This window comes from Pelmatolapia mariae, linkage group LG14 (assembly GCF_036321145.2).
Source record: "Pelmatolapia mariae isolate MD_Pm_ZW linkage group LG14, Pm_UMD_F_2, whole genome shotgun sequence".
NCBI classification, from domain to species: Eukaryota; Metazoa; Chordata; class Actinopteri; order Cichliformes; family Cichlidae; genus Pelmatolapia; species Pelmatolapia mariae.
In genome coordinates this window covers 30,339,838-30,390,664 of record NC_086239.1, presented here as the reverse complement: position 1 = coordinate 30,390,664, position 50,827 = coordinate 30,339,838, and the positions used below count along the sequence as shown (strand labels likewise).

At 42.0% G+C, this 50,827-nt stretch overlaps 4 protein-coding genes across 4 annotated transcripts in view; 3 read left to right on the top strand and 1 right to left on the bottom strand.

Moving 5' to 3' along the window:
- Positions 1 to 881, top strand: part of LOC134640507 (olfactory receptor 10G4-like) — a 942-nt gene extending 61 nt beyond the window's left edge. Inside the window, exon 1 of the mRNA XM_063492334.1 lies at positions 1 to 881. This exon is cut by the window's left edge and continues 61 nt beyond it. Within this exon, the coding sequence (XP_063348404.1) occupies positions 1 to 881 (881 nt within the window).
- Positions 882 to 9,705: 8,824 nt separating this feature from the next.
- On the top strand, positions 9,706 to 10,650 carry LOC134640684 (olfactory receptor 2H2-like). The gene has a single exon (XM_063492587.1). The coding sequence runs from the start codon at positions 9,706 to 9,708 to the stop codon at positions 10,648 to 10,650; it is 945 nt and encodes a 314-aa protein (XP_063348657.1).
- A 3,954-nt stretch (positions 10,651 to 14,604) lies between these two features.
- Positions 14,605 to 15,546, top strand: LOC134640683 (olfactory receptor 13G1-like). Its single transcript, XM_063492586.1, has one exon. It carries the CDS (start codon positions 14,605 to 14,607, stop codon positions 15,544 to 15,546), a length of 942 nt encoding a protein of 313 aa, XP_063348656.1.
- Positions 15,547 to 33,776: 18,230 nt separating this feature from the next.
- LOC134640682 (olfactory receptor 52D1-like) lies at positions 33,777 to 34,712 on the bottom strand. The gene has a single exon (XM_063492584.1). The coding sequence runs from the start codon at positions 34,710 to 34,712 to the stop codon at positions 33,777 to 33,779; it is 936 nt and encodes a 311-aa protein (XP_063348654.1).
- Between the last annotated feature and the right edge of the window lie 16,115 nt (positions 34,713 to 50,827).

Genomic DNA, 50,827 nt, shown 5'->3' with positions numbered 1-50,827 from the left:
TTAAAAGACCTATTGCTGTTGGTGTGGTTATGCTGATAACCTATCTATTTGCTGTTATTGCCAATGTGCTAAATATTCTCTTCATTATTTTTGACAAGAGATTGCATAAACCAATGTATCTTCTAATTTGCAACCTTGCTGTTGTTGATATAGTGTACTGCTGCAGTACCACTCCCACAATGATCGGGGTTCTACTTGCTGGTGTTAATACCATATCCTATGTGGAGTGTTTCATTCAAATGTCTGTTTTCCACTTAGTAGGAGTGATGGAGTTGTTTGCTTTAGCAATTATGGCATTTGATAGATTAATTGCTTTTTCTTTTCCTTTTCAGTACCACAGTTATGTGACAAATACACGTACTCTTGTTGTTACATACATTCTGTGGGTTGTTGCATTTGGTTTTGTTGCTGTTATGCCGGTAACTGCAGCTACACTTCCTTACTGTACCTCAAGGATGAAGTACACTTTCTGTGACTATGCTGCTGTAATACGAACCACTTGTGTTGATCCTAATTACTATTTCAATTTAGTCTCAGTCATGATGTTTTTTCTTTTATTTTTCACTTTTTCTTTCATTGGCCTTTCATATTTTGTGATTGCATTCTTAATGAAAATTTCATCAAATAGAGATAAAAAGAAAATGGCAAGCACCTGCGTGAGTCACTTGATTGTAGTAACATGTTATTATTCTCCTTTATTTGTTCTCATTGTCTTCACCAGAGTGGGTGTGGTATTAACACTTGAGGAACGTCAGGGTTTATTGATTGGGACCATCCTTAGTCCATCTCTTATAAATCCTGTTGTGTACTGTTTCAGGACAAAGGAAATTAAAAATAAGATCTTTAAGATATTCACAAAAAAGGCTGACATATCTGACTAGATTCTTATGAACTGTGACTGTACAAGTAAAAGATGCATAATTTTTTAGTCCAAATACTGTGCTGAAATGATGACATGCACATAAAATTGCATTAATTGCAAATTGTATATAAATCAAAGTATAAGTAAATATCCAGCAGAAAAATTTTTTCATTAGTGTTACATGGATTAATTTTACTGCTGCGAATGTTTAAACTTGAGCTCATTCTAAATATGTCATATTCTCTTGAATCTACAGTAATACATTATGTTATGTAAAATCATATGTTTGTAGTGTGGCTGTTAATGAGCTCTAATACAAAGGCCTACATCTAGGCCTAGGGCTTTAATATACACAAAAAAAAAGTATATTAAATATTTTCATAAAATAAAATAAAAACCAGAGCTGAATAATAATTGGCAATTGACAAATCATCAATAACTAACTTTTTAATTCATTTTTTTTACTATTTCTTGCCTGTATTTATATATAACTATTTTCCTAGTATGCAATCTGATATTTGATAAAATATTAACTTCAGCAGTTTATTTTTTTCCCCAAAATGAACAGCACTGTAATTTATACTGTTTAACTTTTCTTTTAAATCAAGAAAAATATATTAAATAATGTACAAATAGCTTAAAACATATTATGTTTCATGTAAAATTGACAATAATATTTTTGCACCAGGGATGGTTAAACTTGTTGGACTTTGATTTTTTGTGATTAATATACTCAGTCTTATGTGAAAAGTATTTTGTTTCATCGTCAAACACTTACATGATTATATTTCAGCATTTTTGAAAAATAAATTGGCAGTCTGTGTCCAGTTTCATTTCAGTCTTTCTTGATACCTCATCATCATAATTCCTACACAATAAGTTAACATCAATGATATGTATAACAATGCAATTCACAAGCTTATATGTTACGGTCTGATATGTATATAACTGAGTTATAACTGAGTGACAACAGTTATAGTCACTCAGTTATTTTTCTCTTTTTAAAATCATGGTGTTATTATTCCAAAATGACTAGCTGTTACCTAACAAATTTAATGTTTAATAATGGGTAGTCATTGAGTCACTCAAAGCCTTTCTAGAGCTTTAGCACTTAGAAAAAATATTGCCCTTCCTTTTTAGTTAGCTTTATATTTGTCACACATGTTTCAGATCATAAAAGAAATATTAATATTAGACAATAGATAACCTGGATAAAAAATGAAAGGCACTTTTTAAATTATATTTTTAATTTACAAATGAAAAAGAAAAAACACTAACTCGCCTTTTTTGAAAAAGTAATTGCCTCCTAATACCTACACCTGATAACTAATAACTGGTAGTGTTACCCTTGGCAGCAAGAACTGCAAAAACATAACTGGCAATGAGTCTTTCAGTTTAGTGAAGCAATTTTGGCCCACTCTTATTTGTTTTGATTTAGCCACATTGGAGGGATTTCCAACATGAACAGTCTGTTAGAGGTCATACCAAAGCATTTCAATCCGATTTGAGTCTGGACTTTGACTAGACCTCAAAACATGATTCATTAATTTTATTTAATACATTTTATTTATTAATATATACATCTTCTGACTTTTTGTAGAGGTGGACTTGGGGAGGGAATCCTGATGTCAAGTACTACTAGGAGGAAACAGTGAGCAGGAATGCACACACAGAGGGAAAACATGACAAAATACAGAGGGAGAATCAGACAGTGTATACATACACGGAAAATAAGGGAACAGGCAACAGACAGAAACAAGGCCGAAACTAATAACAGACTAAAGAGACGGGGAAGAAAAATGGAACATAGAAGCTTGATACAAAGACAGAAGATAACAAAACACAGAGACAAGACTGAGCAAATAGGGAATACAAAAAGGGATAATCAACCTCCCTTTTACTTAATGCCCAGATAAGTGAAATATAACCATAACACCATAACAAAACCTATAATGTCAACAATACAGAACTATAATCAAAAGTTTAATAAAAAATCCTAAACCTCCAAAAATCAAAACACTGAGTTAACAAGGGACCATCCAGGGACCATAACATTTTTTGGAAACATTTTTTCAGACTGCTTATGTTTATATCACCGGCCTCCCTGACAATTTGCTCTTAATACCTTTTTGTCTTTTTTTTTTTTTAACCATTCATCTCTCTCTTCTGTTTGGTGCTTCAAAAAATGAAGCTGCACAATTTTGTATGTTATACTTACATTAATGACATTTCATAACATTAGAAGTAAAAAATTTAAAATGGTCCATAATAATTTAGTGATAAAAATGTCATATTTCATCTGTGGTAAGTGTCATTTACTTACAAATATTTTCTATACAGTCAGCATTAGTTTTTCTGTATCTTATTTTGAAGGAGTAATGTGTTTGCAATGCATTGTGGGAAGCAGAAGCCGCAGTCATTTGGGAAAAAACATTGTACAGAAAACCTGCCTATCCATGTTTAAACTTCACCTTCAACCTCCTCTCCACCTGTACTCTCAAAAATGTACGTAGAGGAGGAAACCTTTGGCCCAGTATGTCGAGCCGAACAGTCATCATGTTCCCCACAATAGTGATGCACCTATGGCTGACTTTGCAAGGTTCCTTGCACGCAAAGAGTTAATCACAACGGGGCTCTTTAAGTCTGATGACACCGCTGAAAATTTTAGAGCATGGCAGTCTTCATTCTTAAATGCAACTGAAGGCATTGATCTTACATACAGCCAGCAGTTAGATCTCCTTGTCAAGTGGCTCTGTAAAGAGTCCTCAGAGCATGTTAAAAGAATCAGGGCGTGTTATGCTACACCCGAAGTTGTAGAGAATGCCTTGTTTAAAAAACTGGACAGTTTTCCTCGCCCTACAAACAGAGACAATGTTAAACTTAGGCAACTAGGAGATTTGCTCCTGGAGCTGTAGGTTGCTAAGGACAAAGCCTACCTCCCAGGCCTCACTTACCTTGACACACCACGTGGGGTTAAGCCCATAGTGTAAAAGCTGCCTCCAAGCTTACAAGATAAATGGCTCCACACTGGTTCAAAATACAAACAAAAATATAATGTGACATTCCCTCCATTTTCATACTTTGTAAAGTTTGTCCAAGAGAAGGCAAAAGAAACGATCCAAGTTTTGTGTCATGCAGCAGCCAACCCCTCAACAAAGGTGAGAGACCACCATTCAAACAAACTAGCTACAAAATACCTCTAACTGTAAACAGAACATAGGTTGATACAAGTGCTTCTGCTAGTATCAGAGAGGATGATCTAACACATTATTGTCCAGTCCACAAGAAAACGCATCCTCTAGCCAAATGTAGAGCTTTCCGGATCATGCACACAATAAAGGACTGCGACTTGAAGGTCAAGTGTGAGGAGTGCCAAAGTGAAAAACATTGCTCCACCATGCACCCTGACACGGGTCAAAAACCCCAGCTGGAAAACGCACCTGAACCAGACCCTCAGCCTCAAGACAATACTCCACCCAAGGTAACGTCACGATGCACTGAGATCTACAGTGAAGGCTGTCCTCTGCGTTCTTGCTCCAAGGTATGTCTAGTTCAAGTTTTCCCTAAAGGTCAACCAGAATGGTCTGTTAAGATGTATGCCATTATTGATGATCAGAGCAATTGCTCGCTGGCACGTCCTGAATTCTTTGAGCTATTTGGAATCAAGGGTAGCCCTCTGACATACCATATGAGAACGTGTGCTGGTCTAACTCAAATGCTCGGCAGGAAAGCAGTAGGGTTCCAAATTGAGCCTGTAGGTGAAGGCCCACGTCTAGACCTCCCTGCTCTCATTGAATGTGATGAGATAGTATTTAACAGAGATGAAATACCTACACCTGAAGTCGCTCTTGCCCATGCTCACCTGGCTCCTCTGATACCTAAGCACGACCCAGATGCCCAGATTGCAGTTCTACTGGGCAGAGAAATCATACAAGTCTACAAGGCACGACAACAAGTCAATGGACCCCACAACTCTCCCTTTGCTCAGCGCCTAGACCTAGGCTGGGTAATCGTGGGGGAAGTATGCCTCAGTGCTCACAGGCCAACGATCAATGCCTATAAAACTCACGTGCTCTCCAACAGACGTCCATCTCTCCTCACTCCTTGTCCTAACAGCATCAAGATCAAAGAAAGACCATGCTATGGCAGGGAGCATAAAAGTAGCTTCTTAAAACACAGTTCGAAACCCAATGCAGCAGAAGAAAAGCTTGGAGAGAAAGTTTTTGAGCGCACAGAATATGACAACCAGCATGCCCTGTCCTTTGAGGATGAGACCTTTCCTAAGATAATGGAAAAGGAAGCCCACCAGGATGAAAACAATAACTGGATTGCTCCCTTACCGTTCAAGTCCCCTCGCTTGCCACTTCCAAATAACAGAGACCAAGCGCTGTCTAGACTCAACTCACTGAGACGCAACCTAACCAAAAACCCTCAAATGAAAGAGCAGTTCTCAGAATTTATGGACAAGCTGTTTAAAAACAACCATGCAGAGATCGCTCCACCCATCGATGACAACACTGAGTGCTGGTACCTGCCTATTTTCGGTGTATATCATCCCCAGAAGCCCGGTCAGATACGGGTGGTCTTTGACTCTAATGCCGAGCAGTCTGGTGTGTCACTCAATTCAGTGCTATTAACCGGCCCTGATCTCAATAATACCCTCCTTGGTGTCCTGATTTGGTTTAGGAAAGAGCTCATTGCAACCACTGCTGACATCCAGCAAATGTTTTACGGGTTCCTGGTTAGACCAGACCACAGAGATTATTTGAGATTCCTGTGGCACAAGGACAATGACTTGTCAAAGGAGGTGCAGGAGTGCCGCATGCGGGTGCATGATTTTGGTAATAGCCCGTCGCCAGCGGTAGCCTCTGTTGACTTCGAAGAGCCATCCAGGAAGGTAAGGCAAAGTTTGGAGCAGACACAAGACACTTTGTCGAGAGACACTTCTATGTCGATGACGGGCTGATTTCAGTTCCCACGGAGTCTGCAGCCATCGATCTGCTTAAGCGCACATGTGCATCCTTAGCTGAGTCTAACCTCAAGCTCCACAAAATCGCCTCAAATAATGTCTCAGTCATGCAAGCCTTCAAGCAAGAAGATTTGGCCTCCCGCATCAAAGACTTGAGTCTCGGCGACGATGCTTTACCGGCCCAGAGAAGTCTAGGAATGTGCTGGGACATTAACACTGACTCATTTACTTTCAAGGTAGCTGTCAATGACAAACCCTATACCCGCTGCAGGGTTCTCTCAGTGATTAATAGCATCTTCGACCCCTTGGGACTAGCATCACCAGTGACAATCAAAGGCAGACTCTTGTTACGCAAAATGTCAAATGGAGTCCAAGATTGTGATGTTTCTCTCCCTCAAGAGGAGATGGACACATGGGAAACATGGAAAATGTCCCTCCAAGATCTGAGCAGCCTCAGAGTGCCACACTGCTATGTACCAGCCTTCCTCTCCAAGTCCTCTTACACCAAACTGTGCGTCTTTAGTCATGCCTCAAGCTGGGCTGTTGCGGCAGTAGCATATTTGAAAACAGTCAATGCAGAGGGACAATGCGAAGTCAGATTTCTGCTTGGGAAAGCAAAACTTTTACCCCAACCAGAACCCACAATACCTCGCCTTGACCTTTGTGGAGCAGTTCTAGCGGTGGAGATGGCGGAGCTCATTCTGGATGAACTTGATCATAAACCAAACGCTGTCAAATTCTACTGTGACAGCAGGTTGGTTCTTGGGTACATTTGCAATGATTCAAAGTGCTTTTATGTCTACGTACATAATTGAGTTAATCGTATACGCCAGTCCACATCCCCTGAACAGTGGCATTATGTTACATCAGAGCAAAACCCAGCCGATCTAGCAACCAGGTCGGTACCTGCATCGCAGCTCATGGACACTATGTGGTTTAAGGGACCAGACTTCCTTTACAAACTACATGAACCAGAGACACACGAATCGTTTGAGCTGATTGAACCTGAAGTGGATGCTGAAATCCGACAAGTTGGTACTTTCATTACTCAAATTCAGAAGAATGGACTCACACCAGAACGCTTCCAATGCTTTTCAAGCTGGACCTCACTGATACGTGCCATTGCCTTCTTAATTCACCAAGCTCGTTCTCACTCATCAAGCAACTCGTCAAATCATTCATGCAGGGGCTGGCATAAATGCAAAGAACCACGCACTCCAGAGGAGATGGATGCCGCCAGTAACCTCATTCTCCAGTCTATTCAAAAGGACACTTTTCCTGATGAGTATGCTGCTCTCCAAGCCAATCAAACCATCCACAGCTCTAGCCCCATTGTAGCCCTTGACCCCTTCATGGGTAAAGGCCTCATCAGAGTTGGAGGTCGCCTCAAACATGCTTCCTTGGACGCAACATTAAAGAATCCAAAAATTCTCCCAAGCAAGCATCACGTGTCGAAGTTGCTTGTCCTGCACTATCATGGTAAGGTTGTGCATCAAGGAAGACAGTTCATAGAGATTGAAGTTAGGCAAGCTGGTCTGTGGATTGTAGGCTGCAAAAGATTGGTCTCGTCCATTATCTACCACTGCGTAACATGCAAGAAACTCAGAGGAAAACTAGAGACTCAAAAAATGGCAGATCTCCCGCCTGAAAGACTCGAAACATGCCCTCCATTTTCGTGTGTCGGGTTGGACGTGTTTGGCCCACGGTCAGTGGTAACTCGACGCACACAAGGTGTTGCAGCACAAAGTAAGAGGTGGGCAATACATGTATTTTTGCATGTAAGACTACAAGAGGTGTACACATCGAAGTCATTGAATCTATGGACACTTGCAGCTCCATAAATGCAATACGCAGATTCTTTGCAACAAGAGGCCCAGCCAAACAAATGCGGTCAGACAGGGGCACCAACTTCATCGCAGCAAGTGTGGAGCTTGGCATGGCACAACCAAACAAGAACCCTCCCAACATTGTCAACCATCTTGGTGTCAACGGTTGCACATGGGAGTTCAACCCCCCACATGCTTCCCACATGGGGGGCATCTGGGAAAGGATGGTTGGGGTAACTCGCCGAATATTGGATTCTATGCTCTTGCAGAACAAACACACCCGTCTGACACATGAGGTGCTTTGTACCCTAATGGCTGAGGTATCGTCTATAATCAATGCAAGGCCTTTGGTCCCTATTTCAACTGACCCTTACTCACCATTCCTACTATGTCCTGCAATGATACTGACCCAAAAGCAGGCCGTTCCTGCTCCACCAGGAGACTTTTGTGGAAAAGACTTGCTGAAGAACCAATGGAAACAAGTGCAAGCACTCGCCAATTGTCGCTGGAGTCGCTGGAGAAATGAATATCTCAACAACCTCCAATCAAGGCGCAAGTGGCATGGAACACACTGCAATCTTCAGTCAGGCGACATTGTGTTGTTGAAACAAAATCAAGCACCCAGAAACAAATGGACAATGGCCATCATCACAGCCACCTTTCCAAGCAGTGACGGGAAGATCAGAAAGGTTGAAGTGAGGACATCATCCCAGGGAGTCTCAAAGACTTACCTGCATCCCATTTCGGATGTTGTTGTGCTCTTTGAAAAGGAAGTGACTGATAAAAAGTAGTAGTGGCATCAGTAATGCCAGGCAGGGAGTGTTCTGTCCCAAGTAAAAGATTAAAAATGGTTCATAATAATTTAATGATAAAAATGTCATATTTCATCTGTGATAATTTATGTTAAAAAAAGAAAGTCATTTAGTTAAAAATATTTTCTGTACAGTCAGCATTAGTTTTTCTGTATCTTCTTTGAAGGAGTAATGTGTTCGCAATGCATTGTGGGAAGCAGAAGCCGCAGTCAGTTGGGAAAAAAAACATTGTACAGAAACCTGCCTATCCGTGTTTAAACATCACCTCCTGTGGCCTGAATCTTTATATACACCATCGAAAGCAATGGCTGTAAGTTTATTACATGTTCTGGTTTGCTTTATATGTTTATAAGAGCTGATTTACAGATCGTTTTGTGAATGTGTTTGTACCAGGAATTAGCCTTATCCAAGAAGCAGATTTTGCTTAGAGCATGGTCTATTAACATAGCAATGATGCTAGTGATCTAATTTGCATATCAGAGGATTGCTAAAACGACTGTTTATCATTACTTAGCAGCTAAGACTAACTTTGATACATGTTTTCTATCACTAGCTATTTCTTTTTGTGTATTTATTTCACAAAAAATAAAGGAGCAAGACGCTCGGTTTCCTGGCTCATGAAAATTGTGTTTGGTTTGCTGTTGACCTGCATTAACATGCATAGTGTATCCAACGCGTAGTGATAACAGTACAGAGGATAAAGTCAAATGAAAAGGCACTTCTATGGATACCAAAAAAATAAAATAAAATAAATTATGCTGCATGTTTAGCACACAAACACCGATTGCCAAGCAAACTCACTTATCATGTATCAAGAATACCAGGCTGCAGTGCTATAATTAAAATGATAGCATGATTTTCTTGTGTCTGATGAAAACGACCAAATGATGCTGTCACTCTTATCCTGTCGCTGGACTGGATGACATCATCTATTTACAATATCTGTTGCAATATGGTGACATGGAATAGGAGGGGCTTGGCAAGCCCACAGCCGGCGTGATTGGATGTGAGAGCTACCTAGTCAAAACTTATTCTTCTTGCATACTTTAAAACCCTAAAGTTGTTTGGCTGAGGTCAGAGGTATTTTTGTGGAAACTGATAACATATGTTTAATACTGTGCAAGATTTGCAGTATATTTAAACATTTGTTGATTTGAGAGGAATTCTTTTACTCTCTTTTTGCTTTTTCAACTGCATCTTGAAACTTTTTGTAATAATATTAATATTATATTGAGTATGTCCTTACAGAATACTTCAATCAAAGTAACACACTTTATTATAGGTGGATTTGACACGGTTAAAAGACCTATTGCTGTTGGTGTGGTTATGCTGATAACCTATCTATTTGCTGTTATTGCCAATGTGCTAAATATTCTCTTCATTATTTTTGACAAGAGATTGCATAAACCAATGTATCTTCTAATTTGCAACCTTGCTGTTGTTGACTTAATGTATACCTCCAGTACTTGTCCAACAATGATTGGGGTTCTACTTGCTGGTGTTAATACCATACCTTATGTGGACTGTTTCATTCAGCTGTGTATTTTCAACTGGGTGGAAGTGATGGCGTTTTTTGCTTTAGCACTTATGGCCTTTGATAGATTAATTGCTATAATTTATCCTTTTCAGTACCACAGTTACGTGACAAATACACGTACTCTTGGTCTTACATACATCCTGTGGGTCGTGTCTTTGGGTGTTAGTGCAGTTATGCCTGCAACTGCAGCTACACTTCCTTACTGTACCTCAAGGATGAAGTACACTTTCTGTGACTATCCTGCTGTAATACGAACCACTTGTGTTGATCCTAATTACTATTTTAATATAGTCTCAGTCATGCTGTTTTTTCTCTTATTTTTCACTTTTTCTTTCATTGGCCTTTCCTATATTGTGATTGCATTTTTTATGAAATTTTCATCAAATAGAGATAAGAAGAAAATGGCAAGCACCTGCGTGAGTCATTTGATTGTAGTAACATGTTATTACTCTCCTTTATTTGTTCTCATTGTCTTCACCAGAGTGGGTGTGGTATTAACACTTGAGGAACGTCAGGGTTTATTGATTGGGAACATCCTTGGTCCGGCTGTTGTAAATCCTTTTGTGTACTGTCTTAGAACAAAGGAAATTAAAAATAAGATCTTTAAGATATTCACAAAAAAAGGGGTTCTAGTTGGAGGTTAATGTGAATTGTGAGTGTAGTAATAATAAAAGCTGCATAATTTTATACTCTAAATATTGTGCTGAAATGATACAGAAACGTATAGCATAAAATGTATAGTACATTTATCAATGCAGTACCCAACTTTGTATCCTGTCGTTGTTGTAAAGCTCAAATAGAGAGTAAAAGAAAATGGCAAGCACTGTGTGAGTCACTCAATTCTATTGACATGTGATTATATCAATAATTACTTTTCCTTTGATCACGACTGTTTTTACATGTATGTCTGAGAATGGCTCTGTAGAACATTTTATATGATATGATTTAAGTAATCTGTCTCATTATCAAATAATAAATTACATTTTACAACAGTTTGAATTAAATTACTATTTTCTCTGTTAGATGTCAAAAAAAGAACTAAAATCTGTAATTTCTAACAAAATTGCATTGATGATTGCTGCAGCATACTAGTAACTGTGGTAACATACACACTACATTGTAGAATTAACCCATTTTGCCAGTGAACCCCAGGCACACACACTCCATCTCATGAGTCAGAGGTCCCACTAAGACAAATGCACTATTTCACCATGTTCAATCCTATCCCCATTAACGCTGCTGCAATAAAGCGGAATCTCTAGGTAGCACTTAAATATCACAAATGATATACACAACATTTTGTCTTTATAATAATCTAAGGCCTCAACCACAAACAGGATTGTGGTTGTCTAATGCAAATACTAGTCTGCTGTTAATCCATATGGAAAAGATATATATAAATCTTATAAAGTTTTTATCTGTTTTGTGTTAACCTCTTAAGCCCCAAGCCTAACTGATCTCCAGCCTTTTGCCCCCGTATCAGGGGGCGTTGGGGCTTAAGAGGTTAAACTTGTACGAAAAGAGTGAAAACAGATATAAGATCCCTTGAAAAATTATATAAATGAAACTTGTATGTTTTGGATATTTACAATATATGAAAGTAATGAGAAAGTGGCCACTTTCATGAGTAAATCATATAAGCCCTATATGATTCACTATATGAAGTAGGCCACATCTTATGCAAGTCTTTTATAAGTTTTTTTCTGTTTCTTTTCCATATGGGAATTGCCACTAATTAAAACTCAGCAAAGTTGATTAACTCTGGTAAAGTAACTTTTTTTATTATACAGATTTTTAATTGTTTGAAGACCTAAAGCAGGTCAGGTTAATCTAATAACATAGCTGTTTGTCCCATTTATTGTTTTTGAGAGACTACATAAGACAATATGTCTTTTAATCTGCAAATTTGTGTTTTTTGGTATAATATTGACACTTCTACATTTCCAGTCGCAGAAAATATGGGGTTCAAGTTGGTGATGTTTATGTGTTTATAATCACTGATGGAGCAGTTAGTATTAACAGTTATGTCGTTTGATCAGTTAGACGCTGTAATTTATCCATTTATCCTTTAAATTATTTAACTTCCTTTTTTACTGATCCATAGGATGTATTCTATTCTTACATATGTCATGTGGGTTGTTGGCTTTGTTCCCATCTTCCTTACTGCACCTCAAGAATGAAGTACATGTTCCATGATTAATAAAAATCACTTCTTTTATTGTTCAGTCACTGATTTTAGTTGTTTGCTTTAATCACAATTATGTCCCAGTTCTGTGGTTGAGGTTCTAGTTCCTAATTGCAGGTTTTTGCTCCTCTGTCTGCTAAACTGCATTCAGGTGCCCTTGCACATTAAATCACAGTAACATCTACAGTTTATTTCTGGCCTGACAGAGCCTCTGCAGTTTGGTGCATTGTTTATAAACTGAGTATTACATTTATTCCTCGACACAGCAAGATGAAGATTTGTTGGGAAAACTGTTAGTCTTGGGGAGGGAATCGAGATGACAAGTACTACTAGGGGGAAACAGTGAGCAGGAATGCACACACAGAGGGAAAACATGACAAAGAACAGAGGGAGAATCAGACACGGGATAATAAGGGAACAGGCGACAGACAGAAACAAGGCTGAAACTGTCACGGTTCTGGGTCTTTTTCACCCAGCATTTTCTATTTCTAATATTTTGGTGTTTTTCTATATTATGATTTATGCTCTGATTCTTTAGTTGTGCTGTTTTGATTATTATTCTAGGTTTAGTTCAGTGTCAAGTTTGCGTCATCGTGATTTGTTTCTTGTTTCCTGTTTTATTTTGATAGTCCCAGTCCTATGTCAGTGTATTCAGTTTTACTTCCCCCTGTCTTGTTAGCCCTAATTTCTCCCAGCTGTGTCTCCCTCCTGTTCCCCATTCCCTGATTACTCCACTGTGTATATAAGCCCCGTGTTTTCCTTTGCTCTCTGTCGTGTCGTACTCTCTACATGCTGGGTGTTTGTTGTGTTCCAGTGTTTCTCTTCTGAGTTTTGTTTTTGTAAGAGTTACTTATAAGGAGATTTTTCCAGCATTAAAGCTGCATTTTGAGTTCCAGTCCCATCTTTGAGAGTCATGCATTTTGGGTCCTTTTTTCCTGCTTGTCTACCACACAGCCTATCATGACAGAAACTAATAACAGACTAAAGAGACAGTGGAGGCTAAATGCAACTCAGCGGACACAGAATGACTAACACTGAGACCAGGACTAAGACATACAGGCTTGATACAAAGACAGAAGATAACAAAACACAGACACAAGACTGAGCAAATTGGGAATACAAAGGGGATAATCAACCTCCCATTAACTTAATGCCCAGATAACTGCAACACAACCATAACACCATAACAAAACCCCATAATGTCAACAATGCAGAATACAGAACTATAATACAACGATAATCAAATTTAAAAAAAACAAACAAACCCTAAACCTCCAAAATCAAAACACTGAATTAACGAGGGACCATCCAGGGACCATAACATTTTTTGGAAACATTTTTAGGCTACCTATGTTTGTATTGCCGGCCTTCCTGATAATTTGCTCTATCTTTTTTTTTTTTTCTGTTTTTTAACCACTCATCTCGCTCTTCACTTTCATGCTCCAAAACAATTGAAGTTGCACAATTATGTATGTTATACTTACATTAATGACACGTCATACCATTATAATTTATTTTCCCAAAACAACAGCAAATATTTTAATTAAAGTAATAATCTAATTCAAAATGGTTAAATGCTAATAGAGGTTTAAAAAGCATTCAAACTTATTTTCTTTATTTGTTTAAAAGATATTTTATCCTATGATGTGACAGCCACAGTGTCACACCACAGATGGCTAAAACAAAGTAATATAGTAGTAAAGTATGCCCTAATAGGGGAAGTAGTCTACATAAAACTGTAGAACTGACACAATGTGTATTTTCTTTTTATCATGAACATATATCACACTACATGCATTCTGTACCCAAGTCCAACTCGGCTGCACCAAATTTCTGATTTATGACAATTACAGAGGATAAATTCAAATGAAAAGACACTTCTATGGATACCAAAAAAAAAAAATCAAATCAAATTGTTTAAGCTACATGATCTGCACACAAACACTAAATGCCAAGCAAACTCACTTTACACTTATCATGTATCAAGAATACCAGGCTGCAGTGCTATAATTAAAATGATTTCATGATTTTCTTGTGTCTGATGAAAACAATCAAAAGATGCTGTCACTCTTATCCTGTCACTAAACTGGATGGCATCATCTATTTTCAATATCTGTTGCAATATGGTGACATGGAATAGGAGGGGCTTGGCAAGCCCACAGCCAGTGTGATTGGATGAGAGAGCTACCTAGTGAAAACTTAGGGCTTTAAAACTCCGAAGCTTAGTGACCCCAAAGATCTTTGACTAAGGTCAGAAGTATTTTTGTGGAAACTGATAATTTATGTTCAAGACTGTGCAAGATTTGCAGTATATTTAAACATTTGTTGATTTGAGAGGAATTCTTTTACTCCCTTTTTGCTTCTTCAACTGCATCTTGAAACTTTTTGTAATAATATTAATATTATATTGAGTATGTCCTTACAGAATACTTCAATCAAAGTAACACACTTTATTATAGGTGGATTTGACACAGTTAAAAGACCTATTGCTGTTGGTGTGGGTATATTGATAACCTATCTACTTGTTGTTATTGCCAATGTGCTAAATATTCTCTTCATTATTTTTGACAAGAGATTGCATAAACCAATGTATCTTCTGATTTGCAACCTTGCTGTTGTTGACTTAATGTATACCTCCAGTACTTGTCCAACAATGATTGGGGTTCTACTTGCTGGTGTTAATACCATACCTTATGTGGACTGTTTCATTCAGCTGAGTATTTTCAACTGGGCAGGAGTGATGGTGTCGTTTGCTTTAGTACTTATGGCATTTGATAGATTAATTGCTATAATTTATCCTTTTCAGTACCACAGTTATGTGACAAATACACGTACTCTTGGTCTTACATACATTCTGTATGTTATTGCATTTGGTTTTGTTGCTGTTATGCCTGCAACTGCAGCTACACTTCCTTACTGTACCTCAAGGATGAAGTACACTTTCTGTGACTTTGCTGCTGTAATACGAACCACTTGTGTTGATCCTAATTACTATTTCAATTTAGTCTTAATCATAACGCTTTCTCTTTTATTTTTCACTTTTTCTTTCATTGGCCTTTCCTATATTGTGATTGCATTTTTAATGAAATTTTCAACAAATAGAGATAAGAAAAAAATGGCAAGCACCTGCGTGAGTCATTTGATTGTAGTAACATGTTATTACTCTCCTTTATTTGTTCTCATTGCCTTGACCAGAGTCGGTGTGGTATTAACACTTGAGGAACGTCAGGGTTTATTGATTGGGAACATCCTTGGTCCAGCTGTTGTAAATCCTTTTGTGTACTGTTTCAGGACAAAGGAAATTAAAAATAAGATCTTTAAGATATTCACAAAAAAGGCTGACATATCTGATTAGATTCTTGTGAATTGTGAGTGTAGTAATAAAAGCTGCATAATTTTATAACTCTAAATATTGTGCTGAAATGATACAGAAACTTATAGCATAAAATGTATAGTATATTTATCAATGCAGTACCCAACTTTGTATCCTGTCGTTGTTGTAAAGCTCAAATAGAGAGTAAAAGAAAATGGCAAGCACTGTGTGAGTCACTCAATTCTATTAACATGTGATTATATCAATAATTACTTTTCCTTTGATTACGACTGTTTTTACATGTATGTCTGAGAATGGCTCTGTAGAACATTTTATATGATATGATTTAAGTAATCTGTCTCATTTCAAATAATAAATTACATTTTACAACAGTTTGAATTAAATTACTATTTTCTCTGTTAGATGTCAAAAAAAGAACTAAAATCTGTAATTTCTAACAAAATTGCATTGATGATTGCTGCAGCATACTAGTAACTGTGGTAACATACACACTACATTGTAGAATTAACCCATTTTGCCAGTGAACCCCAGGCACACACTCCATCTCATGAGTCAGAGGTCACTAAGACAAATGCACTATTTCACCTTGTTCAATCCTATCCCCATTAACGCTGCTGCAATAAAGCGGAATCTCTAGGTAGCACTCAAATATCACAAATGATATACACAACACTTTTTGTCTTTATCTAAGGCCTCAACCACAAACAGAAATTGTGGTGGTCTAATGCAAATACTAGTCTGCTGTTAATTGCCACTGATTAAAACTCAGCAAAAAGTAACATTTTTTAATCATACAGATTTTTAACAGTTTGAAGACCTAAAGCAGGTCAGGTTAATCTAATAACATAGCTGTTTGTTCCATTTGTTGTTTTTGATCAGAGACTACATAAGACAATATGTCTTTTAATCTGCAAATTTGTAGTTTTTGGTATAATATTTACACTTCTATATTGCCAGTCCAAGAATATATCGGGCTCGAGTTGGTGGTGCTAATGTGTTTATAATCACTGAGGAGCCGTTTGCATTAACAGTTATCGTTTCATCAGTTAGTTGCTGTAACTTATCCTTCTCAGTGCCAAAATTACATTCATAAGTCCTTTTGGTGCAGGAGTAAGGGGAAAGGAGAAAGCTAACATATTGTAGTGCGTCCACATTGGGAAAATGTCCAGATATTTATGAGGCAAGTATGAATGTGACAGAAGGGTGGATTATTGGTCTTTATAATGGCTAGCACTAAAAGTGCTTCTATTTTTCAGCCATGCAACATTTCTATACTGGGCAATACCATAATACCACACTATAAGAAATTCAGACCATCAAATACTCATTTAAAATGTTACAAGTGATATATAAATAGCTTTTATCCATTATAGCAGGGGTTATAAGAGCAGTGTTGGGAAGGTTACTTTTAAAATGTATTCCACTACAGAATACCGAATACATGCCCCAAAATGTATTTTGTAACGTATTCCGTTACGTTACTCAATGAGAGTAATGTATTCTGAATACTTTGGATTACTTAATATATTATCATGCTTTTTACAACTACATGAATGTACTATTGCTGTGTGATTTATTGAGGGTTACTCGCCATACCAATACCAACTGGATGTTTAAATCTTAATATAAAATGAGTAACAGTAGGGTGGACATTAGGTAAGGCTGCACTTTTTTGCAGCGATCTCGTATAGAAAACTATTCCGCGCGTATATAAAACAGGTCCGTGGCTCCGAACTGTAGTAAAGGGACCTCTGGTTAATACATCGGATTCCGTGTCGGGCTCATAGCCGAAAACTAGCTTTACTTTGTTGTGTGGGTCAACTTTGCTAGCGAGAGACAGAGAGAGGCGTTGAAAGGCTGCTCCAACGGAACTTATTGTTTCAGAGGAAAAGACGAACACAGTGTACAGTCGAGTCTTAATAGCTTACTTACAACTGGGCTCGTCAGGCACTCTTTTTGGCTGCAGTGGTTATAATTATATTTACATGCTTCCAGCTCCCGTTTCTGCTCGGTGACAACTCGTACTTTTCTCCTTTTTTCCCTCCCTCGCTCACACATAACGGGTATGGCAGTCCATTCTCCCTGCAGCACGGACTACACTGCCCATGAAGCTACATTCTTTAGGGCGATGCCTGTAACACTCTGCCTATTGCCTTCATATTAAATCATTTTTAAAAATATTTCTTCACGTCATTCTGCGGGCCGCAAGTAGAGGTGACATGAGCCGCGAGATTGAGACACAAGCATTAGAGCTTCTTAATGCGTGTTTTGTTTGGGTTTCCACCGGCATGGAATTACCAAAAATAGAGAGAGCATAGCCTGACATATGAAACAAGAAAAGACCATCGTGTAATCCCTTTATTTCAACAAAGTAACTGTATTCTGAATACCACCTTTTTAAACTCATACTTATACATACTCATATTTTGTATTTTAAATACATAACGGCGGTACATGTACTCCGTTACTCCCCAACACTGTATAAGAGTACCCTGTATGATGCAAAAAAGTGACAAAGGGCCTCTGTCAACAGAAGCTCAATCTGCATGCTTACTTTTCTTTAATTTTGTGCTGTCTGCGGGGACCATTATAAGTTACATTTTACAAGTATGTTTAAGTACCTTTTTATAAGTTACTTATTACAATTATCTTCACATTCGATTGAAAGTCGATTGAGGATATCCAGTGCCACAATTTTGCAATTCTTTTAAGATTGTTATTATTTAATATTTTTAAATATCACTTTACAAAACTCTTCAGTTAGGCCAACAACTTATCGTGGGTGAGTTTGACAGAGTCAAAAGGCCAGTGGCAGCTGGTGTATTTGTACTGATAACCAATCTCCATGTTGTTATTGCTTAATTCTGACAAGAGATTACATAAACCAGTGTGTCTTTTGATTTGCAACCTTGCTATTGTTGGCATAACATATACTTCCTACTGTCCTACTGTTATGAAATCAATGACTACAAATCTATTGTCATGGTCCTGGGTCGGTGACCCAGCGCTTTAAGTTTATTATTATTATTTTCTAGTTTATTCTGATTTTGTATTAGTTCTTTGGGTTTGGTTGTCGTGTTTATTATCCCTACCTGTGTCTCCTTCTGTGCTCTGTTCGGGTCCCCGAGTTTTGTGTTGTAAAACAGTCTGTGTGTTTCCTGCTTTACTTTGTAGGTCTGTGTCTCGTTATGCCCATTAGTTCCAGCTGTGTCCCCTCCTGTGTGTCATTTCCTGATTACCTGATGTGTGTATTTATACTGTGTGTCTGCCCGTGCTCCTCGTCGCGTCGTCTGCATTTCTCTGCATCATTTTGGTATGTCTCCGTGTCTCTCTGTTCCTCGCCTCGTGTCCTCTGTTTGTGTTAGCTTTCCCAGTTTAGGTTTATGTTCAGTTCTGCCCCCACCTTGGGTTTTCACTGTAAATAAATCTGCACCTACATCTCCACTGCCATCTGCATCTTGGGTCCTCATTCATTCCACCACACGACTGCTGCCCCAGCCGTGACATCTATCCTGTCCGGACTGTATTTCTGCTCTACTGCTGGGGTTCCCAGTAAGTTCTAAGGGTTTTTATAGACCTGTCTTTCTATGTTGAAGTGTTGAACTCTGAAGTGGCAAGTTAGCCTAAGGCAGACCTTCCCAAAGTGTGGGGCCCGCCCCCTAGGGGGGGCGCAAAGCCATTGCAGGGGGGGCGCGACATGAAAAGGAAAAAACAAAACAAAACAAAAAAAACAAAACGCTTGGACACTGCTAGCATGGGGCGCCTCCACAAACGCAAATCAGGAGATGAAGCATTGCTGAATATGTTTCCAAACCAACTTCATTCTAAGCCAAAGACTAGAAAATATGGTGACGCATATCTTCCCTTGGTTTCACCTGCACAAGTACCGAGGTAGGTAGGTCTCCCCTGCAGAATTGCTTTTCCCTTCGTCGGGAGCACGCGCTGGGTGCTTCAAATCACAGACAAACAGTATCTCACATTCTTGATTTTTAGTTCACAAACACTTGTTGTAATGACTAACTACTCCTGAAATTTTGGAGATGTTAGCTCTTTATACAGTAACGTTACAGCGGGATACAAATAATATCAGGCTGATCCTGCCACGATTTGTTCCCCGGTTCAAATCACGGACAAACAACATCCAACAGTTGTTTATGTTTTTGAACCCATTTTGCAGAGGGATTGAAAAATGTATTGATAGCAATGTTGAATATTATTACACAGGAAAAAAAAGCAACTACATGTAAAATAATCACACTGTGACGCCTCTGCCTTTCTAAATGGAGGGACAGTAACTGCGTGTGTGTATGTAAGCGTGTAAAACCTGCAGATAGTCAGATTAACAGTATTTTGTCTCTATTTGCCATTCTGCAGTTCATCTCATGTAAACAATATTCGTGCGCACAGCGTGACGTGAAAAAAGGCACATACCTTTGACGTTGCGTGATTTAAAAAAATCTCAGTTTTCGGTGATATGAAACGCCGTTTACGTGTGGACGAAACAGCTGCGTTTTCAAAAATACCCGTGTAGGTGCGGACGTAGCGTAAAAGACTTGGTAGTTTATTTCCTTACTACCTGTAATTTATTGCAGATTACTTGTATTTGCTTAATTGTTTACTAAATATTTGAGGTGTGAAATAAACCGCAATGGAGCAAAATATGGGTGTGTGTGGTTGGAGGGGGGGGGTCGCGAACATTTTTCCTATAAACAAAGGGGGGCCCAGCAAAAACAGTTTGGGAACCACTGGCCTAAGGTATGATGAATCAAAATCTAAATTATTTTGGGAAATCATGGAAGCTCTGTCCCCCCGACTAACAAAGAGATTCACAATACATCCACAGTTTAACCGCCAGTATCCATGATGGTGAGGAAGTAGTTAAAGTGCACATAAAATTGTGAAACTTGCCCATCTGTGAAGGCATGATTTTCGAAAGAATATACTGTGTATAAGATTTTGACAAACGTAGGCTGCAATCCACATGAATGGCTTTGCCTTTTTCAGCAAAACAACAGGGAAATACCTATTCCTGAAATGCTGACAGTACTGAAATAAACTACACTCTGTATTATGCTGCATTATAACAGTCCCTCTTCACAGTAGAGGGCTCCAGGTTTAACAGGTATTCTAGCAACCAAATTGTAAAGTTTTGATCATGAGATGAGAACTTTTGGCACATTGTCATTCATACATAAAATTAGCATGATATACAACACAAACTCTTAAAAACAGTTATTCCCGGTGACAAAACTGGGTATCATATCATAACTGGAAAAAGTTATATTGCTGTATGCCTAATACAGTATAATATTTTACTCAAATATATAACATAGTTGAAGTGGAAAGTAGCATGACAGTGCAAAAACTTAAAACTTGTGTCCCTCTATTCTGAATTTGACCATTCATTTTCATTTTAATCACTTTGGCTGTGTTGGTATTTAAGGTTTCCTCGGGCTGACTTAAAAATGTATTGCTTTTTACTGTTATGCATTTGATTCATTTCTTAAATGCTTGCACTTTGGGGTTATTTTCTTGCTTTCCATTTGGATTATTGTTCTTCTATTATGAAGGATACCAAAACAGTGCATATAACAAAAATATTGGATTGATGTGTGCCTGTATATATGGATGTCAGACAGTGTGGTGCAATTTGTCTTTTCTTAAACAGAGAAAGTTTTATCCTCGTTGGATCGGGGATGAGAACAGTCCCTCCATCATAAAACCTCCAAAGATTAAAAAGCCATGTTTAATTCCCTGCATGTAAAGCAGGCAAGCCAATGGATTATCAGCACTTTGGCGGTCAAAACATCACCATAAGAGCAGAGGATGGCAAAGAAGTAAATCAGATGCACCAGAGAAACTGGGCCTTTGTAAAAGTCACTGAAATACACAATGCAGAACTTTCAGAGGCACACTGAAGAATCTTCATCAAAAACTGCATTCCTGTACAATTTGCGTTCCTTTGCATGCTTATTCGGGCAGATGAATCAAAAAGAAATTAATACTTAATAAACTAACATTAAAATGGTCTCTACATTTTTTCATGGAGGCAAAGAATTCTCTAACTTTTAGAAGTTATCTCAACTTACAGTGCAAAATGCTGAAGAATAAGACACCAAATGTTGAGTCACCAAACCCTTTGAGGTTCATTACTGGAGCTAGGTACTGAGGGTAAATCACTCTAGAGGGCTGAGTATGACACTTGTTTCCTATCAACACTTTGTAAACAAAGAAGTCATTAAGCTAATGAGCAAACCCAAGATGAAAACAGTAACAAATTCTAGGCAACCATAATACAGTGAAAGTTGTGTCTTGTTTTGTAACAAAGTTCAGTTGGACAAGCAATGAGAGATAGTCAACTCCTTATATTTGTATATTATATATTATTATTGCATTGAGTTTGGTTTTAAAGCCTGATGATATTAGACCAATATATTGCAACTTTTATTTCATCTTATTTTGTTTTATTTTATTTATTTTTAACAGGTGTTCCCAGTGCTTGAAAGCATCAGGAAAAAGAGTTAAGAGTTAAAAGTGTGTTCAACTGTTTTGCTTGAGACCTGTGGAATTCAACTGATTAGAAATAAAATCAGGTGATAAAAAAGGTTTTAGCATTTGTTGCACTTAGATTGATTTTGAATAGCACTTAGATTGATTTTGAGTTTAAGTTTCTGCAGTTTAACTTAAATCAACAGGGGACAGAGAAAAAAGTTGATCTAGTGGCAACAAAATACAAGTTAAACGGGAATAATCCTAAAAATTGATACCTGGGAACCAACACGAGGAATTAAATACTTATTGGCGTAAAAAAAAAAAGGGTAAAATTTATATTCCAAAAAAGTGCAAAATTAGTTGAGAAGCTCTGCTATGACTCATAATGAAAAAACAAAATGTAATGAATGTAATACACAGGATACTTTTATACTTGTTTCTAAAGGTTGAACTTCATGTATTGCAAAGTTTCACAGTCTACAAAAACTTTCATCTACAAATTGTGGAGCAATTTTAGAACTATGTTCCTAAGCATAAAATTAATTGATCTAAGGCGGAAACATCTTCTTTGGTTAGATGAATTGAAATTTGAAATTCATTTTTGGAAAACATTAATGCTGCATCATCTGGACTAAAGAGCAGAGGGATGGGGGTGCATCAGTGGCTATGGAATTGGCATCTTGCACATCTGGAAAGGCATTATCAATCCTGAAAATTACATGCAGGTTTTAGAGGAATATATGTTACCATTCAGATGATGTGTATTCAAGAAAAGGCCTTGAATATATCAACATGATAATGCTAAACCACATACTGCATCTATTACAACAGCTAGTAGAAAAGCCCAGGTGTTGAACTGGCCTTCCTAATGCCCAGATGCCTCAAACATTTGACACATCGTTATATGAAAAATATGACAAAGAAGACAAAGGGCTGTTGAGCAGGTAAAATCCTCTATGAGACGAGAATGGGATAACATTCTTCCACCAAATGTCTAACAGCTGGTCTTCCAGACATTTACAGACCGTTGTTAAAAGAAAAACAGATGCTTTACAGTGGTTAATACTGCCCACACCCAACTTTTTTGAGACATGTTGCTGCCATGACATTTTTTCTTTTTTTTGCCCTTAAAATTGTATCGTCTCAGTCTAAACATTTGATGTGTTCTCTATATTCTATTGCAAATGAAATATGGGATTATTATTCAAAGTCAAAGTCAAAGTAAACTTTATGGTCATCTCTGCTATAACCAGTGCAGCATACAGAGAGACCAGACGACGAGGCTCCGGTTACATCAGTGCAAAAAAAGCTAATAAATAGATATAAAAAGGAGAAGAAAATAAATATACGCTTAAGTTACAATAAGAATTTACAATTTACAGTTTGGAGTGGTCTAAAGTGACCATTGTAGCAGCATGTAAACCTGGATTAAAAAAAATTGTCCATACAGCAACATAAATTGTCCATAGAGCAGCATGTCTTACAGAGGCAGTGGTGAGTAAAGTGCAAAAGGGTCAATAAACAGTTTGTGTGGGTGTGTGTGGTGGGGGGAGAGGGAGGACTGGTCATGAATTCAGTGAGTGAGTCTGATGGCTTGTGGGAAAAAGCTATTCCACAGACATGTGCCGATGATCTTGACAGCTGCTTTAACAAGCTGTTGTAGTTTGCTAAGATCACCAACATTGTAGCTGGCAAACCACACAGAGATGCAGCTGGTCAGAACGCTCTGTATGGTGCCCCTGTAGAACGTGGTGAGGATGGGAGGAGGGACGTTGGCCCGCTTCAGGCATCTCAGGAAGTGGAGGCGCTGCTGGGTGTTTTTGGAGGTGGTGTGGGTGTTCCAGGTGAGGTCATCTGAGATGTGAACTCCCAGGAACTTGCTGTTAACAGTCTCTATCATGGAACCCCGGATGCTGAGTGGTGTGTGGGTGGAGCGAGTCTTCCTGAAGTCGACGATCATATATTAAATATATAAAATCAGATATTAGATTTTATTCTTATTTTATTCTTATTTTATTTTATTACTAGATTTTTTTTAAGGATTATCAAATCCTTACATCAAACTATGTTTCATTCAGTGCCCCAACTTTTTTGGGATAAGGATAGTATCTTTATAAGGGAAGAATCAAGCCCAGTCTAGATTGTTTATTTGTTAAAGTACTTCCACTGGCTTCCAGTTGGGTACAGATATCAGTTTAAAATTCTCACTCTTACTTTTATGGCCTTACAAGGAGAGGCCCCCACTTACATAATTTCCTTAGGGATTAATCAAGTATGCTGATTCTGATTATATCAATGAGCTTCTTCACCCTTATTCTCCAAACTGGATCCTTAGATCTACCGATAGTGCTCTTCAGCTATTCCATGGACCTGTTTGCACCAAAACTGTGGAACTTACCTCCCCCTCTGCGCACCACTGACTCTGTGGCTTCTTTTAAAAAAACTGCTGAAAACTCATCTACTTAGAGTCATTTTTCTAATGCTCTCGTGTAATATGTTGTTTTTGTCTGAGGTGTTTTTAAATTCCCTGTAAAGCACTTTGTAATAGATTCATGTCTTAAAAGTGATATATAAATAAATTTTACTTACCTACTTACTAGTCTTTACAGTCCATCTACAGATGCTCATCATATAGGTATTGCTGACTGACACTATGTATTCTACTGCATTTTACCAAAATACAAACCATAATCTCCTATTCTTTACACGTTAATTTTTTTTTTTTTTGGGGGGGGGGGGGGGGGGGGGGTTGCTGTTTTAATTACTCCTTTCTTACAGTTTTCCTTTTTCTTTTTACAAGGTCAAAATCTTAGACTGCCAAACAAAAATTTACTATTGGTATTGTAAAGTAAGCATTAACTGCAGGGCGGCAAATATGGGGAGCAGATGAGTAAAATGTTATTTATAAAGTGTAATTTGTTATGTATAACCAAACTTCAAAAAACAATGAGGCCTTTCCTCTAGCCCTGCTGAAAGAGTGGTGTTTTTATATATTCAGCTTTAGTTACCTCATGACAGGACTTAAACATTCATGTCTTATTTGTTTGCTTCTTGCTGCAAAATAAAAATAAAATAATACTGGAGACAATAAAATTTTGCTTCTTCATGGAAAATAACTGTGTAGCATGTTTTGATATCTTAGGTATGCATTATCAAATATCACCACAAGGTGGAGACAAAGTATTCATGACACAGTATTCAGATGTTCTACAATAGACTTTTCTGTAGGTTGTCAGATTTTGAATAAATGTTAAAATATGTCTTTGACTTGGTTTGCAATTCAAATGAAAATGTTTCTGATTTTGTCTGTGAGCTTTTAAAGTTTCCTGCAATGCTTTAAAGAACAAATCTTAACTAAATATAAGAGGTTTTTTTGAGTTTCCTGAATAATCTAAAAATCAGTAAACACTTCAGTTTTTGTTGTTGTTTGTTTTGTTTTGTTTTACTTTTTGACTATTTCTTTTACCTTTTTTAGTAAAATAAATCACATACTCATTACGTTTTTATCAGCAAAGCTGGGATCCACTATTCTTTTTTTTTTCTTTGGTATTTTTTCTGTTATCTTGTAAATTGCCTATGATGTAGTGCTAAAATGTACAATTCACTGACTCAAAGATATAAGACATAAGATATATATTTGTCACATTTACATGTGAGAACTATATTGTCAGAAGTTTACCTACAGTCATAATAAGCTTGAATGTCATGGTAATTTTGGCCTTTTCATTTCATTCTGCTCATTTTATTCTGCATTGGTTAAGAGATCAGAAATTATGGTTTTCATTTGTTTCATTGGAGACACTTAATGTTTGTTTTTAGAAATATAGCATATGACAGATTTTCATTAGGGAAACTTTATACAACTTTTTAAAACAGCCAAAATAATTAAAGATCAAATGGATGAAAATTCTTTAAAGTTTTACACAATGTATCAAGTATTTCTAATTATATTTATATTTGCATTATGAGGTTAGTTTCTAGGTATTCACCAGGATTATTGTTCTTCTGTTATAAGGAACAACTCTCTGCTCCTAACACAGTAAAAACAAGGAACTAACAAGAAAGCAAGGAATGTAACGGGTTTAGATGGCATCAAGTCCTGGCTTTGCAAATCCCACGCACATCAGCTGTGCAGGATAGCTCAGTACATTTTTAGTATATGCCTGAAGCTAAATAAAGTGCCACAGCCTTGGCACAGCTTTGTGTGGTATCAGTTCTGAAAACAGCCTCAACAGCCACAGGTTGGTGGCTAATATCAGTGAAATCACACCTTATGAAGACCCTGGAGAGTCAGGTCCTTACGCATCTTCAGCCCCAGTTGGGCTCATTGTGAGACTCACTCCAGTTCACCTATTAGCCCAGCACTGAGGTACATGATGCACCCAGAATGGCTAACCAAAGGCTGGATAGTCCTGCTCCCCAAGGATCCTCAGAAGGGACTGGTCCCATTCAGCTACCGGGCAATAACCTGCCTCAGTACCACATGGAAGCTCCTGTTACGCATCATATCAGCTAAGATGAACAGACACATGGCTCAAAAAATGAACAGGGCCCAGAACGGAATTGGTGAAACATCAGAGGAGAAAACACTAGCTCCTGGTAGATAAAGCAATCTTCAAGAACTCAGTGGGGATGTGTGCTGTTCTGCATAGGCCTTAACTTGCTCTAGACACATCAAGCTATATGCCAGGAGTGAATGTGATATTGATTCACTGATCCACGCCAATAGGATCCTAAACAATGACACTGGAGAAGTGTAGTCGGTAACTAAGAGAGGGAAGGCAGTCACGACTGAGGGGATTGCACTACCAGAAGGCAACACCGCAGACATTCCGGATAGCTATAAGTATCTTAGAATCTCACAGGCAAATGTGAACCATTAAAAGGCTGCTAGGAAAGCCGTAACCACCAAATACCTGTGGAGAGAAAGGTTGGAGTCTGGAGTTCTGGAGTCAGTTGAATGGGATGAACAAGATCCAAGCAATCAACGCCTACACCCTGTCGGTCATCACATACCCTGCTGGGATAATAAGCTGGCCAAACGAGGAGATAAAAGCCACTGACATCAAGACAAGAAAGCTCTTCACCACGCATGGAAGGTTTCACCCCAGGTCCAGCACCCTGTAAGCCAGGTGAAATGAAGGAAGCTGAGCATTAGTGAATTTGAAATTCATTTTTGGAAAACATTAATGCTGCATCATCTGGACTAAAGAGCAGAGGGATGGGGGTGCATCAGTGGCTATGGAATTGGCATCTTGCACATCTGGAAAGGCATTATCAATCCTGAAAATTACATGCAGGTTTTAGAGGAATATATGTTACCATTCAGATGATGTGTATTCAAGAAAAGGCCTTGAATATATCAACATGATAATGCTAAACCACATACTGCATCTATTACAACAGCTAGTAGAAAAGCCCAGGTGTTGAACTGGCCTTCCTAATGCCCAGATGCCTCAAACATTTGACACATCGTTATATGAAAAATATGACAAAGAAGACAAAGGGCTGTTGAGCAGGTAAAATCCTCTATGAGACGAGAATGGGATAACATTCTTCCACCAAATGTCTAACAGCTGGTCTTCCAGACATTTACAGACCGTTGTTAAAAGAAAAACAGATGCTTTACAGTGGTTAATACTGCCCACACCCAACTTTTTTGAGACATGTTGCTGCCATGACATTTTTTCTTTTTTTTGCCCTTAAAATTGTATCGTCTCAGTCTAAACATTTGATGTGTTCTCTATATTCTATTGCAAATGAAATATGGGATTATTATTCAAAGTCAAAGTCAAAGTAAACTTTATGGTCATCTCTGCTATAACCAGTGCAGCATACAGAGAGACCAGACGACAAGGCTCCGGTTACATCAGTGCAAAAAAAGCTAATAAATAGATATAAAAAGGAGAAGAAAATAAATATACGCTTAAGTTACAATAAGAATTTACAAATGTGAACCATTAAAAGGCTGCTAGGAAAGCCGCAACCACCAAATACCTGTGGAGAGAAAGGTTGGAGTCTGGAGTTCTGGAGTCAGTTGAATGGGATGAACAAGATCCAAGCAATCAACGCCTACACCCTGTCGGTCATCACATACCCTGCTGGGATAATAAGCTGGCCAAACGAGGAGATAAAAGCCACTGACATCAAGACAAGAAAGCTCTTCACCACGCATGGAAGGTTTCACCCCAGGTCCAGCACCCTGTAAGCCAGGTGAAATGAAGGAAGCTGAGCATTAGTGTGTCTAGTGTCTGATACTAGACTGTCTGAATACCCACAATGAAACAACAAAGATCCATGAGTACATCAGGAAGATGGTCACAACAGATCATATGCTTAGTAATTGCCTCCTGGAGCAAAAGCTTGAGAAAAAGAGGAGCAAGAACCATCATGGAAGGACAGGCACCTGCGTGGTATGTACCACCAGCAGACAGAAGAAGTGGTTGATATCATGAAGTCCTACCAATGGCTGAACAAAGTGGGACTGAAAGATAGCAGCACATAACAGCAGGGTGCAAGATGGCATCAAGCAGGGGATGCATGGAATGCCATAACAAAGTGGCTGGCATACATACAGAAAACTCTGTGCCTGAAGTCAAAATGGGATATGCCTCCTAGGGTGGCTAAGAATGGCTGAGTTAAGATCCTGTGAGACTTCCAGATACAGATGGATAAACTGATTATGGATAATCAACCAGTCATAATAGTGGTGGACAAGTAGAGGAAGAATTCCATAGTAAAAGATGGTATTTCTTGAGCTTCTCATTTCCCTTTTTCTTGATGTTGCTATTACTCGGTAAAACTACAAGGGCAGAAAGAAAAGCAAGAGAAGATATGGAAGGTAAAGGCAACAGTAGTCCTTGCGGTAATCAGAGCACTTGGAGCAGTGACCCTCAAACCAGGTAAGTGGCTTCAGCAGATTCCTGAAATGACATCTGAGATCTCTGTCCAGAAAAGCGCAGTCCTGGGAACAGCAAAGATACCACACAGGACCCATAAGCTCCCAGTCCTTTGGTAGAGGATCCAAGCTTGAAGGATGAAGACTACCCGCAGGGTGAGTGGGAAATGTTATCAGATAAAAACATGTTAAAGCATTCAGACCCGCACTAGCAGACACAGACACCGTTTCTACCCACAAGCCATCAGGCTTTTGAACTGTTGACATTCTGCACACACCACTAGACACTCACTACAACTACTGCACTCTACACACTGTCACTTTAAACCTCACTGCACAGTTTTTCAGAAACTTTAAATACCAAACAATTGAATTAAATTCTCCTAATATTTAATAATTTAGTAGTTTTATTACTTTTATATTTTATTATTATTATTATTGTTATTTTCTTTCTTTAATATACCTGTACACTTTCTATAGGTTCATGTAAACCTGAGGAACACGAGCCTAAGAATTTCATTACTGGTAAATGTTGCTACACTGTTTAAATGTATATGACAATAAAACTTGAACATGGAACATCTCCACAAAAGCAGAGTTGAAGGAGGACAAAGACAGAAAAAGCAGATTAATAATGAAAATGAATAATAAACTAAAATTAAAATGCTGTTTAACATGGAGGCAAACTATTCTTTAACTTTTAGAAGTTTAATTCATCTCTCAGCCACAGTTTCAAATGCTGAAAAACAAGTATTGTGTCACCAAACCCTTTGAGGTTCATTACTGGAGTTATGTACTGAGGATAATTCACTCAAGAGGGCTGAGTATGGCACATCTTTCCTATGAGTGCTTTGTAAACAAAGAAGTCATTAACCTAATGAGCAAACTTAAGATGGAACACAGTGAAAGTTGTTTCTTGTTTTGTAATAAAGTTCAGTTTGACAAAAGATGATCAACACTTAACTCTACATATTTGTATACTTCTATATTTTTTCAATCTGATAAAATACCAACATTATTTGTGAAAATAAAAACGTATCGTGACATACACTTTATGCATATCTATACAAATACCAGTTCAAATGTTAAAATGTGGCTCAGAACCACCTCAAGAGGTAAACCAGTTTATCTATAATGGTTCAAGAGTCTTTAAAGACATAGAGTTAAGTGCTGTATGAAAGCGTGTTTGTCAGTGGGTGAATATGAGCGCTCAGTTAGAGTAGAAGAGTGCTATATAAGTACATATCAATTTATCTGCTTAATTTATGCTTAATATGCTGCATCACCTCAGTATAAGGCATATGTTTTGTTTAATCAACACAAATTTTATGCTCAAAAAAATGCTCCAAAATATGGTTCTTTTGTTCATAAGGTCTGCTACACTTGAATGGTACTAATGAGAGTGGCTAAAAGGAATTGCCTTGAATTCAGTTTAAAACACTGATGTTATAATATCAGTCTTATTTTATCATGTTTATTTCCCAGTGCCAATGTCAAGTTATCATGTCTTAGTCTGAGTCTCAGTGTGCATTACTTCCTGCGTTATTTTGTTAGTCCCCTGTCTCTTGTGCTCATCTTCACTTTTGCTTTCGTTGTCTTATTAGTCATATTTATTTCACTGGTGCTCCCCGGTGTGTTCCATCACCCTGATTACCTCATGTGTCATCAGTTTGTTGTCGTCATATCCCCTCATTGTTGTTGTGTGTACTCCCATCTGTTTGCCAGTGTTAGTTTTTCAGTTAGTTAGCCAAATATCCTTGCCAAATATAATGATATAATGACCTTGCCACTTACCAGGTAATAAAGCTGAGTTTTCAGTTCAAGTCTGTCTGCCTAGTCTTCCATTTGGGTCCTCTCTCTGCCTGCCACCTAGCTGGCTCATGACACAAAGCCTTGCTTAAAATTGAATGTGGCAAAGTGGAAAGCTGTTGTCAGATGTTGTCGGATTCCCATTCATTTCCTATGGCGGTCACTTTTAACCGGGAACACCACAGATGTAACAAAGTTGATTAAAACACTCAAAATTCAATGAAAGAGGTGCTCATCACTTTTATATGTTCAAGTGCATAATATGGAGGATGTCGTAAGGCCTCTAAGCAATCGGATGTAAAACACAATATTTATGAATTTTTACATTTGTAAATCGGTCAGATTTGACCCGAACACGACAGGAAGGCTATTTACCTCATAAAAGAACTTCCTCATCCACACATTATTTATTTGCTGCTTTAGTGAATATTACAGAATAGTAAAATGGAAATTAAAGATTTTTCTATTAAATGTTTCTTTATAATAGAAAGTGACTATGTAGATACTCTTTGTCTTAGTCTAGCCATGATATCAAGGTGTGCATTATCAAGTTTTACCACAATGTGGAGACAAAGTATATGTGACTGGAACATTTTCAGATCTGCTTAAGCATATTTTGTCATAATTTTGAACAAGTCTGTTTTTTTTGTAGTTAAGTCTGTGAGTTTTCTTAAGGTAATGAGAATGTAATACACAATGTTCCTGTAGTACAAATTGTATTTAATTATTATTTATTGATAGATTTAATATCAAGCAGCCTACAAGTATTAAACTCATGGAAAACATAATTATTCTTAAACAAAATCACATTTATTTGCCAAGTGTGTTCAAACATTTAAGAAACTAGAGTTGAGTAACAAGTGTAACTCTACAAAAATTGAGGATAGCAGTTGATAAAATAAGCAATAGTGAAATGGAATATTGAACTGTAATGTGTGTGTGTGTGTGTGTGTGTGTGTGTGTGTGTGTGTGTGTGTGTATGTGTGTGTGTGTGTGTGTGTGTGTGTGTGTGTGTGTGTGTGTGTGTGTGTGTGTGTGTGTGTGTTTAATCAGACCATATTAGATGTAATGTTCTGTGAGACATTTAATGTGCCTTCAAAGACACTAGAGGGCTGCAGATTACACAAAACGAAAGAGAGATGTACACTGCTGAATGAAATGAAGTCCATATAGTTTCAGTTTTAATGTCGATATGAATTCAGATTGTATTGCTAGCGCCCTCTGGTGTAGTCAGACTACATTCTATATTGTCCAGCAGTATGAAGAAGTAATTTTAATCTGCGATGTATACAACAGTTACAGACATCACTCTTAATTTTATGTGAATATTTAATGTTTTAAGCACTGAACCACACATTTCTTAGACTTCACATTATGTACAGATCAGGTTTAGACAATCACAATAAATTTGCAATGATTTCAGTTTCCTTTGAAATGACTTCATAAATGCCTTAAACTACAATGCAGAATTCAAGTTAGTTAATATCAAAGCGACACACACAGCTGACCTATAGAACACCAAAAACTAAGTTTACTTTTTATTCTAGACTTTACTACAATATTGGAATAAGAGCAAAAAGATTAGACTTTTTAATTAAAGTCTACTCTTTCTGGGTCTTGAATGCATTTCCCTATTCTCCTATTTTATACAAGTATTATCATTACCATGCAGTTATGTATAAGATAAATGGTGATATTTTGGTGCTAAACATGAAAATGCTCAATGAGTAAATTTGATCTTTTTAATACTGTAAAAGGGAATAGTTCTTATGTAGTGCTTTATAGAACATGCCTCATTCACCCATTCATACAAGCACTTTTTGCATCATGCCGAAGGATATTTGGTATGCAGACTACAATAATAATAATAATAATAATAATAATAATAATAATAATAACAATAATTTAATTACACATATTACAATGGTAAATACTCATTTGATGATAATCTCGGGGTCTTGTTCGCGAGTGATGGGAGAAGGGAGCCGGAGATCGACAGACGGATTGGTGCTGCGGCTGCAGTGATGCGGACGCTGCACCGGTCCGTCGTGGTGAAGAGGGAGCTGAGTGTAAAAGCGAAGCTCTCAATTTATCGGTCGATCTACGTCCCTACCCTCACCTATGGCCACGAGCTGTGGGTAGTGACCGAAAGAACGAGATCGCGGATACAAGCGGCAGAAATGAGCTTCCTCCGAAGGGTGGCTGGCCTCTCCCTTAGAGATAGGGTGAGAAGTTCGGCCATCCGAGAGGGGCTCAGAGTAGAGCCGCTGCTCCTCCACATCGAAAGGAGCCAGTTGAGGTGGTTCGGGCATCTGACAAGGATGCCTCCTGGGCGCCTCCTGGGTGAGGTGTTCCGGGCATGTCCCACCGGGAGGAGGCCCCGGGGCAGACCCAGGACACGCTGGAGAGATTATATCTCCCGGCTGGCCTGGGAACGCCTTGGAGTTCCCCCGGATAAGCTGGAGGAGGTGGCTGGGGAGAGGGAGGTCTGGGCTTCTCTGCTTAGGCTGCTGCCCCCGCGACCCGGCCTCGGATAAGCGGATGAAGATGGATGGGATGGATGGATGATAATCAGTGCATAAAAACAGTATCTTATCTGCAGGGCAACACCTGTTTAAGTTACATTATTTGACAACATAATTCTAAAACCAAATCAGAAATTATTATTATCAATCATTGTAGTACCTACTAAACAGTGTTTATTTATTTATTTAGAAAAATGAAATACAACATAAAAAGCAAAAACATTATAATTAACTTCAAGTGTGCATTTACTTTTTATACAATGGTATAATGACAAACACTAATGATAAAGTAACAACGGACACTAAAAAATATTACCTTCAGTCATTAATCAGATGTTAATTGCTTGTATTGTTGTTTTCAAAAATTGTTTGATTTCAGAAATTTTAATGTGCACTGCTTTTGAGAGAAAAGGATGTGACTGAGTAAACAATAACATACAATATAATTTCACATAACAGGAGGACAATGAAGGTGAAAAATGTCCAATGTTTCAATATGTTACATCAGATTCTTTTGAAAGAGTGCATTAAGATGAAAACATCCTAGTCTTTAAAAAGTTCAACACCTTTTCTCGAATTTCCTTTGTTTTCAAACCGTAGATGATTGGATTCAGTGTTGGGGGAAAAATTAAAGTTGACAAACCCATAAATCTTCTGAAATGGGGTGAAACATTACTTAGTCTATATGATATGATGGTGAAAAGACCAAGACACTCCAACAAGAGAAAAACAATCAGATGTGTTGCACATGTCTGCAGAGCTTTGGCTTTTGTATCTGATCGTTTAGATCTAAAGCATGTTATGAGGATCCGGAGATATGTATAGAAAACCATTCCATTAGCCACTAATTGTGAAAGAGCAACTATCAAAAGGCCATAGACATTGTTAATAGTTGTGTCAGCACAGACCAAAGTCAGCAGAGATGGATTATCACAGTAAATGTGAGTCATTTCAGATCGACAACGAGGCAAACGCAAAAGTAAGAAAAAAAGCACAGCAATTAAAACTAAACAACTCATCCATACAATGGTGATTATTCTCATGATATGGGCATTAGTCATCACGGCACTGTACTGCAGTGGGTAACATATGGCAATGTATCTATCATATGCCATTGCACTCAGACTGAACACAGTGCCTGCTGCATAGATATGGATAAAGAAAGCTTGAGCAACGCAAGCTGAGTATTGCATTATCCCACTGTTTCTCAGTATTTCTTTGATGAGCTGTGGAAAGACAGCTGATGAACCTATAAGGTCATTAATAGGAAGATTCAGCAGAATTAGGTACATTGGCTGATGCAGAGATTTATTCAGCACAATGGTGAGGATTAGAGTAAGGTTGCAAAATAGTATGATCAGGTAACTCAGAGTTGCAAAAAGAAATGCAGGAAAAACACTCTCAGAAGAGAGATTAAAGACATTAATCTGTAAAAAAGAGGATGCGTTGTATCGGTTGTTCATTTCTTAGCTTTTGCTACTTATAAAACTCAGAAATCAATCATCACTTCATTGTTTATTAGGGAGAAAATATTTATGCATTTCAATTTAGCAATCACACTAATGAACATAATAACAAAAAAATCATAAGAGGAAAAAACATTAAATGTTATGATTACATTTTATTCATAAACTGTAACCATGATAACTTCGTGCTGGATAACTGAGTCCATGTACACTATGGTTAAGCATTACACATTGTCTATATTATGCATTTCTGATAACATGTTATAATATTTTTGCCTGTAGTCTGGAATTCAAATACTCAAAGGCAACAGAGCAAAAAAGCATTCATTCACTTCAATGCACAATAAAAATTATATCTAAACCACATACACACAAAGCAGTCATCTTTATCGACTTATGTTAGTGCTGCCTTTGACTACCCGATAAAACATTCAAGGCTTTATAGGTTTGATTTTGAACAGCAGGCAGATCTCTGGAGTACTGGGTGTTATCTTAAAGCTCATCTTTAGATTGTTAGTTGTGACTTAAGCACTGCCTCACAGGGTTTGTGGAGAATCAAAAATGTATTATCATCTCACTAAGGACATGCACAAAAGTGCACGTGGAAATCAGACATAATCGGCCTAATTGAACATTGCAAAAAACAGTATGTGCTCTGTGTTATGACATTTATGCTTGGAACACTAACATCTATTCTTGGCAGGAAACAGTGGTGAAGATCTTTTATGTACAGCGCCACCCTATTTTTTTTCCTTCTTTCCTTAGAAATAAGCTAGACCAAAATGCTCACAGAAATGTTGGAATATTTTTATTATAGAGCTAATGAAGTGGATAGGACTTGATAACAGTCTGTATGGACACTATAGGGTCAGCAAATGCAACTTCAGTAATATTTCCAGTTGCCCATTTAATTGCAGTACTTGTAAACCTGTCAAAAACAAAATAAATAATTATCTCCAAAAGTTGATTCTGTTCGTCTGGACGTAGCAGAATCACATCAATGACACGACAAAGACTGAAGGGAACAGAGGGCTTAAATAAATGACTAATGATGACGACGATTGGAGACAGGTGAGTACACGGCTGAACTTAGACTAACTAATGATGCATGGAATGAACTGGAACATAATACACTGGTAGACAGGCTGGCACAGAAAACAGGAAGTGAAAAACATGGATGTGGAAAATAAACTGACCATGACAAAACTGAAAGCGCTGGGTCAACGAGCCAGGAACCCTGACAGAACCCCCCCTTCAAAGGCCGGCACCTGACGGCCAAAAGGAAGAAAGACCAGACCAGGGCGGGTGGAGGGGGTCCAGGACGGAGGGACGGAGTCCAAAATAAAACAGTCCAGGCAGGTAGCCAAAACAGTTCTGGCGGGCGGCCATGTGGCCAGCGGCTGAGGCGGCTGAGCAGGTCCGGAGGCCGACCACACTGGCGACAAGGTCCTGTCAGCGGCCTGGAAGGTGGCCGCTGATGCCGAATCCGACGACTGAAGAGGGGCGACGGGCCGGGCGACTGAAGAGGGGCGACGGGCCGGGCGACTGAAGAGGAGACCGAGCTGCAGGAGACCGGACGACTGGAGGGGACCGAGCTGCAGGAGACCGGACGACTGGAGGGGACCGAGCTGCAGGAGACCGAGCTGCAGGTGACTGGAGGACAGGAAACTGAGCTACTGTTGGTGAGGCTAACGGAGCTAATGGCTGAACTAAAGATGGTGACAGTGCTGCAGCCTGGGCTAGCAAACCTGGTGCTTGAAGTGGAAACAGATCACCTACCCTAACTAGGGATTGAGCTAGAGCGTGAAAAGCTGGATGAGGAGGTGGATGAAGTGGTAGATTGGCGGGTGGAGAGGCTAGCTCTTCCAAGCCTCTAGGGAGGTCAGGCTGGGTTCTGGCTGCCCTCAGCCTTGGCGCTGGGACAGGCACGGGAGGTGGCTGGACACCAGTTCCCCCAACTGAGAAACAGGAATGGGTGTGGAAGTAGACTGGGTCACAGCTGCCCTCCTCCTGGGAGCTGGCACAGGAGTGGGTGCTGGCTGGGCCCTAGCCACCCGAGGAGGTGCTGCAGGGACAGTCTGAGCCTTAGCTGCCCTCACCTGAGAAGGTGAAACAGGTGGAGTGGAAGGCATGATCTGAGCTGCCCTGCTAGCAGAAAAAGGTTGAGTAATGGGTGAGGAAATGGTGGTGAGTGGGAGAGATTACCAGGTTTAACGGTGATAATGTCTTTAGCAGTGGCCTGGGATGGTGGAGCAGTCTCTTCGGAGGCAGGATGTGAGTATTAATTGAATAATCTAGAATGTAATCACAGTAAACAGTCTTTTGCCTAGGTGAATGGTGAACAGTCTCTGGCTTGCGGTGTGGAAAAAGAAAAAATGAGTCGGTTTCGCTCACCACCGGACACTGCTGCTCCAAGCAGGAAGAGCGACGGCGACGCGAGCCTCGCTTCTCCGTTGCGAAAACAGCGGAGCCGCCGAACGCAGGAGCCTCCGTAGAGCCGAGGTGGGAGGCGGAGTCCTTGTGGCACAGCGAGGTGGTAGGTCCCGTGAATGAAGCGGCTGTTGGGCGAGCGAGGAGGGGAGCGGCGAGAGAGTAAGGGCCGAAGCGCGGCGAGCGACCCCAACTCTCCGCGGCGAATGCTCCGGTGCAGGTGAGGCAGCGGGTGGAAGCGGCAGGAAGCGCTGCCTCCTGCCGCTCAAAAAGGTCCGAGTCCACAGAGTGTCTTCGTGGCACGCGTGTCATTCTGTAAGGGCTTGTGTTGTGTGTGGATGCCAGGAAAGAAGGACCCTAACGCTGGACTCACAGATAGGTGAAGGCTAGTGTTTATTATGATGAGCGGATAAACAGGACATGAAACGGAGGACTGACTGAACTGAATACCTGACTGAACTGGCTGGCTGGACTGGAAACACGTATGGCGTAGACAACATCAATGACACGACAAGGACTGAAGGGAACAGAGGGCTTAAATAAATGACTAATGATGACGACGATTGGAGACAGGTGAGTACACGGCTGAACTTAGACTAACTAATGATGCATGGAATGAACTGGAACATAATACACTGGTAGACAGGCTGGCACAGAAAACAGGAAGTGAAAAACATGGATGTGGAAAATAAACTGACCATGACAAAACTGAAAGCGCTGGGTCAACGAGCCAGGAACCCTGACAGAACCCCCCCTTCAAAGGCTGGCACCTGACGGCCAAAAGGAAGAAAGACCAGACCAGGGCGGGTGGAGGGGGTCCAGGACGGAGGGACGGAGTCCAAAATAAAACAGTCCAGGCAGGTAGCCAAAACAGTTCTGGCGGGCGGCCATGTGGCCAGCGGCTGAGGCGGCTGAGCAGGTCCGGAGGCCGACCACACTGGCGACAAGGTCCTGTCAGCGGCCTGGAAGGTGGCCGCTGATGCCGAATCCGACGACTGAAGAGGGGCGACGGGCCGGGCGACTGAAGAGGGGCGACGGGCCGGGCGACTGAAGAGGAGACCGAGCTGCAGGAGACCGGACGACTGGAGGGGACCGAGCTGCAGGAGACCGGACGACTGGAGGGGACCGAGCTGCAGGAGACCGAGCTGCAGGTGACTGGAGGACAGGAAACTGAGCTACTGTTGGTGAGGCTAACGGAGCTAATGGCTGAACTAAAGATGGTGACAGTGCTGCAGCCTGGGCTAGCAAACCTGGTGCTTGAAGTGGAAACAGATCACCTACCCTAACTAGGGATTGAGCTAGGGCGTGAAAAGCTGGATGAGGAGGTGGATGAAGTGGTAGATTGGCGGGTGGAGAGGCTAGCTCTTCCAAGCCTCTAGGGAGGTCAGGCTGGGTTCTGGCTGCCCTCAGCCTTGGCGCTGGGACAGGCACGGGAGGTGGCTGGACACCAGTTCCCCCAACTGAGAAACAGGAATGGGTGTGGAAGTAGACTGGGTCACAGCTGCCCTCCTCCTGGGAGCTGGCACAGGAGTGGGTGCTGGCTGGGCCCTAGCCACCCGAGGAGGTGCTGCAGGGACAGTCTGAGCCTTAGCTGCCCTCACCTGAGAAGGTGAAACAGGTGGAGTGGAAGGCATGATCTGAGCTGCCCTGCTAGCAGAAAAAGGTTGAGTAATGGGTGAGGAAATGGTGGTGAGTGGGAGAGATTACCAGGTTTAACGGTGATAATGTCTTTAGCAGTGGCCTGGGATGGTGGAGCAGTCTCTTCGGAGGCAGGATGTGAGTATTAATTGAATAATCTAGAATGTAGTCACAGTAAACAGTCTTTTGCCTAGGTGAATGGTGAACAGTCTCTGGCTTGCGGTGTGGAAAAAGAAAAAATGAGTCGGTTTCGCTCACCACCGGACACTGCTGCTCCAAGCAGGAAGAGCGACGGCGACGCGAGCCTCGCTTCTCCGTTGCGAAAACAGCGGAGCCGCCGAACGCAGGAGCCTCCGTAGAGCCGAGGTGGGAGGCGGAGTCCTTGTGGCACAGCGAGGTGGTAGGTCCCGTGAATGAAGCGGCTGTTGGGCGAGCGAGGAGGGGAGCGGCGAGAGAGTAAGGGCCGAAGCGCGGCGAGCGACCCCAACTCTCCGCGGCGAATGCTCCGGTGCAGGTGAGGCAGCGGGTGGAAGCGGCAGGAAGCGCTGCCTCCTGCCGCTCAAAAAGGTCCGAGTCCACAGAGTGTCTTCGTGGCACGCGTGTCATTCTGTAAGGGCTTGTGTTGTGTGTGGATGCCAGGAAAGAAGGACCCTAACGCTGGACTCACAGATAGGTGAAGGCTAGTGTTTATTATGATGAGCGGATAAACAGGACATGAAACGGAGGACTGACTGAACTGAATACCTGACTGAACTGGCTGGCTGGACTGGAAACACGTATGGCGTAGACAACATCAATGACACGACAAGGACTGAAGGGAACAGAGGGCTTAAATAAATGACTAATGATGACGACGATTGGAGACAGGTGAGTACACGGCTGAACTTAGACTAACTAATGATGCATGGAATGAACTGGAACATAATACACTGGTAGACAGGCTGGCACAGAAAACAGGAAGTGAAAAACATGGATGTGGAAAATAAACTGACCATGACAAAACTGAAAGCGCTGGGTCAACGAGCCAGGAACCCTGACAGAACCCCCCCTTCAAAGGCTGGCACCTGACGGCCAAAAGGAAGAAAGACCAGACCAGGGCGGGTGGAGGGGGTCCAGGACGGAGGGACGGAGTCCAAAATAAAACAGTCCAGGCAGGTAGCCAAAACAGTTCTGGCGGGCGGCCATGTGGCCAGCGGCTGAGGCGGCTGAGCAGGTCCGGAGGCCGACCACACTGGCGACAAGGTCCTGTCAGCGGCCTGGAAGGTGGCCGCTGATGCCGAATCCGACGACTGAAGAGGGGCGACGGGCCGGGCGACTGAAGAGGGGCGACGGGCCGGGCGACTGAAGAGGAGACCGAGCTGCAGGAGACCGGACGACTGGAGGGGACCGAGCTGCAGGAGACCGGACGACTGGAGGGGACCGAGCTGCAGGAGACCGAGCTGCAGGTGACTGGAGGACAGGAAACTGAGCTACTGTTGGTGAGGCTAACGGAGCTAATGGCTGAACTAAAGATGGTGACAGTGCTGCAGCCTGGGCTAGCAAACCTGGTGCTTGAAGTGGAAACAGATCACCTACCCTAACTAGGGATTGAGCTAGGGCGTGAAAAGCTGGATGAGGAGGTGGATGAAGTGGTAGATTGGCGGGTGGAGAGGCTAGCTCTTCCAAGCCTCTAGGGAGGTCAGGCTGGGTTCTGGCTGCCCTCAGCCTTGGCGCTGGGACAGGCACGGGAGGTGGCTGGACACCAGTTCCCCCAACTGAGAAACAGGAATGGGTGTGGAAGTAGACTGGGTCACAGCTGCCCTCCTCCTGGGAGCTGGCACAGGAGTGGGTGCTGGCTGGGCCCTAGCCACCCGAGGAGGTGCTGCAGGGACAGTCTGAGCCTTAGCTGCCCTCACCTGAGAAGGTGAAACAGGTGGAGTGGAAGGCATGATCTGAGCTGCCCTGCTAGCAGAAAAAGGTTGAGTAATGGGTGAGGAAATGGTGGTGAGTGGGAGAGATTACCAGGTTTAACGGTGATAATGTCTTTAGCAGTGGCCTGGGATGGTGGAGCAGTCTCTTCGGAGGCAGGATGTGAGTATTAATTGAATAATCTAGAATGTAGTCACAGTAAACAGTCTTTTGCCTAGGTGAATGGTGAACAGTCTCTGGCTTGCGGTGTGGAAAAAGAAAAAATGAGTCGGTTTCGCTCACCACCGGACACTGCTGCTCCAAGCAGGAAGAGCGACGGCGACGCGAGCCTCGCTTCTCCGTTGCGAAAACAGCGGAGCCGCCGAACGCAGGAGCCTCCGTAGAGCCGAGGTGGGAGGCGGAGTCCTTGTGGCACAGCGAGGTGGTAGGTCCCGTGAATGAAGCGGCTGTTGGGCGAGCGAGGAGGGGAGCGGCGAGAGAGTAAGGGCCGAAGCGCGGCGAGCGACCCCAACTCTCCGCGGCGAATGCTCCGGTGCAGGTGAGGCAGCGGGTGGAAGCGGCAGGAAGCGCTGCCTCCTGCCGCTCAAAAAGGTCCGAGTCCACAGAGTGTCTTCGTAGCACGCGTGTCATTCTGTAAGGGCTTGTGTTGTGTGTGGATGCCAGGAAAGAAGGACCCTAACGCTGGACTCACAGATAGGTGAAGGCTAGTGTTTATTATGATGAGCGGATAAACAGGACATGAAACGGAGGACTGACTGAACTGAATACCTGACTGAACTGGCTGGCTGGACTGGAAACACGTATAGCGTAGAGACAACATCAATGACACGACAAGGACTGAAGGGAACAGAGGGCTTAAATAAATGACTAATGATGACAACGATTGGAGACAGGTGAGTACACGGCTGAACTTAGACTAACTAATGATGCATGGAATGAACTGGAACATAATACACTGGTAGACAGGCTGGCACTAGTGATGTGTCGGTCACGAACGAAACGGCTCTTAGAACCGACTCTTTGAAGTGAACGACGCGAACCGACTCCTTATTGGGATCCGCTGGTGTTTTTTTGTTTTTTTCTCTCTCTCTCTCACCCTCTCTCTCGCACTTTTTTTGTGCTTTGCACTGGGAAGAGGGGGGGCGGTAGTTACACTCTCAGTAGCACAGGAACAGAGCAGGAGGGAAACACAGAAAGAGAGCCAGGGACAACAATGTCACATTAGAAAGGTATAGTAATCATCCACAACTATTTTCATTTGCGGATGATAAAGGATTCAGAAAGTTTATTCATGCAGGCCTATATGACAGGAAATGTGCATCTTCTTTTTGTTTTCATATTTTAATTTATATTTAATTGTGTAGTGGTTTGCAGTGTTTTGTGTTGTTTCACTTTAAATTTGTTTAAAAGGAAAAAGCTGAAAATTTAAATCGTTAAAAGTTTAAAATGTAAATAGTTGGTTTTTGTATTATATGATTTATTTATTACATTTTATGTGGAGTGAATTAATAAAAGTATATTTACGGTGGCCCCTAAAGACAAAGCACGCACATACTCAAAAACACGTAAAAACTCCATAGCACGTACAAACCCCGAAAGCGCGTACAAACTCCAAAACACGTACAAACTCCGAAGCACGTACAAAACACAACAGAAGTGCTCCAGGATGTTAGGGGCAGTGTTGAGCTTTTGTTACCTAGTGGCTACATAAGCCAGGAAGTACCAATGACCGGATTTGGTGTGTGGTAGTAACAGGTAAATTAACATTTTTTTTTTAATTATTTGAATTATTTCAATATATGAGTGCTTGTGTATAAATACACAAACAACACACATATGCTTTCAATTGTGTAATTTAAGTGATCTAGGTAGCTCTGTTTGTACGTGCTTCGGAGTTTGTCTCTAGAGGACACCGTATGTATTTATATATAAACATATATAAATAAAACCACATTTTTTTTACATTAGTAATTCCTTTTGTGCATAATTTTATATTGTTGTTAATAATAAATAAATTAAAGCAACAAAACAACCTGAAGACCCGGATGGGAGCCGAAAGAGCCGGCTCTTTTTAGAGATCCGAGCCGAAAGAGCCGGTTCTCTAAAAAGAGCCGGAAATCCCATCACTAGCTGGCACAGAAAACAGGGGCTGTATCCCAATTCAGGGTCTGCAGCCTTAAAGTACGCAGCCTTAATGGTCCACAAGGGCCGCGTACTCAAAGACCGCTAAGGCCGGAAGTGCGAGGCTTGTGAAATGGGACGATCTAGCCTCCGTCGCGCTGCCCAGGTTGCCTAGCAACCATGATACTAACAGCTGGAGACGTTTCATACAGCATTATTTGACAGAAATGAAGTAGAAAATCTTTTGTTCATTTGTTTGTTTGTTTCTACATGAGCTTCGATTTGATAAGTATCTAAGGCTGAGACCACGGGACTGTGAAATCATGATTATTGGGCTTCATTTCTGTACTGAACAGTCATTTTAAGATTAGCTAGTAAATAACAATTAGCTAATGTTGTTCATGAGACTAAAGTCATCTCATTTTCAATCATTATTAGTTATTACAGCAGTGAATGAACTCTGTTATAAATACTGAGCTTCAGTAAGGATTCAAGCTGCATTTATTTGTATTTCCTGTCACCTTAAATCTTCACTCAAAGACAGGTTCCTTTGACACTGTATATATAAATGTATTATATATAAGAGACAAATATTGTTCTTTTAATATGTTGGCATTACTAACTTTCTCTCAGTGCTTACTTTAAATATCCATGAAATCATCACATTCTCTGTAAGATTAAGGTCAACTATTGAACGGCATATATTTTAAAGGCTTTAAAACCAAGTTAGTACTAATATCGCTAATGTCACATAACTTTGCCGACATGTGGCCAACAGTAATGTTTTAATGTTCTTCATTATTAAACATTTGCGCATAAACAAGTGACATAATATTCAGTACTTACTTTTACAAGTTTACTCTTCCGGCGCCCCTCTTCCGCCGTTTTTTTTTTTTCGGCAAAATTATCCACACCCACCGCCGCGCTATGTGTAAGGGGCTACTAGCCCAGCTATGTAGGGGTGAAGAGGCGCACAGGCTGCCTTGAACGACTAAAGGGTGGTGGGATCTGAGTCTGTAACCCCACCCCTTAGTACAGTTGACCCTGATACTTACTTCTGTAAGAATAGTTTTAGCTATCTGGCTGCTACAGGCACAGAAGAAGAAGAAGGGCTCCGGGGCCCAAACCTGCGAAACCAACAGTGCCAGGCGCGCTGAATATTAGCGCAGCCTCGCTTTCCTCTGTTTTGTTCTGCACCTAACCGGACAACTCGGGTGCCCCTACTCCAAGGCAACCTGGGTTGGACAGAAGCATATAACAACAACTTTTTAAACAACGTGGCCCCTTTTATTTGTTCGGATGGTCCTCGTAAATCAAAACTGATTATCAATCCTAACAGGGCCCCGGAGAGCAAACGGCGAAGGCCCGAAAACTCCCCCAGGACCAAAGAAATAAAAGAAATAAAATAAAATAAATCAAACAGGCTGGTGTGACCCAATTGTTGTGAGTCCTCAACCCCCCCCCAAACCACACTAGTCACAGACAAAGGGAGCAAAGATCACAATACAGAAGAACAATTAAGGTTAACACAGAAATTCCCTTATTTAGAATGGTTAACACAGTTTCATCACATTACTTGCAATATCTAAACAACAACACAAAAAAATAATTCCAGTCTTTACAATCCGATCCAGTGAATTGTTTCTGGTATGTGGACCCAATAAACAGTTCTAGAGGTAGCTGTCGCGAACCAGAGTTCAAGTCTGTTAGGCTGCCCAGAAATCCCACAGCCGGAATAGAACATCCAGTCACAGGTTCGCAAAAAAACAAAGAAACAAAGAACACAGAAACTGTACCTTCGCCTCCAGAGAAACGGGCGTGAAGAACCAGCGGGTTAGAAAAGAGCGATGCTCTCGCATACAGCCAGCTGGAGCAGGGTGAACGGCCAGAACGTCGTCTGAGCGGCAGGGTAATCCAAACATCGGGTCCGCGGAATGCATCGGAGCTCCGGCCGTCCCCGGCAGTGCGAAGCCAAGCCGTCCAACTCCCCTCCCGAAAACACGCTAGCTCTTCGCCAGGCGGCCGTGCTGCCTCGCTTTCTATCTGTGCTCTACAGTCAAACTCTGCGCTATCTCCGTTGACACAGCACCCCAGCGCCGCGCGCGGTGACCGGAGCCGGATTCCACACACAGGGGGAAACTCCGCATAGACTCACTGCGGCACCGTAACCTCCCGGTTACTCTTCGTTCGGGTTTGGTTCTGACCGCCGGACTTTCCTGGTGTCTTCGCTGTAAAGGCACGCGCGCGCTTCCTACCGCAACCCGCTCGCTCTCCCTCGCGCGTGCACGAACACTCCCCCAATACGTCACTTCCCCTTGGCTCATTCAGGCAGGCTGCTAAAAACCCTACATGGCAGTTCTCCACAAATTATAAGTACGTGCCCTCACATTTCCCCCCAACTAAACCCTGCCACACCAGCGACGTCTCCGGCCGTGCATCCCTGCAACAAACACAGAATAACACATATTAACTCACTTGTTCAGTAACACTCTATATCATTCACATACAACTTACATTACATTGCAAATGAACACAACAGTGGCCCACTACCTCATTTCATAACATAATCCTTATACTTTGCAGGGGGTACCCCTCTGGTTCGCCTCAATGGACGCTCAGACTGCAAGACTTCACCCTGCCCCTCCTGCATTTCGTCACTCGCCACTGAGGCCCCATCACTCTCCTCTTGTTCACCCGGAGTCAAAGCTGCTTGCACTTCCCCCGCTAAATCTGGCTCCAACCCCTGGGAAACACAGTTACCAACCTCGCCGACCCCTGGGGCAATGTGAGCGTTCGGATTTGACACACACGGGGGTGGCGGAACGCAAACAACCTCCATGCAGTCCGTGTCAGACTCCACTTCTGCTGGTAGCCTATTAACATGCCTTAACCGCCGTGTCGGCGCTTGAAAAGTACACAACTTGAGCTGATCCCTATGTACGACCTTCACCGAGCCACCTTTCTCTGGTTTGATTGTGACCACAGGGATATCGGGATGGTTCTGCTTCACCACCAAATAAGGGTTTGGTTCCCATTTATCCTGGATCTTATTCCTACCCCTGGGCTTGTGGTTGCGCAACAGCACCCGGTCACCTGACTGAAGTAGAGCGCCGCGGGACTTTCGATCATAGATTCTTTTCCTCTTCCTGGAGGCCTCCTGAGCAGCTGAGTTTGCTACCTTCACAGCTGTCCTAAGCCTCTCATGGTGATCCCTGACCCAGTCATCCAGATTGTCTGCCTCAGGTTCCCTCATGTCTTTTCCTCCCAGGAGGTCAAGGGGCATTCTTGCGTCCCTCCCGAACATGAGGTAGAAAGGTGCATAACCAGTGGAGGAGTGCACACGAGTGTTATATGCCATAACCAACTCTGGCAAGTATGTTTTCCAATCCCTTTTTTTCTCTGGTGGCAGTGTTCTAAGCATATCGTGCATGGTCCTATTAAACCTCTCGCACTGCGCGTTGCCCTGCGGATGGTAGGGGCTGGTGCGACTCTTGGCAATCCCATAAGCCTTACACAACTCTTTTATGACACTAGCCTCAAAATTTCTTCCCTGATCTGAATGCAATCGGGCTGGACACCCGTAGTAGGCGAACCAGTGCTTTAGCAAAGCATTTGCCGTCGTCTCGGCAGTCTGGTTTCTGGTGGGGACAGCAACTGTGAACCTGGTGAACATGTCTGTAAGAACAAGGACATTTTCATATCCCCCACAGGACTTCTCCAGCACCGTGTAGTCCATAGCAAGGACCTCCAGGGGTGCTGTGACATTGCTGCAGGTCATTGGGGCCCTGTGGTTAGGAAAGATATCCTTTGCCAAAGCACATCGCTTACATTGCTGAACCCAGTCTTGAACATCTTTACTCATTGTAGGCCAATAATAGCTCCTCCTCATCACGGCGAGGGTACTCTTTGCACTGAAATGCCCCCCATGCTCATGCTGGTTCTCATATACCTTACGTTGCAAAATCTCTGGGACAATGAGCTGCCTGATCTCTTCTCCATCACGGGGGTCCCTAACATGCCTATACAACACACCTTTATAAAGCCTAAGGCGGTCAAACTGCTGGTGAAGTCGCCTCGTGCTCGGTGTTAACATGTAAAGTTCGGCATGGCTCATCCCAGTGCCCCTCTCAATCACCCGATACACGGGCCCAACAACTGAATCATTTTTCTGTGCCGCTTCCACCTCCTCCCAACTTTGCCCACCAAGAGCTTTTCCCACAGTCACTTGCACCTTGGCCTTCAGGTCAGTCTTACCATCCCTCTCCGCACTAGCCGGCCACAGACATGCACGCACTTCCTCAGGACCCACTTTAATAAAGTCCTTGTCCGTGTCCTCCTGCTCGGGTTCCTCCTGGTCAGGAATCCTGGAGAGCACGTCTGCATTCGTGTTTTGCCGCCCGGGCTTGTAACACACCTCAAAGTTGTACTCAGCGAGTTGTGCTACCCACCGCTGCTCAACAGCCCCGAGATTAGCCGTTGCCAAGTAGCGCAGCGGGTTATGGTCCGTAACCACCGTGAACTTGGCGAACATCAGGTAGTCCCTGAATTTCTCGGTAACAGCCCATTTAAGCGCAAGAAGTTCCAGTTTAAATGCGCTGTAATACTTGTCGTTCTTTTCGGAGCCCCTTAGCCCACGACTTGCGTAGGCTACCACACGCTCAACGCCCCCTTGCTTTTGACTAAGCACAGCCCCGAGTCCATGCAGACTCCCATCTGTGGTCAATATGAAGGGTAGGCTAAAGTCGGGGTAGGCCAGGATTGGTGGGGACATTAAACACCGTTTCAGCTCATCCAATGCTTCCTGGCACTCGCCAGTCCAAACAAACGTCTGGACGCCCCTTGTCGTGTCTTTCAACCCCTTCCCAACCAGGGCATGCAGAGGTTTAGCCAACTGAGCAAACCTTGGCACGAACCGCCTGTAGTAGCTCATAAATCCAAGCACCTGCCTCACCTCTCGCACACTCCTTGGGACCGGCCACGCCTCCAGGGCCTTGACCTTTTCTTGATCTACCTGGACGCCTTTAGCAGAAATCACGTGGCCGAGGAATTTAACTTCCGGACGCAGAAGGAAGCATTTGGTCGGCTTCAACTTCAGCCCATGCTGCTTCAAACGTTCGAACACCGCCTCAAGCCTCTCGCAGTGACTGTCAAAGTCCCGGGAGAAGACTATAATGTCGTCGAGATAGACGAGGAGTATATCGAAACTGAGGTCCCCCAGTACCATACCCATCAGTCTCTGAAAAGTGGCTGGGGCGTTGCACAAGCCAAATGGCATCCGAGTCCATTCAAACAAGCCAAATGGTGTTGTAACCGCCGTTTTTCCTCTGTCCGCTTCGCTCATGGCCACTTGGAAGTAGCCTGCGGTCAGGTCCAGGGTCGAGAATAACAACGCGTTGCCAAGCGCGTCCAACGACTCTTCAATGCGAGGAAGTGGGTATGCATCTTTGCACGTTACTTCGTTCAGCCGCCTGTAGTCGCAGCAGAACCGAACACTTCCATCTTTCTTAATAACTACCACCGCAGGTGAGGCCCATGGGCTTGAGCTCTCTTTGAGGATCCCCTGGCTAACGAGTTCCTGAACATGCCTCTTGAATTCCTGAAAGACATGGGGTGGGACCCTTCGGTGCCTCTGTTTGATAGGGGGTGCCTCTGTAGGGATACTGTGTGTCACAGTGGTGGTATAGCCGTAATCAATTTCACTTGCTGAGAATACGCCTTTGTGTTTGGCTAATAGCTGACAAAGCTTTTGACACTGCAACTCCGTGAGATCCTGAGTGTTAGCCTGCACAGGGACCGGTAGCTGCATAACCTCGCCCCCTGTCCCTACGCTCTCACCCTGTCCCAACGGCTTAACCACGAGCGCCCCCTCTCTCTCCTCCACTTGGACAACCTCTTTGGGGAGTATAGCTCGTGGCTTGCTAACAACTGCAAGCCTGGCTCTAGGCATCAACTTGACAGCCCTCTCACTTGTATTCATCACTCTGAGAGGAATTCTCCCACCACTGGTCGTCGCAAGAGTGTTGGCAACTAACAGTCCCCTCGGCAGCTCTATTTCTCTTGCCGCCTCCGCCAACACTTGGCACTCAACCCTAGGTGGGACCCTGCAACGGCCCTCAACCACTTTCTCGCTCATCGGGGGAATGATGATGGGTTCCCTGCCAGCCACCTTGACGAACCCAATTTTTCCACCCGGACCCGTACGGGGGGTCTCCTTCCTCGCCCGGGCTATTAACCTACGGACGGTGGCCTCTGTCTCGTCGGGAGCGTAAGGATCCATTTGGACACAACCCCCATCCGAGGTAAAAAGCGCTTCGAGATCTTCTATAACATTCATCCCCACAATGCCTGGGAGCCCATTAGCTTTGCCTAGCTGGGGGTGAGTGTCGGTGAGTACAAAAATGCACTTCTTGCCAACCACTCTGCCGGCGCATTCAATCTCGGCCTCCAAGCAGCCCAAAACAGGAATATCGAGCCCATTTGCTGCTGTGAGCTCGATCCAGTCTGCAGACCTCAGCTCCTGTGGCCCAAAGCACCTACGGAAATGGGACTCCGTAATAGCAGTAACATTCGACCCTGTGTCCCAGAGGCAGGTAGTGTTCACCCCCCCTATCTTAAGGTGAACAGTGCGGCACGTCCCAAGAGCACTCCTTTTGAGGCTCTCCTCCACCTCGGTCACAAGACACTCGGCTGCTTGGCGCCCAATGGTCGGTGTGGTGGGGTGTTTCTTCGCCCCATCCTTGGAGTTTGGATTGCCAGGAAATACCACCTGAGTCGGGTCCGTGGGGATAGGAGCCAAAGCCCCTGCGTCTAGTTTTTTGGCACAGCGCCGGCTAGTATGGCCGGGTTCCCCACAGCTGTAGCAGATGTATCGCCCTTCGCTGTCTTTTAGGGGTACTCGCCTGCGTTGTGCACTCTGCTGACTGCTCCCTCCTTCCCTACTCTGTAGTGCTACGTATAACTCCTCCTGACGAGCAGCTAGTTTCTTAATCTCCTCATGGAGCATTTCCATGGTGAGGGGGGATGGTCTATCCTCAGCCGGTGCTGCAGCATTCACTGCGCCTCTAGCCTTGGGCCTACTTTGGGAGGCGAGAGAGGACTGGGCTTCTTCTTCTTCCGACCAGTCAACTGCGGCTTGCAGCAGTCCAATAAAGGTTAGGCTTTTCTCCTCCTTAACCCTCCTTTTCATCTGCCGTCTCAAAAGGTCATCCCGCAAGCCCAATACTAGCTGTTCCTTCAACACGGTCTCTGAGTCAGGGACGCGGTTAGGTTCCCGCCTCCTAATCAGAGCCAGCTTCTCCTGTAAGTCATAGGCATAAGTTCTGACAGTCTCACCAGACAACTGCCTTCTCTCATAGAACTCCTTTAGCCTGGTACCTATTGGGATTTTGTCTCCATAGGTTTGGAGGAGAACGTCAAATATCTCCTCAACAGACTCTCCTGCCCCACCCAGCATGAACTTAACGGTTGCCCTAGCCTCATCCTTTAAGTGTTGCTTAACTAACTCTACACGGTCCTCCTCTGGCACCTTCATGACTTGGAATGCAGACCTCATTGCAGCAATCCAACCTTCAACACAATCATCTCCACTTTTCCCAGGGCAACCACTAAAATCTGTCAGTTTGCGGTCTCGGTGGACATAGATTGCTGTCGGGGCTTTTAAAGCTTGGGCCTGTTGATCAATCACTGCCTTTGCGAGAGAAAGAGCCTCCCTCTGCTCTTCTCGTGCCTGCTGTAAGGCACCTGCCTGCTCTGCAAGCCTCGCCTGTAGTTCATCAAAGCTCTTTTTCAAATCTTCTAGCTCAGACATGTTTACCTTAGTTCTGTAACGACAACAACTGTAACAACCCCAAGCCAATAAGTTGATCCTGTTCGTGACGCCACTTGTAAGGGGCTACTAGCCCAGCTATGTAGGGGTGAAGAGGCGCACAGGCTGCCTTGAACGACTAAAGGGTGGTGGGATCTGAGTCTGTAACCCCACCCCTTAGTACAGTTGACCCTGATACTTACTTCTGTAA

What these genes read in the sequence shown, in the direction of transcription:
- LOC134640683 (XM_063492586.1), top strand. Translation starts at nt 14,605, where the DNA reads ATGTCCTTACAGAATACTTCAATCAAAGTAACACACTTTATTATAGGT.
- LOC134640682 (XM_063492584.1), bottom strand. Translation starts at nt 34,712, where the DNA reads ATGAACAACCGATACAACGCATCCTCTTTTTTACAGATTAATGTCTTT.
- LOC134640684 (XM_063492587.1), top strand. Translation starts at nt 9,706, where the DNA reads ATGTCCTTACAGAATACTTCAATCAAAGTAACACACTTTATTATAGGT.